The following is a 72,089-nucleotide window of genomic DNA, read 5'->3' as shown; positions in this document are numbered from 1 at the left end:
TCATACGAAATTATTGGAATTATAAAAACACTATTATTGAGTCGTCTACACAAAAGTTAAACTCCATCAACTATTTCAACTTAAGCCTCCATGAAACAAAACCAACTATCCTCACAAGTCACATAACCATAAAGGGAATGTGGCTTAAATACACAAAATGTTCGGCTGGGTCGTTACAAATTCTTGATATTTGATGTTATTTTGATGATTTGAGCTTGTGAGAAAGTTTGTATGAACTTATTACACTTGTTTGAATGTTCGGATTTGAGCCCGAGTGGCTCGGGTGAATTTAAGATATGTTGCAGATGATTTTGAACTACTGAGAAAAACTATAATGTTGGGAACCTGCAGGTCTCGCATTTGCGAAGACATGTTCGAAAATGTGATCCTCGCATTTGCATTGTCAGGATCACATGTGACATATGTGACTGGTACTTTATTTTTGCAAAGAAATAGTCGCATTTGCGATATGGGGGGGCGATTCACATTTGGGGTTGGGCAGATGCATTTGCGACATTGGGGAACTGGGGGCTTCTTCGCATTTGCGATGTTTCTTCTGCATTTGTGGAGGGCTCTATCTTCTCAATAGCAATCATGATGTCGTATTTTCCAATAACTGAGCGGTTGAGACATTGATCACATTTGCGATAAGTGGTTAGCATTTGCGAACATCGCAACTGCAAACAAGAGCTCGTAATTGCGACATTTGCAGTTGTGTAAAATATTGGGATGAATTCGCAATTGCGACATCTGCAGCTGGGTAAAATGTTGGGATTTAGGGACTTAGCTCATTTTCTACCATTTTGGAACCCTAAACTCCATATAGGCTATTTTTGGAGAGCAATTTCTTCTCAAGTTCATAGGTTAATACTTTAACTTAATTTCGATCGATTTCAATTATTTGTTTTCATGAATTTCATTATCAAATCTATGAATTTGAAAGTAAAAGTTGGGGGTTTTGTGTAGAATTGACGGATTTTATAAAATTGAGATTTGGACCTCGAATTGAGGTCGGATTTCGAAACAAATCACATATCTGGGCTCGGGGGTGAATGAGTAATCGGGATTTGGTCTTAATCTCGATCTCGACCACGTGAGCCCAGGTTGACCTTTGTTAACATTTTCAATTTAGTTAAAGATTGAACCCTTTTAATTCGTGGGTAGTTTCTAAAATTTGTTTTGAATTGTTTAAACGATATTTGATTAGATTCGATTGGTTGGAAGGCTTGTTCTAAAGGAAAAGCCGCGTTGGATTGTTGATTGTGTTTCGAAAAGAGGTTAGTGTCTTGGTTAACACTGATTTGAGTGAAATAAGATAGAATTCAGTCTGTTCGCTATGTGAACTATGTGTTGGGGGCGGCGTATATGCAAGGTGACGAGTGTATATGCGTTGGCCATAGGATAAGCATGCAAGTAGAATTAGCCTTAAGTGTACCATGTTATTTGTGTATTATGTCTTTCATGCTTTAGATAGATTTTTGAATTCATTGATTACTCTTTTTCATGATATTTCTTATATTGAGATTATTGTGATATTGGGGGTTGAGACCATTGAAATTGTTGATTGGTTGTTGGCACTAATTGTTAGGAGACTCTCATATGACAAGTCATGTTCAAATACTATTATTGATGCGGAATATGCTTCTCATATTATTTGGCAATATGTTGTATGTGATTGCTTGGTAAGGAAGAGTGAAATACACGAAGGGTGTTGCAGTGCCTTATTTACATATTGGTATCATTGCTCGAGTGTGTGAGGATAAAATACGAAGGGTGAACCCGTGTACTTGCTCTATTATTATTATTATTATTATTATAATAATAATAATAATAATAATAATAATAATAATAATAATAATAATTATTATTATTATTATTATTATTATTATTGTTATTATTATTACTATTGTTATTGTTATTGTTATTACTATTGTTATTACTATTGTTACTATTGTTACTATTGTTATTGTTATTGTTATTACTATTGTTATTATTATTATTATTATTATTATTATTATTATTATTATTATTATTATTATTATTATTATTATTATTATTATTATTATTATTATTATTATTATTGTTATTATTGTTATTACTATTATTATTATTACTATTATTGTTATTACTATTATTATTACTATTATTATTGTTATTACTATTATTATTATTACTATTATTATTATTAGTATTACTATTAGTATTATTATTATTCCTATTATTATTCCTATTACTATTATTATTATTATTACTATTATTATTATTATTATTATTGTTATTATTATTCCTATTACTATTATTATTATTATTACTATTATTATTATTATTATTGTTATTACTATTATTATTATTATTATTATTATTATTATTATTCTTACTATTATTATTATTATTATTATTATTATTATTATTACTATTACTATTACTATTACTATTATTATTACTATTACTATTATTATTATTATTATTATTATTATTATTATTATTATTATTATTATTACTATTACTATTATTATTATTATTATTATTATTATTACTATTACTATTATTATTATTATTACTATTACTATTATTATTAATGTAGTTGCTTTATATTATTATGTGAGGATGGGAGTAAAAGCACGAAGGGTGATGCCACACAATTTTGCGGATTTCATTGCTCTTACTTTGATATTTGAAATGTGGACTTGGCTTTGTGACTTCATTACTTACTTTGAAAGAGGCTTACTCAGTGACACCTTACTTTATATTTCTGATTTATGCCCCTTTACTAGTATAGTTGTTATCCCTTCCACTTGTGACTATTCCGTTGTTATATTTGATATATGTTATCTTGTTAAATCTTGATATATAACCGCACATGTTTATTGTAGGTGTCTTGTTTTAGTCTCATCACTACCTCATCGGGGTTAGGCTCGTCACTTACTGTGTATATTGGATCGGTTATACTCATACTACACTTCTACACTTTTTGTGCAGATCCGGACATCGGTACCACCATAGTCCCACGATGTGCTTAGCAGATATCAGGCAGGTGATTCTAGGTAGAGCTGCATTTCATTTGCAGGCCTTGAGTCATCTTCGTATTTCCATTGTACTGTTTCCATTCTTCGGACAATGTCGTATTTTCTTTCAAAACGGCATATGTAGTAAACTCTAAAAGCTCATGTACATGTGGCTCTACCTCTTGTGATGATTTGCGTTAGTTGTTGGCTTTAGACTTATCATGTTATCTCATAAATAGCTTTTACGCTATATCATTATCTTATTATTAGTCATTTATTCCAGGTTTTTCGTATTTTACTGTTGTTTGTTGGATTGCCTAGAAAGCGGTATTAGGAACCATCACAACCCCGATTGATGGGGATTTTTTGGTCGTGACAAGCCCATCAATGGTGGAAAAATGGGAGACCAATGCGTGAAAAAGATTATAGTTGCTAATTGTTACCTGTCGGTCCTAACATTCTTCAGGCCCAAACTATGAGTCCAATTCCCCTTCTTTCATCGCTTTACATAAATTTGTTGTTGCTTCTATGTGTATACGACACTGACAATATTGAGTGAATGTTTCCTCTTTTATAATTTTTGAATTACTTTAGAAACCTAGGTAAGATAAAAAAAAAAGCATAGGTAACTAAAAAAGAATACTGCTCCTACATTAGTTAAATAACTTCAAACATACTTAGTTACTTCTGCATTATGATTTTCATCCTCACTCATGCTAACCACTTTCTTGAAGTTCTTTTCAAAGTTTAAAAAAAGATTTAAAAGTGAGAAACACTCCTTTTAAAAACTGGAATTGAAAACAATTTCAAAAGTCAAGTTTTTCTACAAAATGAACGTGACTACAATCAAGGATACCTCAATGAGTCTTTCTTCTAAAAATTTCTACAAGATTTGAAATTATTTTTTAAGGTATACCTAAACCCACGTCTCTAATAGCCTTTACTTTACTAAAGTTACACAAATAGCCATTATATTTCAAAGGTAAAATATTTTAAACCTAGCCACATCTTACAAATCTTGGAAGTATAAACATTATGGAAATACTTTCTAAAGCTCTTTCAGTCATATATATATAAATATTTTAGACTTTATGAAACCTATACTCACTTTTCAAAATGCATATTCTATCCTTCTTTTAAAATGATAAGCTTTAAATATGACAAAGAGTAAGCCATACACTTTTAAGTACTAACTAAGTAGAATATAGACATTTAATTTTCTAAACCTAGTCTAAGTCCTATTGAGCTACTTTAGGTATATTCTATGGGGTGCCTAACACCTTCCCCTTAGAAGAACAAGAACCCTTACCCAAATCTCACTGGTTAGTAGACTATTAGGATAACGATTTAACAACTGAATAGGTACCCTAATATACCTATATATATTAGCTGGTGACTCTTTTCATCATTAACAGGGAAACCACTAGTTGAATCTTATTTTTACTCGCGCAAAATAGGATGCAACAACATGGCGACGCCGTTGGAGAATTACACATAGGTTCTAACCTTAGCAAACTTAGACTATATCCTAAATTTAGGGATGTTTGTTTATATGCTACTTAAACTGTGCTTAATTTTGCAATATGTGCTTACTTGTCCAGAATATATACTTATCTGCCTACATTAAAGTTATGACTGTTATCCCACTATCTATTACCGCTTTATATACACTATGTAATGACCCAACCAGTTCCCTAAAATAAAACTTTTAGAACCTCGTTCCCTAAAATACACTGTCCACTATCTTTTAGAACCATGTTCCCTAAAATAAAACTTTTCGTATGTACTTTTAATGATTTATGACTTGCGGGGATGGTTGGTTCGGGATTTGGAAGTGTTTGGGTTGAAATTGGAATACTTGGTTTCTTAAGTTGGCTTTAAAAGGCCAAGTTTGACTTTGGTCAACATTTTGAGAAAACGACCCCGGAATAGAATTTTGACAATTCCAAGAGCTCCGTATGGGGATTTTGGACTTAGGAGCGTGTTCGAAATTTTATTTGAAAGTCCATAGTTAAATTAGACGTTATATGGCTAAAATAGAAATTTAAGTTTGAAGTTTCACCCGGGAGTTGACTTTTTGATATTGGGGTCGGAATCCAGTTCCGAAAATTTTCATAGCTCCGTTATGTTAATTATGACTTGTGTGCAAAATTTGAGATCAATCAGACTTGATTTGATAGGTTTTGGTACATAATGTAGAAGTTGGAAATCTTAATTTTCATTAAGCTTGAATTGGAGGATGATTCGTGGTTTTAGCATTGTTTGGTGTGATTTGAGGGTTCGACTAAGTTCGTATGATATTTTGGGACTTGTTGGTATAATTGGTTGAGGTCCCGAGGGGCTCGGGTGAGTTTCGGACGACTAACAGATCACTTTTGGCCTTTGGGAGACTGCTGATAACTGCTGGTATTTTCTTCTGATTTCCTTATACGCGATCGTGTAAAATGGTCTGCGATCGCGTAGAGTAATTTGGACAGAGGTGGATTTGTTTGATGCAATTGCGTGAATGGGGTTGCGATCGCGTAGGCTTATTTTGGGCAGCTGAAAATTCGTTCTATGCGATCGCCTAGGCACGTTTGCGATCGCGTAAGTTAGGCCAGCTTGTGCATCGCGATCGCGTGTAGTTGTTTGCGATCGCGTAGGGAAAACTGGGGAGGAGGAGCCAGGCGCTTAATGCTTCGCGATCGCTTGAGGAGGCACGCGATCGCGTAGGCTTGCGGAGACTATGCTTTGCGATCACGTGGGATTTTCCGCGATCGCGTAGGGTTAATGTTTGGGCAGTAAAATTTGTGCTACGCGATCGCATGAGGAAGTTCGCAATCGAGTAGAAGAAATCACTGGGCAGAGAGTTTAAGTTCTGAAAATGGGACTTCGTCCTATTTTCCATTTTTAACGATTTGGAGCTCGGATTTGGGCGAGTTTTGGGAGATTTTCAGAGAAAACAACGGAGTAAGTATTCTTAACTCAATATTAGTTAAATTACCCAAATCTATCACTGTTTTTATCATTTGATTGGTGAATTAAGTTGGAAAAGTTTGAAAACCCGAGATTCGAGCCAGATAGAGTTGGATAATCGTGGAAATCTCTTATATACTTGATTTTTTTTGTTTAAATTAATTAATTGTTAAGAGAAATTGTTCTTCCTCCTGAATTTATCTTATAATAAATATACTCTCATTTCGGAGGTACATAAGAAAATGTCCTCCTTTCTTGTGGAGCGGGCCGAACACCTCGGCAGGATAGATGCATCTATGGATCGTGCCGCACGTCCCTCGGCAGAAATCGTGCTTAATAATAATAATTACACGATACTTTGATAGTTTATTGCAGCTTCTGAAGCTAATTGATAAATTGGAAATCTTTGGAATTTAATGAATTATTATTCCTGCTTGCTAAGGGATTATTGTTATTCCTGTAAATGAGACTAATTGATAAATTTGGAAATTTATTGAAATTGAAGGAATTTAATTATTTCTGCTGGTTAAATAAATTATTGTTATATTCTGTGAATCATGCTGATCTAGATATTCTGATTTTATTTCAATTATTATTATTGACCCATAGTGAGTGTCATAGTCGTTCATCTCGTCTCTACCACTTCGAGATTAGACTTGATACTTACTGGGTACACGTTGTTTATGTACTCATACTACACTTGCTGCACTTTTTTGTGCAGGACCTGAGGCAAGTACTAGTAGGGGACCTATCGTCTTACACCCACGTTATCCAGGGGCATAGTGGTGAGCTGCCTTTCTTAGCCATTCTGCAGCTACCAGTGTCTCTCCTTGTATTTTTCATTCTGTCTATTTTTATTTCAGACAGTATTAGTGATTTTGTATAATCTACTAGATGCTCATACACTTGTGACACCAAGTCTTGGCACACACATTGGTAGAATTTGGTGTCTTATATTTTTCTTGGATTTAAATTTTATCGATATATGTTTAATTTATTAGTTGGCTTGCCTAGCTATAGTGTTGGGCGCCATCATGACCTATAGGTGAAATTGGGTCCTGATACACCGTCATCACATTCTTTCATACCGAGTCTTGGTAGTACACTATCACACACAATGGCACGTGAAGGTTGTGTTTTACACCCCTCCGAACCTTCTTTCAAAATTCTTTAGTCTCAGAGAATGGCTTTGTCTGGTCAACTCACATAATATCTCGCAGTATTCAGTCCAACTCCAAGAATTAGGAAACACTCTACTCTAGCAAACATAGGTCATACTGCATAAATCTTAGGTGAGTCAGTCCTTGACATCGGAACACAATTAGAAAAGCCACCTTAATGTCAATGGGTCCTATACCCAATGACATGTCGTTTGTGGAACGACGAACCAATCCTGATGAGACGTTAATGATCCCGAGCAAACACTTACCAAACCCCTTTCTTCACCCCTTTAGAATGGAAATCAACCGCAACATCCCTGAAATCAGTATGGTAATGGGAAAACCATAGAAGCTGAAACAATGGTGGAGGAACATTTTTGAGACCGTGGAGATGAGATCAGGATGCACGTAGGAGCATTGACTGCTTTGCTGAATGTCCGGGCCGACAAAGTTCTCACTAAACTGCTGATAGAATTCAGTGAACCAGCCAAAGTGGTTTTCAAGTTCGTTGACTGTGAATTGGTAATTACACTAGAGGAAGTCACCAACTTAGGTCTAGCAAGCAGCCGGAATTTGAGGAACATTGAAGACGGGTAGGTAAGCTTAGACCAATTCTTTGACATATTTGGACATCGAGAGAGCTACGAGTGTCACATGGGGGAGTTTCAATGTGATCAAGCAACCTGGGAAAGTCTTTGTCCTTTAACCTTCTCTTTGGAATTGATATGATTACTGGTTTTCCCATAGAGGATAGGACGAATCAACATCAACTTGTTGCCTGTGGCCTTGGCAACATTTCAGGGAAATCTCCAAGTCACCTTAGTGCCTATGATATTGGTAGAAACACTCCGAGCATTGTCTGTATGTTCCAGAGAGTATGATTTCTTCAAGGGCTGAATTTGTTACTCTAGATATGGGCCACAGAACACTTCTTCCAAAGAGAGGACACTGTCGACTACTTTATGGGTGTCAGAAATATGATCTAGAGTCACAACGAGAGGATGATGTACTGGGTCTCACCACATGGACAAGAGGAATGGTCATAAATGCTTACTCACCTAAATGGAGAATGTATAAACTGAAAGCCTTTGTGGTTGAGTGGCAGGACAATTCTGAGGACCCCCGGGAAGTATTTCATAATGCTGATAGGACTCGAAGGCATTCAGCCATATGCACCTCTACGAGTCCTCAGGCTGTTTGGTCTGATCCAGGATGTACCCCTCTGGTCGAGAACATCTCTGTACGAAGATGATTACAATAGGCAAATCCCGATCCCAAGGGTAAGGAAACTTCAAGACAAGTGGAATGACCTAATCATGATGCCGATGGATAAGAACTCATGGTGTACTCCAGAATACTTCGTATGGATCAATGAGGAAGATGAGTTAGCTCGACCAATCAGAGAAGGAGTGGTCAGGTTGGAAGAAGCAGCAGTAGCCTTAAAAACATATCACGAGATCTTGCCTCATTATCTTATTACCACTGCCATGCATCGACAAGTGGTTCCAGGATCGGTAGACAATATGCTTCCACCTCTAGAGGATGATGATCGAATGGTCGAGTATATACAAATTGAATTAGAAACAGAACAAGAAGAGGGCCCTGAACAAGAGCCTGGATACAACAATGATGAGGAAGAAGAAGAATTTGAGGAAGACCCCGAAGAAGAACAAGAGGAAGAAGATTTGGGAGATGATTCCGGGGATGACTACTAGTGGCTGGTTGATTCCCCCCTCCCCTATATTACACCCTTTATTTTGTACCTCTTTCATTTTACTAAGGGCAAGTCTGTGAGCGTGTGTAATCTTTTGGATGTCGGAAAACAATGTGGTAATCATCTCTCCCGCCTATTGTAATCCAAATATTATTAATGAAAAATCAAAAGCTTGCTTCGGATCTAAATGTGTCAAAATCTGATTGTGCGTCAAAAAATTCCGACATAGGCCTACCTCCGGCAAAGAGAGGTCCCTCGCATATTAGGAAACTTTCTTATTTGAATACATGAACTAACTGTTCTATGTGCTCATATTTGTGCCATCGCTGAAACTAACTTATGCTCTTCTTTTCTTTATTTCATACATTATTGTATTATTATTCCCTGAAACAGAGCTTGGTTTTGGTTCATTCAAAAAACTAGCTGAACCACCATACAACCTGAGATCAAAAGGAAAGATGTCTGCAACTGATGACCCAACCAAAAATTCTCTGGTGATAGCCGACAACCCAGGACAATTAGGGGAAAAGAATGATATTCGAAACGATGAACACGTTGCTAGGATGACACAAGAAATGGAATCACTAAGAGAAGAGGTACAACATATTCAAGAACTGGCATATATGGCCGTGACGACACTTCCACAACCACCCTATTTTCCTTCACTAGACTCGATCCCTGATCACTTCCCTCCGACCACCCAATAGGCAAACAATACCTAACCACAGTCACTACAGCCCATGTTGTACCCCCTAGTAACCCCTGTAAACCCACCAAATCCTCCATACATACCTTTTATGTACCAAACTATGTCTAGACACCGCAAAACACACCAGTCGCTACTAACACAGTTCATACCTCTCCTCGTTATAGTGTCACCTTTGCCAACAATCAAATATAGCACAAACCTGCATCACATACCGCTACACACGAGCGGTATGTTCCACCCGTATATGCTATTTCAGAATCCACCTTCATAACATCTGTCACGGCCAGAGTATCATATGAAATTAATCAGTATGCTGAAATGGAGAGGGAGGCAAGTTAAAAGAAAGAAGAGTCGGTATCCGAATAGATGCGAGCTTTGAGGAAACAAATGAAAAATCTCCAGGTTGCTCGAGGGACCAAGAGCCTAGATTATGAAGGAATCATATACTGAGGATGAAGTTATTTATAAAGAGCTTGGAAAGAGAGGCACTCGCTTGGTACACCTCACTTGGTACACTCGTCGGGACCCCAGAAACTGGAGAAAATGGTAAGATATGGCAGAGGATTTCATGAATCATTTCCGGTTTAACACCTAATTTACCCCAGACAGGTTCGCATGGTGAATTTGCAAAAGAATCCATCAGAATCATTTCAAGAGTATGCACGACGCTGGAGGTCGGAGGCTACCAGAACACAACCCTCGCTAGATGACAATGAGTTGATCAAATACTTCATCAGGGCTCAAGAGGGAATTTACTTTGAAAAGACGATGGGCGTTTTGGATGAAGGCATCAAATCAGGCAAGATACAATCCATGGCCGCACTGCAAGCAACCAACAACGCAATTCAGTCCAGTTCGATAAGCAGATGAATGAAGAAGAAGGAAAAAGTATAAAAAATTGTTCCCTATTACCAGTCCAGTCCACCCCACAGAAATAACTCTTACCCTATGAACACCTATCCTTCACACCAACATACCTATGCTCCAGTATACAACACACAACCATACTATAACACCAAGACTCAATATAACCCACCTCGCACCCATATAAATCCAAATCCAATATGACCATACGCTCCAGTTCAAACCACTACCCATCAAAATCGACCCGCCTATGCATCCCAACCTCTCCCAAATTTTGAAGAAAGAGGTCCCAGAAACTACACACCGATTGTTGAACCCTTAGCCTAATTGTTTGAGAGAATGAGAAGAGCTGGCCTGATATATCCAGTAAAAGGGAGAATTCCTGAGCAAACTTCCAAGTACTTTGATGCAACCAAACAGCGCACCTACCATTCAGGTATACCGGGGCATGACATCGATGACTGTTTCAGGTTGAAGAATGAAATTGATTCACTGATCAAAAGTGGATCCATCCAATGTACCCCAGCTCTACTAAATCTGAATCGTAGGAACCAAGGAGCAAACGTGATCGCTTTGGATGAAGATTATGACTGAAAGGGACTATCGTCATAATTGGGAACATCGAGGCTACAAGGGTTCCCCGTCGAAGAACTCTATTGATTACTATACAGTTGAAACCTCTTGTGATGGTCTATACATACCCGCAACAGTCCACCGCCACCATCAAGAATGAGGAAGATTGGGAATACAAGATAGTTTCATGGACATACCAGTAGAAAGGAAAAGGTAAGATGACGGATTCCGCAGCTGCCCATGAAATGATTAGGTCATGAAGGTGTTACGCTTTGGAGGAGGTAGACCGAGGAAATCCAGGTAGAGAATAGATTTAGAGGGGCAACATAAAGGATGCCGAGGTAGCGGTGTTTTGGAGGAAGATGCCAACTGAAGAATATTCCGATTGAAGAAAACCCTGCACCCATATCAATCATGGATATACTGATGAGTTATGACAGTCATAAAGATGATTTGATGAAGGTGTTAAGTGGAGTGAGTGTTCCAAGTAACACTACCAGCAAGGCATTAGCAGCAACCATTGGAAAAATGGTCGAGGCAAACATAATTTCTTTTCGAAGAGACAAACTTCCTGTAGAAGGTGTGGATAGTAACAGAGCCTTGCACATCTCAGTCAAGTGAGGGGATAAAGTGGTGTCTCTAGTGCTTGTTGACAGAGGACCCAGAGTGAATACCTGTCCACTCTCTACTCTATGAGAGTTGGGTAATCATTCGAGAGAGGTACATAAAAGCTATGTAAGAGTGAGAGCTTTTGATGGGTCTCAAAAGGACGTCATTGGAGAGATCTACTTAGCTCTACATATTGGACAAGTTGAGTTCCCAATACTGTTTCAAGTAATGGAGATTTCATCCTCATACAACTTATTTCTAGGAAATCCTTGAATACACATGGCAGGGGCAGTTCCGTCTACTCTCCACCATTGCATGAAGTTCGAGTGGGGTTGCCAAGAGATTGTAATTCATGGTGAATGGAGCTGGTCAGCTTATCTAGAACATGCAGTTCTGTTCATAGAAGGATTCGATGGGGTCGCTTTTCATGCGGTCGAGATCATGCAGACCACTGAAATAGAGAAGGTTGAATGGTTGATATCAATTGATATCAATTGAGACATGCACCGTGCCTATACTTTTTTTGTAAATTGCCTCCTTAAACGCTTAGACATTCCGCTTTTGATGAAATAAAAGAATTGCTTTCTTAAAATCATTGCAAATTCATTTATGACATGTAACGAAACCCTCGAGCATAACAATCCGGATTGTGAGGAGCATGATGAAAGCATGCTGGCTAATAACCACCCGCAAGGGATCGAGCAATTAGAAAGCCAGAAAAATCCTAAGCTTGAAGAAACAGAAGCAATCAACTTAGGAAGCGAAGAAGACGTGAAAGAAACTCGTATCAACATCCACCTAGAAGCAGAAAAGAAAGAAGAGTTGATCAAGCTCCTTCGACAATAAATCAATGTGTTCATATGGTCATATGACGACATGCACAGATTAAGTACCGACATCGTCTCACATTGATTGCCCACCGATCCTGCTAGACCACCAGTTAAACAAAAACCCAGAAAGTTCAAGCCAGATTTGAGTCTGAGGATAAAAGAAGAGGTCACTAAACAAATAGAGGCAAATGTGGTAAGAGTCACCAATTGTCCCACATGGTTGGCAAACATCGTACCGGTTCCAAAGAAAGATAGAAAGATTATGATATGTGTGTATTATCGAGATCTTAACAAGGCTAGTCCGAACGGAGATTTCCCTTTACTTAATATTCATATCCTTATCGATAATTGTGCAAAGAATGAGCTGCAGTCATTCATGGATTGTTTTGCTGGGTAGCACCAGATCCTGATGCATGAAGAAGATGCAGAGAAGACAGTGTTCACTACACCATGGGGAGTGTATTGTTACAGGGTCATGCCATTCGGCCTCAAGAAAGCCGGTGCTGAGGGCCATGACAACCCTCTTTCACGATATGATCCATAAGGAAATCGAGGTATATGTGGACGACGTCATCATGAAATCTCAAAAGAGTGTAGAGTATTTGAATGACTTGAAGAAGTTCTTCGAACGTTTGTGGAATTACAGTTTGAAGTTGAATCCTGCGGAATGTGCATTAGGAGTACCTACCAGAAAATTGTTAGGCTTCATCCTCATCATGAAAGGGATAGAATTGGATCCTTCAAAGATCAAATCCATTCAAGACCTACCGCCACCTATTTTTAAGGTATTGAAAAAGGATGCTGCTATAAAATAGATAGAAGAATGTCAAAAATGTTTCAACAAAATCAAGGAGTACTTGTCAAATCCGCCGGTGTTGGTTCCCCCCAAACCTGGGAAGCTGCTATTACTTTATTTGTCTATTCTGGATAATGCATTTGGATGCGTGTTGGGACAACACGATGAGACTGCCAGGAAGGAGCAGTCTATCTATTACTTGATCAATAAGTTTACAGAGTACGAAGCCAAATACACTTTGATAGAACAGACCTGCTGCGCTTTGATTTAGATCGCTAGAAGTTGAGGCACTACATGTCGTCATACACCACACACCTGATATATCAGCTCGACGCGCTCAAGTACATCTTCCAAAAGCCAATGCCTACAGGAAACCTGGCCAAATTGCACATTCTTCTCAACGAGTTCGATATTGTGTACGTAACACAGAAGGCTGTCAAGAGACAAGCATTTGCCGATCATCTTGCAGAAAACCCAGTGGACATGGACTACGAGCTGCTAACTACGTACTTTTAGGATAAAGAAGTGTTGTTCTTTGGGGAAGACATCACAGAATCATACACAGTATGGAGAATGTTTTCTAACGGAGCATCATGCTTCAAAGGAGTAGGGATTATGGCAGTCCTGATCTCTGAGTCAAGACAACATTAACATGATTCACCTAAGATAAGGTTTCCTTGCACCAGTAATATGGCCGAGTATGAAGCCTGTATCCTCAGGATTAGGATGACAATTGACATGAACATCAATGAGCTTATGGTCATAGGAGATTATGATCTATTGATACATCAAGTCCAATGTGAATGGACTATTAAGAATGTCAAGATCCTTCATTACCTGCATTGCGTGAAAGAGCTGTGCAAGAAGTTTACCAAGATCAAGGTCAAACATATTCCCAGAATCCAAAACAGGTTTGCCTACGCTCTCACACCCCTGTCATCAATGATCCAGCATCCAGATAAGAATTATATCGACCCTATTGAGATAAAGGTTCGGGATCAGCATGCGTACTGTTTCTATGTAGGCGAAGAGCCAGACTATAAGTCGTGGTACTATGACATCAAAAGGTTCCTTGAAACAAGAGATTATCTAGAGAACGCCACCAATGGTCAAAAAGAGCACTTAGAAGTCTAGAAAATGATTTTTCCTCAACGGGAAAGTCCTGTAAAGGAGGACCCCAGACTTGGGTTTGTTTAGGTGTGTAGATGTTGCAGAAGTACCCGGATCACTAGAAGAAATACACGCAGGAAAAAGTGGACCTCTCATGAATGGTATCACCTTGTCCAAAACAATTTTAAGAGCCGGATACTTTTGGATGACAATGGAAAATGATAGTATATGTTATGTGCAGAAGTGTCACCAGTGCCAGATTGACGAGGATTTCATCGGGGTTCCACCTATCGAGAAGAATGTAATGGGCTCTCATAGGTCGTTCGCCGCTTAGGGCATGGACATAATTGGACCTATAAATCTGCCGCATCAAACGAACATTGTTTCATCATGATAGCCATTGATTACTTCACCAAATGGGTCGAAACTTCTACATACAAGGCCATTACAAAGAAAGTGGTAATGGATTTCGTCCGTACCAACATAGTCTGCAGATTCGGATACCAAAGTCGAACATCACTGACAATGCAGCCAATCTTAGCAGCGATCTCATGAGAGAGATTTGCGAGAAATTCAGAATCATCCACCGTAATTCCACAGCCTACATGCCGCAAATGAATGGAGCAGTTGAATCAACCAATAAAAACATCAAGGCGATTTCATAAGAAATTATCCTTTGCCTTATTAGGTTATTTGACCAGCATGAGAACAACCACTGGGGCAATGCGATACATGTTGGTATATGGCACTGAATTTGTGATACCCGCGAAGGTCAAGATACCATCCTTGAGGTTCATTCAAGAAGCCATGTTAGACAACGCATACTGGATATGGGTCAGGCAGGAGCAACACATGCTCATTGGCAAAGAGAGATTGGACACAGTATGCCACAATTAATTGTATCAAAATATGATGGACAACGCATTCAACAAGAAGGTGAAACCTCGGCAATTTACACCGGGGTAGTTGGTTTTGAAGAAATATTCCCTCACCAGGAAAAAGCCAAGGGAAAGTTTGCGCCAAATTGACAGGGTCGTTATGTGGTCCATTGAGTATTGTCGGGAGGAGCACTGATATTTGCATAAATTGACAGAAGAGTCAGCACGAAGACCATCAACTCAAATGAAATCAAGAGATACTATATTTGAAGACAGTATAACTAGGGTTTGGTTGAAACAGAACTACGCCCGACCTGACTTCCCACGGTGGGTTACCTAGGCAACCCACGTAAGTTCCGTTCTCCCTCCCCTTTAGTAATAGAAATTTCAAATATTATTTTGTATGTACTCGGAACTACGCCACGACTTGATTTCCTTCGGCATGAATACGTAGGAAATCCACATCAGATTTAGTCATCTATTGTAATTGAACAACGTTATGGCTTGAGTTCATTTGGATACGTAGGGAGTCTGAGTTAAACTCGGCCACTTCATTTCAATTTCCTATCACTTTGAAACTATTGTAATTGAACTATGTTTTGACCTGATTACATTTGGATACGTAGGCTTCCTGAGTCATGCTCTATCATCATCATAATTCATTTTATCATTTTATTACCCTCGAACTATGTTCAGACCTGATTCTGTTTTGAAATGTAGGCAACCTGAGAAGGTTTTGTCATAACCCTAGGAAAACCTTTATAATGCATTCGTTTAGATAAGGATGCAATCGCAATAGCAAGAAACTATGTCATTAGGGGTATCTTCAGGAATCGACATCAATGGGACAGAGTTATATGGAAACAATGTTCGCGTCGGAGGAATTTCTAAACATGTCATGATCCGGAACGACGACAGTTTCTATAAATAAATAAATAATTTTCAAGATGTTTTCTAAAACAAAACTATCATTCCACCTACCGAACTTCGTGGCATAATATCACCAAATCCGGGGCAAGGCTAGGACTAGGATCAACATAAACCAACACCCCTACTAAGATTTTTTCTTTAAACGCGGGACCGACAAGAGATGAAGAATGCTAGGTCATACTTGGAGCAATGACGGAACCACTACTCTCTCATAAACCTTATCTCTCTTTTGTTATTTAATTCCTCATATGACTAACGACTAACTCCAAAGTTCTTTGCAGGTATTCTAGAACTCAGTCTCCGATACGATCAGAGTATATTGTAAATATCAAACCGCCTGCTCAGCCAAGAGGAGCACCTTTTATATAGCGAGCCGCCGACCCCACCAATCAAAGCCATGTATATATTAAAATATCAGTTCAACCATTGGGAGTGCCCTGTACACATCGAGCAATCGTCTTTGTCAGTCAAAGCCTTGTATATAGCAAATTGTTCGCTTCGCCAACTAAATCACTTCACACATATCACACCGTCACTCCATCATATTGGAGATTTCAAGTAGATAGTCGCAAATTTCGTCGCCAACTCCTCCAACCAAAGGACAATCTGTTTGATCCCGCCATACGTTCTGCCAATCGACAGCTGCAATTCAGTTTTGCAGTTAAGAGTATCTCTTGGGCATACTCCTATTTCTTTGTTTTATCTTGAATATTTTGATTTTTTGCTCATGCATCTTACAAGCATTTTACATTTTCAAGTCAGAAACTCCCATCTCATGGAGGTACACTTTACATTTCAAGCCAACTACTTCTATCGCTCGGAGATACATTTTACATTTCAAGTCAACTACTCCCATCGCGTGGAGATACATTTTACAATTCAAGTCAACTACTCCCATCGCGCGGAGATACTCCCAGTGTGAAGAGACTCAATGCTCTAACAAGTGTGGGACGTTACATAGCCCTGCTAACAATCGAGTCAAATTCATGTATCCCGTCACCCCTATCCCAAATAACGGCTAGGCGGTAGCTAGGCATCATCATTCTTACATCATTTACATAACATATTAATATATCTGCATTACGATATACGGGTATATGTGTATTTTATTTTTGCAGGACCAAACATCGTGACGTGGAGCTTCTTCTAAGCACCAAACCAAGCTACAACACTATGAAGGACATCAAACTCACAAGTGGGCCTAGGATCCAAATTCAAACTAAAAATATGATATGTGGAACTCTAAATCATCAAATCTTTCAAGTCTCCTAATCAAGCCGCAATTCAGAACTATCTTGGGTACCAAAATCTTCTCATATTGCAGTATTATCATAATACGATATTGCGGCAAGTCCTGCGAGCATTGACTTCTCCAAATCATCATTCCATAACTACATGATGCCTGATCCTCGTTAAGCCCGAGGTATATAGGCGATTCAACGCCAGAACTTAACCCTAATTATTCCAAATTCCCCTGAAATCTCCCTTAACTCTTTCCATAATCCTACAACTCATAATCTTCCTCAAATCTATATACTTCCTGCAATGCATGCATAAAGTCGGGACGGTCTTGGTTTAATTTCTTTGCTCGAAAACTCTTTTATCATCTCCGGTCAAAGAGGGGCAACTGTTGACGATCAATTTTGACCTTCCCTTTGAAAATTAATTTATTTATACTTAATGACTTGTAATAAATATGTAGAAAATATTTTCTAATTAATAATACCTTTTTTATATAAAATATATAATTAATAATGTGGAAATAATTTATTATATAATTATAAAATATGTTACTCCTACTATTTTGAGACTATGAAAGTGACATTCACATTCATTACATAAGTTTTATAATTAATTTAATAAATTATTCCTTAATTTTTAGTTAATTAGCCTACTATTTTAAATAATCCAAAATTTATGTCATTAATTGGAAATTAAGGTTTTTAATTAATAATCAATTAATTACAGTAATTGGTAGTGTACTTGATGATTATAATTTTTATCACATATTATTGGAATTAGTTAAGTTTAATTAAATTAGTTTTAAAGAGGTTAAAGGATAAATGCCTATAATTGCAATTGCACACTTAAAACACGAATTGTCCATCTCTTAAATTAAAACCAGCCCAATACACAGGCCCAATTCACATCTAACCCAGTCCAGGTCCAACTTCCCAATCCATGTTGGCAATCCACACAACTCTCTCAAAGACAATCAAAATTCCCCACGTCGCCCGTCTCCAACATTCACAAAAAAAACACACCCAATCTTGATCGTTGATCCATATCATCAACAGACCAGGTTTAATCTTGTTTATTTGTTATTTTATAAAAACTCATCATATTTTATTTCAATCGTTGGATTACAGGAATCCACCGGCCATCATATTTTCCCATTAAACCATTTAATAAATCTTTAACCCCCAAATAATTGGAGTCGTTGATCAAAAGATCCAATGGCTCCCATTCCATCTCTCAACTACCTAGAGACTGGCCTTAGTCATCCCAAAACCCTAAATCATTTCACCCTTGACCCAGCCGCCCCCCTCCTCTTTCTCTCCCTTTTCTCTCAACGCCACAGACCCTATAAATCAAAAACATTGCACAAATTCATGCAAGTGCACAAATCGACCATGAAATCACTCCATTTGCTTTATGAATCCGCGAATCCCGCCGGTTCCTTCCCCATTTCATCACTCAAATTCAAAATTCCCAAATCTGAACCATAGCTTACAAATGAAATTTTAAGTCTTATGATCCATCAAATCAGAGCATGCATGGAGCTCCTTTAGTGTTTCATTATGAGGATTCTGTACCTAGAGGTCAAACGCAGTGACCTATGGGCTTTTGGATTTTGTCTGATAGTTTATGACATCAACGGTCAACCTCCTCCTCTTAGGTAAAATCTTCACTACTTTCACCTCTGTTCATCACTGATTTCACCTGCTTTGCCATCACCATCTGCCTTTAGTCTTTCTCTACTCAAGTTTGAATCTGCTAAAAACCCTAGGTCTAGAGACACTATAAATTCGAGCCTTAAATATTCATACCTAACACAACCTAAGACGAGTACACAATAGCTTATAGAATCAATTCAAAATAAAAAACCTAGGTTTTAACCGTTTTATCATCATTTCTCTCTATCTGGTTCTGAGTTCTATTCACTGGATATTGTTTGAACTTTGGTCCCTAAACGTCTAAACAAAGTCCTTGTTTGGTTAGCTACCTAAAGGAAGGCCAGTATACCTCAACCCTTCCTCCTTTTCAATTATTTAAATTGGAATCGTATGTGCTCTGCTATCTTCTGCTAATTATCTCTAGGCTTATGATGTGTTGTTATTATTTTATAATTGATTATCTCTGCTTATAATGTGTTGTTATTATTTTATAATCGACCATTATGCTCTGGAATTGTTTTCCTTAATAATATAAGATTAAACTAATATTAATCGACTACCTTTGTAAACTTAATGAATGTTTCTCTAACTTGAATAATCTATGTGCTATTGAACTCCTACAACTAGCTAAAGAACCTTAATGATCCTCTACACTAGTTCTGACTTTAGACTTTCTTAATGATTTTGCTATGGCCCTCATGTATGCTCTACTGATCTTTACCTTAGAGTTACTTGTTAATTTGTATCATGCACTTGAGCTTGCTTGTCTGATAAAATAACTAGAATAGTTATGAACACATAAGGGATTAAGTACAAGGTTGTCATTGTAGCTAAGTATATCAGCTTGTGTTATTTGAGGTCGCTTCTTTCTTCAATATGCTTCTGTGATTCTGAGACATCTTGAAATATCATTATAAAGGTCTTATGATAACCTTCATGACTGTTTGATCATATCTGTGAGTTTTACTATATAAAATCATGTCCTGGATATAACTAGGCTAAGTTCTAATGAGTTTCTACAATTAGTATTGTGTGTATCCTATCAGCTACTAACCACCTAGCTTAAGTTATGCCCTTGTAACTTGACTAAAGTTGTATCTGCTATGTTTGAGCATCATCAGTTGGATTGGCTATGCTAAGCTGAATTTCTTCATGACTAAGTTATCACACTTAACATGTACAACTGAACCATGCCTACTTAATATGATGTTGTCATTGTTATGAACGTTTTGTAATGAATCTGTTGGTCTTATCCTATGCTATTTGACACTCTCCCATGATGTAGTCCTGTACTCATCATACTTATGCTTGTGTTCTCATGCCGAATTGTTATATAAAGGAAACTAAACCTTGCTAAGCTTATATAAGTTAACTGTGACTCACCTATAGACTTAAAAGAAACTCTCTGATGTTTATCTTCCTTATTTAAGTATAACACTGTGCCTTAACTCTTAATGAGCTTAGTATGAATGTGAGATTATGAACCTCTGAAATGAAAGTGATTATGTCATTTGCTTAATGTAGGATTAACCTGTCTACTTGCATAAATACCCTTGCTAATACTCTTAAGGATCCTAATGAGGAAGTGAAGACTTAGTTTATGAATGTGAATCTCTAATGAACTTGGACAGTCTTATAAGTTGTGAAATACTGCAAAGTCAATTAAGGGCTTATGTAAACTTGAACTATGTATCTTCTCTGCTCCTTAATCCACGTGACTTAATGTTTGGACTTCTAAAATAATCTGTTGGTGTTCCCCCTCTCTCTTTATATATGTAATTGGTTTCATTCAGTATTCTTAATCATGTTGAAAGTGTTGACAATGTACCACATACTTGTGTTTGGATTGTGGTCTCAATGGTGTAATCAGTTATCTCACACTCATAATAGTATTCTATATAGTTTTTGTGAGAGGTGTACATACTTGAATCTCTGTGTTATTGTTACTGTTACATTGGAAGTTAGAGTGAATACCTCATTGGCATTTAAACCTATTGGGAAGAGTAAGTGTGAGTGGTTAAGGATATTTAGGAGTAAGATTTAGTTTGTGGTTGAGATACCCTCCCTGACACAAGTACTGCTTGGGGTGCCTGAGACCCTTGTGAACTCTGAAGTGTTAGGGATCCAAAGGGTGTCTTGGCCATGAATGGGATTTCATCCTAATCTCTTAATCAATGACACTTATTAATCTCTTTAGGACTAGTGAGAAAGGCTTCACTGTGAATTTGTTTACTCTAGTTGACCTTACATTAATTTTGTTTGCATTCTTAATCACCAACATCTGTTAAAGTTTTATTTGGGCCTTACATTGGTTTTATTTACAAGTGTCATATTGGGATTTTTCACTAATGTCATCCTTTTTTTGCACATATGGTCAAACTGGCCTACTGAGTTCTCAAGAACTTAGGCCCAAGTCTAGCCATGTGTCTGAAGTCACTCAGTCTGCTACTGCTGATCGTTACCTGCTGGGCCTAACATTCTTCAGGCCCAAACTATGAGTCCAACTCCACTTCTTTTATCGCTTTACATAAAATTGTTGTTGCTTCTATGTGTATATGACACTAACAATATTGAGTCAATGTTTCCTCTTTTATCATTTTTGAATTACTTTAGAAACCTAGCAAGCGAAAAACATATAGGTAACTAGAAATGTATTACTGCTCCCACATTAGTTAAATAACTTCAAACATAGTTAGTTATTTCTGCTATATGATTTTCATCCTTACTCATGCTAACCACTTTCTTGAAGCTCTTTTCAAAGTTTAAAATAGATTCAAAATTGAGCAACACTCCTTTTAAAAGCTAGAATTGAAAACGATTTCCAATGTTAAGTTTTTCTACAAAATGAAACGCGACTGCATTCAAGGATACCTCAATGAGTCTTTCTTCTTAAAATTGATACAAGATTTGGAATCATTTTTTAAGGTATACCTAAAACCACTTCTCTAATAGCATTTACTTTAATAAAGTTACACAAATAGCCATTTTATTTCAAAGGTAAAGTACTTTAAACCTAGCCACATCTTACAAAGCTTGCAAGTATAAACATTATGGAAATACTTTCTAAAGTACTTTCAACCATATAGATATAATCATTTTAGACTTTATGAAACCTATACTCTTTTTTCAAAATGCATATTCTATCCTTCTTTCAAAATGATAAAATCAGATGCTTGATATTCCGGAGTGGAACTGGGAGTGTATCACTATGGAATTTTTAGTTAGACATCCATGGACTTTGAGGAGATTCGATGCAGTGTGGGTCATTGTGGATTGACGATCGCAAAACACAAACTTAAATTATGCTCTCTAATCAAATATAGTATAGTATAATATCATATCCAAAGTGATTGGATTTATATTGTATTCTCGTAGTTTCTAGCTTGATTGCTATATAAGATGATCAACAATTGAGATTTAAATGATTTCTAACTAAAATTAACTAAGAATCTAAAGCTATTGACTAATGACAATCAAAACAAGGAATAAGCAAAGAACGTTATCAGTGGGAGAAGATAGGGTTTTGATATGATAGGTGAAAGATAATTGTTTGGGATATAATTCCAGATAATTCACTTTTAATGTTTAAGTGAGTCTCTCAAATTCACTCAATTATTAGTTCACACGTTCAGCAGAAACTCCTCTGTCGATTAAGTCTCAACCTCACGAGATGAACCAATTTAAACTCTGTGAAGATATGCAAAAATGCGTAGTGGATTGGTCGTTAGGAGAACCTCTCTCGATTATCCTCCTAACTATGTTTAATTTATGATTCAACTAGCATCTTCCGATAACGCAAAGATAATGCAAAGATATGACAAGTTATAATGCAAAGATATGACAAATTATACCTTTCTCGATTACATGAATAAGTGAATATAGATGCAACAATTAAATCATCCAAAAATGATTCAATACATAAAACTAGAGTTATAATCCACAAACAATTATCAATACACCAAATTCATCAAACCCTAAAAGGAACTACTCCATAATCATGGAGAAATTCATCACAAATATAATTAAAGTATAGGAAAACATAGATTCGATCCAAACTCGCGTCTTGAGTGAGGAAGGAATGATTAAATCCTTGGGCTTGTATTCTTCCATGTATTTATACCAAGTATGTTCATGCCCAGACGAAATCTCCCTTTCCTAGCCAAAATAGTAAAACTTGCAAACTTATTACTTTTCATGCGTCGCACTATGCTACACAGGATGCGTAGAATTAGTGCAATTTTCTCGGTTGAAAACTCTCTGAACTTAGCTTGTCTGACAAAATTTTGTACTGATGCTACGCACTATGCCATGCACTATGCCTGGCATTAGTGTATTTTTCTATCAGAACCAAAAATTACAAGTGTCTGAACTTCTCAATTTTTTGACGCACATTTGCAGTGAGGCGTCGCACCATGCTACGCATGGTGCGTCGCATTAGTGCATTTCCTCAGAGTGTTGCTTCTTCTTTGATTTTTGACGTGCCGAAGTGATCCTCGACCACTGAACACGATCCTGGCTTAACACCATGGGCTTTTACTCAAACTTCAAAGCTCTAATTATTTGATTTAACTCCACAACATCTACATAACTCGAAATCATTCCCACAAGGCATATAATACACAATAAATGCAAAATACTACCAATTAAAGCTCAAACACAGATAAAGTACAATGAATTAGAGTGCTATAAGCGACTAAAATATGAGATTATAGCCTACCATCAACACCCCACACTTAAACCATTGCTCATCCTCGAGCAATCAAACTACAATTTATATAAACACGACCTTTTTTTTTCAACAACTCTCATAACACATCACACCAAAAGCAACACACATTATTTATAACCCGCTCACTTACTCTAATACAGAGGTCAATGACATTATCTTTCCTTCATGAATCAAATGCCCTCACACAACAATAGAGAGTATTTTCACACACAATAAAATTTAAGAACAATTAGGAACTAAAGGTAGATAGAATTCACTCTCTCAAAAACAACATTCATATGCCACAAAAGACATACCATAGGCTTTCACGTAGTGTACTACTCTACTAATTGAGCCCATTCAGTCAAGGATCAAGTAGGACTTTACTTGGTTGTATTGTAGGCCGCATGATGGGTAGGATACATTTAGATATAAGAGTGACTATACCTCCCTAAGTACTTTAATACATACATTTCATTGTTCAAATCCCCAGACTTATGTCAAACAAAAAATCCACCTTCACATCAATATACCTTAACTCCCTACTTCTTTAAGCACAATTACATCAAGAGTCACCACTATCAAAGAATATTTTGCACAACAATACAATATTTTGTTTTTTTTCCTCTTTCAGTTCAAATGGCCCGTACTTTTTAAAAACATTGCACCTTTCTCCTTATTTCAATAGTTCCACTCAAAAGACAAACAAACCACCCCACGCTTCAATTTTTACAATGTTCATAACAAATTCAAGTGCCCACGAGAGGCACAAGGTTCAAATAGATAGTCAATTAAAATAAATGATTAGGGCTTGTAATGTGGTTGCCAAAGAAATGGAATTATAGGCTCAAAGGAGTTAACTACGATACATAACAATTAGGTGGGTAAAACTATATATCTGGCTCAACAAAGAAATGCTTATATCACTTCCAAGACTGAATACAACAACTCTTTTGCTTTGCAAACACACGGGGCAAGTTCTAGACATCAAATGCAATGCACAGAATAACACAAAACCTCACACACACATGGCATATAACTCAAGATTGGACTATCAAGACACTCTAGTCAAAGCAATTAAGCAAAGTTAAGATCATACAATTTAAGGTACTTATACACGAGTCAAAACCTGAGCCCAAGTATCACAACTAAAGCACTTACTATTTTAAAGGTATAATAAAGTTAAGAGTTATTGCCTTCAATTCAATTCATAGCACAAGGTTTCCTACTCCTAAAATAATAAAGCCTAACTACACCCGGTTCAAACAAAACCCTTGAAAAAGAACCGTGGCACAAAAAAAAACCAAGGGAGAATTATTACACAACCTACAAAAGAAAATCTTTTCGTCTTTTTCCTTCCGACGTTAATCCCACAAGAAACTTGTCGATGATATCTATCGTCGGGAAAAATCAAACCTATTTAAAATTTTTATGTTTGTTTCCTATCTCTAACTACTAAAACTAATATACATACATACATAAAATATATCCCCTACCCTACACTTTAAGTTGTGGCATGTCCCCATGACACACAATTAAAAAGCATAAGGTAAAGAAAAATTCTCTGAATATCTAGTCGGGGTCTGAGTCGAAGTCAGACTCCATTCCTCGCTTTCGAACTAATGCGCACATACATGCAGACGACTTCTTTTCAGCCTTCTTGGGGTACACCCCACACTTATCTTTCTCACTCACCACAACTTTCTCTTTCGAGGCCTTCACTTCCCAGTAAACACTTGCAACTGGTTTTCCTTTTCGCACCCCCTTTTCTACATCCATCTTGAACATCACAGTTTCCTCACCCACTCTAAGGACAAGTTTTCTCTCGTGTATATCCAATATAGCTCTACCCATTACTAATAATGGTCTTCCTAGTATGAGGAGGACCTCCTTGTTCTCCTCCATATTCACCACTATAAAGTCTACAGGAAATATGAACTTATCCACCCGAACTAACACATCTTCCACTATCCCTTTGGGTGTTATAGTCATTTGGTCTGCCAGCTACAAAGATATTGGCACCGACCTTATCTCTCCAATCTCCTTCTCCAGTTTCCTATAAATAGAGATAGGCATTAAGTTAATTGAGGCATCAAAATTACATAAAGACTTATCAAACTTTATAGTTCCTAATGAGCAAGGTATATTAAAATTCTCTGGATTTCCACACTTTTGTGGGAGTTTGTTTTGCAATATCGCGCTGCAATGCTCTGTGAGCTTGACCACTGAGGTCTCCTCGATTTTCCTTTTCTTTGTAAGGATCTCCTTCAAGAATTTGGCATAAGCAGGCATTTGTGAGAGCACTTCTCTAAATGGAAAATTTACATGAACCTGTTTCAGCACATTTAGAAATCTCCCAAATTGCTTGTCTAGCTTTTCTCTACTGTGCTTTTGAGGGAAGGGTAAATAGGCATATACTGGCTCTCCAAAGGGTCCTCCCTTCTTGATTTTTCTTCCTTCTTCTTCTTCTTCTTCTCAGTTTTTATCTGGCCTATCTTTTTCTTGTCATCATCACTTTTCAGCTGCTCCCCCTTTAATTTGCAAGTATCACATCTTTCTGGGTCGGGGGTGGATCTTTCATCACTTTCCCACTTCTAAAGGTCATAGCATTCACCGTTTCTTTGGGATTCTTTTCTGTATCAGCGGGGAGAGTGCCTGGAACCCTCTCGGATAATATTGTTGCAATTTGTCCCTCTTGATTCTTCAAATTTCGAATTGTTGCCCCTTGTATTTCAAATCTTTCATCAACTTTCACAATGAAGGCCTTCATAAGATCTTCTAAATCAGGTTGATTGGGTTGTTGAGGCTAAAACTGTTGCCTCAGCTGATTCATAAAGCCAGGAGGTCCTTGTCCCCTAAAATCTAGGGTTGCTTTATTTCCACACATTTGTAGCAACCCAGATGAACTCCATGAAAAACCTGGGTGCTTTTGTCCCATTGCATTAAAATTATTGTTCACCACGGCATTCACTTCCTCAGTTTAGTCTTGACACTCATGAGTATGGTGTCCTCTTCCATATATATCACAAGCTGTGTGAGGCTCATTTGGTATCGAAGCTAAGGTCAACTTCTGTATTTCTTTAGCCATATCATCAAGTTGTACCTGCACATATGTATTAGCACCAACGTAGTGAACACCAGTCGATCTTCTTCTTTCCGCACTTCAGAGGGCCACTGATTTGCATCATCAGATAACTCATCAAGAATTGTAACTATCTCCTTTGGAGTCTTCTTCGTCAACAGGCCTCCAGCTGCATTGCTCAATGTTCTACGCATGGCTGATGTCAATCCATCCCAAAAGTCCTGGAGTTGCATCCAGAGTTCAATTCTGCTATGTTGACACTTTCGAACAATCTACTTAAACCTCTCCCATGCTTCAAAAATAGTTTCGGTATTTTTATGGCAGAAGTTATGGATTTCCTTTCTAAACTTGCCCGTTTTAGCTGAGAAGAAATATTTATCAAGGAATTTTCTGGTCATCTCCTCCTAAGTTCTAATTGATCATGTGGGAAAGCTTCGAAGCCACTATTTTGCATCATCTTTAAGAGAAAAGGGGAATGCCCTTAAATACACTGCATCTTGTGACACACCATTGTATTGAAAGGTGTTTATAATCTCCTCGAAGTCCATTAGATGTGTGTTTGGATCTTCGTTTGGCTTCCCTATGAAGACACAGCAATTCTGAAGGGTTTGAAACAACCCTTGCTTCAACTCAAAATTGTTTGTCGCAATTGGAGGTGGTCTACCACTTGATAAACCTTGATTACAGAACGGTCTAGCTTAAACGCCAAGTGGTCTCCCAGGCCCGGGATCTATATTTCCGAATTAATCTGCAGCCAAGGGTTGATTTTGAGCAATTCTCCGACCCCTCTCTTCTTCGTAGATAATCTTTGCATCTCTAATAGCTGATTCCTCAGCATCCCATGCAGCTTGTTCTCTTCGTTGGGGTGCTTCTCTCGCAGCCAAATCTACATTATCCTCACCGTTTCTAGCCATAAGTTCTTTGGTTGAGGATCACCCAACCTTTTCTGATGTTACAGTGAGATTTCTTTCCTTTCTCAGTTGCCGCAGTTGTTTTTCAATTTCTGGCTTGTATGGTAGCACTTCCTTCGCAAAAGTTCAAGTCATGCATCTATCTTAACCTGTAACCTGCGCACAGTCAAAGAACACCAACCGTAAAAAGAGAAAAATAAAATTAAATAAAAAAAATCTCCTAAATTAGCACTACAAACTATTTCAAACACTATTGATTGTCAATCACGGGCAACGACGATAAAATTTGACGAGCGCAAACACACACTTAAATTATGCTCGCTAATCAAATATAATCTGATATAATATCGTATCCACAAGGATTGGATTTAAACAGTATTATCGTACTTTCTAGGTTGATTGCTATCCAAGATGATCAACAATTGAGATTTATATTATTTCTAACTAAAATTAACTAAGAGTCTAAAGTTATTGACTAATGAAAATCGAAACAAGGAATAAGCTAAGAAAGTTATCAGTGAGAGAAAATAGGGTTTTGATAGGATAGGTGTAAGACAATTGTTTGGGATGTAACTCTAGATAATTCACTTCTAATGTTTAAGTGAGTCTCTCAAATTCACGCAATTATTAGTTCACACGTGCAGCAGAATATCCTCTCTCGATTAAGTCCAAACCTCACGAGATGAACCAATTTAAGCTCTGTGAAGATATGCAAAAATTCGTAGTAGATTGGTCTTTAGGAGAACCTCTCTCGATTATCCTCCTAACAAGGTTTAATCAATGATTCAACTAGCCTCTTCTGATTACTAAGAAGAATTAATGAACTCAACCAAAAATATAATGCAAAGATATCACAAGTTATGTCTCTCTTGATTACATGAACAAGTGAATATAGATTCAACAATTAAATTATCCAAAAACAATTCAATACATAAAACTAGAGTTATAATACACAAACAATCATCAATACACAAAATCCATCAAACCCTAAAAGGAACTACTCCATAATCCTGGAGAAATTCATAACAAATATAATTAAAGTATAGGAAAACATAAATTCGATCCAAACTCGGGTCTTGAGTGAGGAAGGAACGATGAAATCCTTGTGCTTGTGTTCTTATAACTCCTCCTTAGCTTCCTTGGATCAAAAATCCAGAAAATAACATTTTTCCATATATTTATACCAAGTAGGGCTGGGCTCAGACGAAACCTCCCTTTCCTAGCCGAAATAGGAAAACTTGCAAACTTATTAGTTTTCATGCGTCGCATTATGCTACGCAGGGTGCGTAGCATTAGTGCAATTTTCTCGGTTGTAAACTCTCTGAAATTATCTTGTCTGATAAAATTTTGTACCGATGCTACGTACTATGCATAGCATTAGTGTATTTTTCTGTTAGACCCAAAAATTACAAGTCTCTAAACTTCTCAAATTTATGACGCACATTTGCACTGATGCGTTGCACTGTGCTACGCATGGTGCGTTGCATTAGTGCATTTCCTCAGAGTGTTTCTTCTTCCTTGATATTTGACGTGCCGAAGTGATCCACGACCACCGAACACGATCTCGGCTTAATCCCTTGGGCTTTTACTCAGACTTCAAAGGTCCAATTATTTATATTTATCTCCACAACATCTACATAACTCGGAATCTTTTCTACAAGGCATAAAATATGCAATATGTGCAAAATGCTACTAATTAAAGCTCAAAACAGATAAAGTGTAGTGAATTAGAGTGCAATAAGCGACTAAAACACGAGATTATTGCCTACCATCATGGACAGACTGACCAAGTCTACACTCTTTATCCGGTTATGACTACCTACTGTTCAAAGTGGTTGACTCAGATTTATATTCGTGAGATTGTTCGCCTTCACGATGTGCTTGTGCTTATTATCTCATATTGAGGCACATAGTTCACATCATATTTTTAGAGAGCTATGCAGTGCGAGTTGGGCACACAGGTCGAGCTGCACACGACATTTCATCCACAGACGGACGAGCAGCCCAAGCGCACTATTCAGATCTTGGAGGACATGTTACGTGCATGTGCTAATGCTTTTGAGGTTCATGGGATCAGTTTATGCCGCTAGCAGAGTTCGCCTAGAATAACATCTATAAATCGAGCATCAAGATGGCTCTGTACGAAGCCTTACATGGGAGGCGATGTCGCTCTCCAGTTGGTTGGTTTGACCCTGGGATGCTAGGTTGTTCGGCACTAATTTGGTACGAGATGCTTTGGAGAAGGTGAAGTTGATCCAGGATCGGCTTCGTACAATGTAGTCCAGGCAGAAGATTTATGCTGATCGGAGGGCTCGTGATGTGGCATTCATGGTGGGTAAGAGGGTTTTGCTTAGAGTTTCGCCCATGAAGGGTGTAATGAGGTTTGGGAGAAGGGCAATTTGAGCCCTCGATAGACTGGTCCTTTTGAGATTCTAGAGAGAGTTCGTGAGGTGGCCTAAAGACTTGCATTTCCACCTAGCTTATCGGGAATTCATCCGGTGTTCCATGTTTCCATTCTTCGGAAGTATTAACGCAATCTGTCACATATGATAGATTTTAGCTCAGTGCAATTGGACACGAATTTGACCTATGTTGAGGTGCCGATGGTTATTTTGGAAAGGTAGGTCTAGAAGTTGAGGTTGAAGAACATTGCATCGGTGAAGGTTAATTTGGGAGGTCAATCGATTGAGGAGGAAACTTGGTAGACCAAGCATGATATGCGTAGCCGTTACCCTTATCATTTGAACACTTCAGGTCTATACTCATTCGAGGATGAATATTTATTTAAGAGGGGGAGAATGTAACAACCCGACCGGTTGTTTTGTGTATTTGAGAGTTGGTTCCCCTTTTTGAGGCTTCCCGTATGTGCATTTGTGGTTTTATGACTTGTGGGAATGGTTGGTTTCGTTTTGGGGAGGGTTTGGATTTATTTGGATCAATTGGTTCTTAGTTTGGTAGCTTAAGTTGGAAAAATTCGTTTGAATGGTCCCAATAGGTTTGCATGGCAATTTTGGACTCAGGCGTATGCTCAAAATTGAATTTGGAGGTTTCTAGGTTGAATTGGCTCTTTTTGCCGAAAGTTGGCAATTTGAATATTTAGAAATCTCCTAAGTTTTACTGAAGGTTGACTTCATGGCTATCAGGTTCGGATTTTGGTTTCAAGAGGTCCGCTTTATCATTTGGACCTTGTCTGCAAAGTTTTGCATCATTTCCGAGTTGGTTTGATAGAAATCGGACGCTTGGTTATGATTCTAGCAATTCTTGAGTTTCATTGTAATTCTATATGTTTTGGTGTCCGATTCGTGGTTACAGATGTTATTTTCTTGTTTCGAGCATGCGAGCGAGTATGTCTGATGTTTTTAGACTTGCGTGGAAGTTCGGTGTGGAGCCCCGGGGGCTCGGGTGAGTTTCGGATGCATTACAGAGTGTTTGAGAGAGTTCAGATTTTGCTGGTGCAGGACTGATGTTGCAGGTATGTCATTCCCCGACCTTGGGGAGCACGATTGGCGCTCAACCGAGATATCTAGTCAAGCAAGCCTACTCGATGCCTTCTATCCGACCTTACCCATAAATAAAGTGAAGATGCATGCCATTTGTTAGACAATGAGAGTATTTTGTGAACATACTAATTTCATTACCATTAGTTACTCCATTTATAATTCGCAAAATACATTACACATTCATAGACTAGAAGTGGAAACATGTGATACATATACAACATTTCTAGTTTGACTTTCCAAAATCAAGATACAACCCACACTATGTCTACGGAGCCTCTAATAGATACAAAAGAGTAATATGATGGTGCCGACAACAAGGCTCCGACTATACCTCAAAACAGTATACACAAGGAACAAAAGATACAAGACCACGATATGAAGTGGGGCTCACCAAGTCAGCTGAGAAGAGGGTATGACGCTATCATTAATCGATGCCGCATGATATGGAACCACCTGCATCCATTATGGATGCAGAGGCCCCGACAAAAGGGACGTTAGTACATATGGAATAGTACTAGTATGTAAGACTAAACACCCTATCGAAGAATCGAGTAATAGTACCAGGAGAACAACATATGATCAATGAGAGCCTCAAACAATATTAATATGACAAGTTAAATGCATAATAAGTTTCCAAGTAAATATCAATATTTTAAGGTTGGGAGATCTTTAGTACTGATACACCACCGTAGTTTTAGTACGGAGTCCGAACTCGGCCCGATCGGCTAAGTTGTCTCACCCAAAGACATCCAATCACAACACCACCATGTGCGCGACATGGTATCCGATCTCGGCCCGATCAGCTGAGTCGTCTCGCCACAATGCCGTGTGGGTGGACATCACTTTCCGCTAGCAAACATCTAATCCCAATTAAGGGGAATAGTCTCTACACATCAATCTCATCCCATTTAAGGGGAATAATCTCAACACATCAATACGGGAATTTTACCCCTCAATCACTCCTACACCGGCACATGTAGTTTCGAGGTTAGGTTGTTTCAACTGTAAGGCCCCGTAAACTTTCGCAAGGAATTTAAGGTTTTGTGGTGCCGTAGAACCATTTCGCGGTCAGTTTCGCGACCGCAGAACCATTTCGCGAGCCGTATAATTATCGCGGAGTTAAGTAGAGAACTTGTTGAATTTTGAAGGATGTTCTGCAGTCCATTATGAGATCGCATAGTTGTTTTGCGGTCCGCACATCCATCGCAGACTTGGGCATGAAGAATTTTGGAGAGTGATTTTGCGGTCCACTCTGCGGCCGCATAAGTGGTCTGCGGACCGCAGATCAACCGCGAACCTGTCCAGTCTAGCCTAGATTTGGAGGAGTATTTTGCGGTCCAGTTTGTGGACTGCAGACGTGATCTGCGGTGCATTCTGCAATCGCAGCTTTGAGATCGTAGGGTCCATTTTCCCTATTTTATAACCCGACCCTATTTTGATAAATAACCTTTGGGACTTATTTTGGGGCGACCATCTGATGATTTTAGAGAGCGGTAAGAGCATTTTAGAGAGAGAGAAGGAGGAAACCTAGCATTCTAATAATCTATTCTTGTCCCAATCTTCAAGAATCAAGGAAGCCAATCACAAGATCTTCATCTAAGCGGTAAGGTTCTAACCCTAGTCTTCAATTTTGAGTTTAGGTAGAAGATGGGTAATGGGGAATAAGATTATTGGGTGTGGGAGTTGTTTGTTTTATATGTATGTACCATCAAGGGTAGTGGGAAGATTATTGAGCTCTTTTGGGCAAACTTTGGGTAGTGGGATGAAAGAATCCACCATAGGAGGACCTTGAAACCTTAATACACACCTAGTATTTGATAAAATGCTCAAGTGAGCTGGAACTATGAAATCCTTTCTAATTTGTGTTCAATTTTACTATATCTCTAAATAGGTCTAAGTGGCTAAGATTTCCGGAACGTTGTCGTAACTTAAGGAAACCTCAAGCAAGTTTTTTGGCTAAACTCTTCTTTTAGAATTGAACCCCACAATGGCCTCATAAGTCCCGTGATGCTCATTATAAATTGATTATTCCAAATAAGCCTTGTGTCCAAAAGATATATACTCAATATGTATTCCAAATGTTCCTATTATGTTATGTGTTATTTGAAAATGTGCTCGAAGCATGGGTTGCATATCTAATTGTTATAACTTCAAGTCGTGGCCCAAATGAAATCTATTATGCCAAATTGTGTAAGAAATCTCAATGTGCTTAACATTCGTATTTGCTCACATGTAGACTTAAAGTCTTGAACATAATTGCTTTGTGGTTGATGATCCACGATGATGTTTGAAAGTGAGAAGCGAGTGTGAGACGTAGAAATGTGGCCATCGTGCCAAGAATGAGAATTACATTTATGGCCAATAGTGCCAATGAAATGAAAGAATGTGTGAACATTATGAGATGAGTTTTGACTCCTTTATATAGTAATGTCATTAATGTCCTATGATCACCCATGACTAGTACAAATAAGTGATAGTGTGAACATGAACTGTGGCCATTTGCCAAAGTGAGAATCATGAGACATTTTATGTTGCAATGGTTTCAACTATAGTTGTATGCTTCTGAAATAATGAATGTAAATGACTTCGATGTAAAGTCACTGAGAATCATGAACATAGCTAGTGACCTTAAGATGACAAGGAGGTATTTAATGAGGAGTAAAAAAGACATCCTATGCTAAATGATGACAAACCTTAAGAAAAGAAATTGGGTCCAGGTACCATTGAAATCTACTTTGTGATTTTCCATTCATGTGTTAATGAAACAAGCTATGTTTCTCCATGATGGGAATGAACATGAAGTGTTCCAATGATCTAGAAACTTACGACCTTAAGAGTAGCGTTAGTCATGTCTGTCACGCCCCAAAATTGGGGAGCGCGACCGGCGCTCAAACGAGTGAACCCGACCGAGCAAGCCTGTTAGATTTCCTTCTACCCAAACTCACCCATGAATGAAGATAATACATATATTCATTAATTAGACAATAAGGTGATCGTGTCTACAATAAAAATTCATTACCAATAGTTTCATCATTTTAAAATCTAAAATTTCACACACATTTTTCATAGTCTCAAATGGAACAAGTAATACAACCACAACATAACATTTTTTGACTTTCCCAGCACTAATATACAACTCACACTATGTCTACGGAGCCTCTATAGATAAAAAAGAGTACTATGATAATGTCGGCAAGTTTCCGGCTATACCTCAAACAAAATACACAAAGAGCAGAAGATACATGACCCCGTAATGAAGTGGGGCTCGCCACGTCAGCTAGGAAGAGGGTGTACCGCTATCACTGATCAATGTCTCCTACTGTGGAACCACCTGCATCCATTAAAGATGCAGCGCCCCTGAAAAAAGGGATGTTAGTACCATCGAATAGCAGCAATATTTATAACTAAACACCCTCTCAATAGAATGAATAATATTACAAGGAGGAACAATCATAAAATCAATTAAAGCCTCGAACAATACCAAAACATCAAGTTAAGAACCACATAAAGTTTCAACTAAATTTCCATATTTTTAAGTTGGAAATCCTTAGTACCGATATACCATCATTCATAATGCCATTATTCACAATACCAACACCACCGTACTCTTAGCACGGAGTCTGATCACGACCCGATCGGCTAGGCCATCTCATTAGAGACATCAACCACAATCACTCTCAATACTAATACCACCGTACCTTTAGCACGAAGTCTGATCACGACCCGATCGGCTAGGCCATCTCATTCGAGACATCAACCTTTTTATATCAATCATCTCATTTCATACTTCTCTTACATCTTTTCATTTCATTGGCACTAGTGGCCACAATTATAAAATCACTCTTGGCACGTTGGCCGTATTTAGTATTTCCTTCTCACCTTTTCACTTTCTAACATCATCATCATCATCAACAACAACAACAATTTAAATCAAGGTTTGAAGTACATATGTGTGCAATAAAGAGTCTAAGGCACATAGAGATTCTTCACAAAATTTGGCATAATAGCCTTCGTTTGAACTTGACTTGAAGGCGAACATTTTTAATGCACAGTCCATATTTTGAACACATCCTCAATTGATAACATAGCATGAATAAAGCATTTAGGATACTTATTGAACATATATCTTTCAACACAAACTTACTCGGAATATCCAATTTTATAATGAACTACCCGGGACTTACATAAATTACATGAATATCGTGGGATTCAATTTTAAGAGAAGAGTTTAGCCAACATACATTGCTTCGAGCCTTTCAATTTACTACCACGTTCCAAATATTCTAGCCACTTCGATCTATTTAGAGATGTAGCTAGATCAAACACAAATTAGGAAGATATTCATGGTTTTATCTCATTTGAGCATTTTATAAAATACTAGGTGTGCAAATTTAGCTACAAGGTTTCCTTCAATTCACAAACCAATCTTTACTTATTTGAGCTCAACAATCTTCCCACAAACCTTATTGGTACTAGTATGTATAATTAATACTCTTACACCCAAGAATCATACTCTTAAATCTCCAATTTTTTATTACAAGGTCAAAATTAAAAAATTGGGGGAAGAAATTCTTACCTCTTTGAAGCCCTAACAAGATCCTTGGGAATTCTTCAAACCTTGAACAAGAATTGATGGAAAATTGACTAGGTCTTCACTTTCTCTCTCTAAGATGCTCTAACCTCTCTCTAAAATATCATATGAAACCCTTCAAAATGACCCCAAAGTCTATTTATCAAAATGGGATCCGGTTACAAAAATTAGAAAAAGGCTTCCCCGACACAAGTTTGCGGTCGCATATGCGACCGCATAATGATTCTGCAGTCCGCAGAATAGGCCGCATAATTGGCCTCTAGAACTGGGCATGACTGACTTAGTTTGTTGTTATTATATGGCCTGCAAACCTATTCTGCGGTCCCATAATGCACCGCAGAACTGGTCTGCGATCGCATAATGCGCCGCAAACCTCAGCAGAAATGTATTTTTTTGCCCGAAATTTTCCTTTACTCACCAGCGCACTGTTCAACCCAAAAAGTTCCAGCCTAGTTCTCAAACACATAAGCCTAGTTCGGCACCACAAAACATTATTTTCCTTTGCGAAATTTTTACGGGGCCTTACAATATCACTTGAGTTTATATATGGTTATGTGCATAATGATGTGTTATGAATCCTATGGACGGTCTATGAAATGCATAGGTGGATTATCTATGGAATCCTATGGACGGTCTATGAAACGCATAGGTATATTGTGTATGGAATCCTATGGATGATCTATGAAACACATAGGTATATTGTGTATGGAATCCTATGGACGGTCTATAAAACACATAGGTATATTGTGTATGGAATCCTATGGACGGTCTATGAAACACATAGGTATATTGTGTATAAAATCCTATGGACGGTCTATGAAACACATAGCTATATTTTTTATGGAATCCTATGGATGGTCTATGAAACACATAGCTATATTGTGTATGGAATCTTATGGACGGTCTATGAAACACATAGGTGTATAACGTGTAGGTGTACGATATGAATAAATACTATGGACGGTTTATGATAAACATAGGTGTATAATATGATATGTGAACACCAAGAACGGTCTGTGAAATGTATAGGCATAAAATAAGAGAGGGATATAGACGGTCTAGTGAGACGCATTTATTAACGGGAAAATAGGTGCCACTTTCATTGGCCTTGTTTGTACATGCTGTTTCAATTACATTATATTATGTATTCCATGTATAGTTCATATGGCTCAGTTGATCCTAAAAGAAGTTTAGAATGATTCAAGTATAACAAGACTTCAGATTTGATTCTATTGGATGTTTCGTAGTCTCTTGATGTACTTTAATTGCCTCTTATTTGAGTTACCGTATTTTCATATGTTGTTCTGTCCGCGGAGTGATTCTGCGGCCGCATAGTGAGCCTCAAAAATGTATTTTTCTGCCCGAAATTTTCCTTTACTCACCAGCACACTGTTCAACCCAAAAAGTCTGAGCCTAGTTCTCAAACACGTAATCTTATTTCAGCACCACGAAACATTATTTTCCTTTGCGAAATTTTTACGGGGTCTCACATTCTCCCCCACTTAGGATCATTCCTCCTCGAATGAGGGTCAAAATCTGTTATTAGCATCAAATGTGGCCCAACTGTTAATTAACACACACCAATAGTTTCAAAATTTGGCTAACTCCTTAAATTTCTAAAACTTTTGCCAGAGTCTCCCTAGTAACTGGGCCAATTCACCAGTCAGAGAATCCCAGAAACCAATCCTAACAACATATGTATAATCTGATGATGCAATATAACATAAAAACAACACCAACTGTGGCCTCATAAGCGATATATTACCAGGAAAGGAACACCCTTAACATCAACGGTACAAATGATACATAATTCATAGAAAGTAACTCTTAGCTTCATAGAGCACAACTCATAAATACATGATTATTCAAACAAATAAGGATACTACTTCTTCATTTCTTCCTCGGCCTCCCAAGTGGCCTCTTCAACCTGCTGGTTTTGCCATAACACTTTCGCGGAAGCAATTTCTTTATTTCTCAACTTTTGGACTTGCCAATCAATAATAAAAACTGGAATCTCTTCGTAAGTCAATTTCTCATTAACCTCAATAGTCTCAACCGGAATAATGAGTGTCGGGTCTCAAACTACTTTCTTCAACATAGACACGTGAAACACCGGGTGCACTAATGACATCTTAGGCGGTAGCTCAAGCTTGTACGCCATATGATCGATCCTCTGTATGATTCTGTACGGTCCGATATACCTCAGACTCAATTTCACTTTCTTAACAAATCGCATTACACCCTTCATGGGGGAAACCTTCAAGAATACCCAATCATCTTCTTTGAACTCCAAATCCCTACGACGAACATCCGAATAGGACTTCTGACGACTCTGAGCAGTCTTCAACCGCTCCTTAATGATTTTAACCTTTTCCATAGCCTTATGTACAAGGTCTGGCCCTATCATCTCTGGTTCCTCAATTTCGAACCACCCAATGGGAGATCTACATCTCATACCATATAAAGCTTCGAATGGTGCCATCTGAATGCTAGCATGATAGCTATTATTGTAGTCAAATTATACGAGTGGCAATTGATCATCCCAGCTACCTTTGAAGTCAAGAACACAAGAGCGCAACATATCCTCAAGCGTCTGAATTGTCCGCATTGTCTGCCCGTCAGTGTACGGGTGAAAGGTTGTACTAAGATTCACCTGAGTATCCAAACCTTGCTGAAATTTCTTCCAAAAATTAGCCGTGAAATGTGCCCTCCCGACCAGAAATGATAGAAACTGGAGTGCCATGCAACTTGACTATTTCATTGATATACAACTAAGCATACTGTTCCGCCATATCGGTAGCCTTAACCGGCAAGAAGTGTGCTGATTTCGTGAGTCGATCCACAATCACCCAAATCGAGTCAAACTTACGATGAGTGCGAGGTAATCCTACCACAAAGTCCATATTAATCATTTCCTACTTCCACATTGGAATTTCTATGTTTTGCACCAACCCACCGAGCCTTTGGTGTTCGGACTTCACTTGCTGACAATTTGGACACCTCTCCATAAAGTCCGCTACATTCCTCTTCATATCATTACACCAATAGACTCCCTTAAGATCGCGATATATTTTTGTAGAACCTAGGTGCACGGAATACCTAGAAGCGTGAGCTTCGGTCATAATTCTTTCCCGGAGACCATCCACGTTTGGAACACATAGTCGCCCTTGGTACCTTAGTGTACCATCATCCATGCCAAGAGAAATGGCCATGGTCTTATGTTTATGAATCCCCTCTATCAGTTGTGCCAACAATGGATCGTTGTATTGTTTCTCCTTGACTTTCACAGCAAGTGATGATTCGGCCCTATTTTGTACGATTACTACTCCTTCACTAGAGTTCGCAAGACGAATTGCCAAACTAGCCAATCGATGAACTTTCTTGGCCAATGGACTTTGAAATGCCTCCAAGTGTGCTAAACTAACCATGGATTTCCTGCTAAGAGCATCCGCCACAATATTATCCTTTCTCAGATGATATAGAATATCAATGTCGTAGTTCTTGAGTAACTCAAGCCGTCTTCTCTGCCTCAGATTCAATTCCTTCTGTTTAAAAATATATTGAAGGCTCTTATGGTCCGTGAATATATCCGCATGGACTCCATATAAATAATGACGCCAAATATTCAATGCAAATACCACCGCTGCAAGTTCTAAGTCACGTGTTGGATAGTTCTTTTCATGATTTTATAGTTGCCTAAAGGCATAAGCTATCACCTTCCCATGTTGCATTAATACACACCCAAGCCCGATCCTTGAAGCATCACAATATACCACAAATCCATCTATACACTCTGGTAGGGTCAACACCGGTGTTGTAGTTAATCTTGCTTTCAACTCCTGGAAACTCTTTTCACAAACATCTGACCATTGGAACTTAATTGCCGTCTGCGTCAATTTAGTCAATGGAGAGGCAATAGTAGAAAACCCCTCCACAACCTTTTTGTAATATCCAGCTAAGCCTAAGAAACTGCGAATCTCTGCTGTAGTTGTAGGCCTCAACCAATTCTTCACAGCTGCAATTTTTTGAGGATCAGCCTTAATTCCTTCACTAGAGACGACATGACCCAAGAATGTCACAGATTCAAGCCAGAATTCACACTTTGAAAACTTTGCATATAACTTGTGCTGATACAGGGTATCCAGAACTACCCTAAGATGATCACCATAGTCCTCTCGACTTTGCTAGTATACAAGAATATCGTCAATGAACACTCTCACAAAGGAATCGAGGAACGTCTTAAAAACCAAGTTCATAAGATCCATGAAGGTTGCTGGGGCATTTGTTAGCCCAAAAGACATCACCAAAAATTCAAAGTGCCCATATCTGGTTATAAAAGTAGTTTTCGGAACATCCTATTCCCTGATCTTTAATTGGTGATACCTGGATCGTAAATCAATTTTGGAGAAGTACTTAGCACCTTGTAATTGGTCAAACAAGTCATCTATCCTTGGCAGTGGGTACTTATTCTTAATCGTGACCTTGTTGAGCTGCCGATAGTCAATACACATTCTCAGTGACCCATCTTTCTTCCTTACAAAAAAGACCGGTACGCCCCAAGGTGACACACTCGGCCAGATGAAACCCTTTTCTAACAAGTCCTTTAGTTGCTCCTTTAGTTCCTTCAATTATGTGGGTGCCATTCTGTAGGGAGGAATAGATATAGCATGCATTCCTGGCATCACATCAATCCCAAAATCAATCTCCATGTCTGGTGGGATCCCAGGGAGCTCATCCGGAAAGATTCCCGGAAATTCATTCACAACACACACGGACTCAAGTGTAGGTGCCTAACAGTGGTGTCTGTAACTCGGACCAAATGGTAAATACACCCCTTGTTGATCATCTTTGTGGTCTTAAGGTATAAAATAAACCTACCCTTTGGTACCATATCATCACCCCTCCACTCAATAACTGGCTCATTTAGAAATTCGAACCTAACAGTCCTGGTCCGGCAATCAAGCTTGGCAAAACAAGAATAAAGCTAATCCATCCCCATTATTCCATCAAAATCGACCATCCCTAATTCAATGAGATCGGCCATGGTGTCCCGACCACGCAACGTGGCAACACAATCCCTATAAACCCGCGCGGCCAAAATAGACTCACCAACCGGAGTAGATACAGAGAACGGCTCGTGAAGCTGTTCCGGTTCTATTCCAAATTCCATAGCAACATAAGGAGTGACATATGACAAAATGGAACTGGGATCAATAAGAGCATACAGATCATGAGATTGGACAGTCAATATACATGTGACAACATCTAGGGAAGCTTCTAAATTCTGGAGACCCCTCATAGCATAGAAACGGCTGGATCCTCCCGAACTCTATGCTCCACCCCAAGCTGTACCACGCCCTGCGGGTGTTGGAGTGCCTAAAGCTAGTGGAGGTGCTGCGGATGTAGTAGCTGCAGAACTGGCTGGCTATGCTGGGCCCCTGCCCGCACCTTTGTGGGACGAACGACAATCCCTCTGAATATGACCCCTCAATCTGCATCCACACCTAGGGCATGGGGGCCTCCGTTGCTACTGGAATCTACCACCATGATGACCCTGCTGATAGGAGCCCCTATTGCCCTGACTGGGCCTGAAACGGCTCCACTTTTGCTGCTAACTGGGCCCTGATGGCAGTGCACTAGCCGAAGACTGAGCAAAGGACTGAGATGGTCCTGACGACCCTCCCCGAATGTTAACTTGCCACCACCAGAAGAACCACCCATGTTGCCCGCAGACCGGGCCTTATTGCTACCCTCTCGCTCCATTTTGTTATTCAATTTGCAGGTCTTTGTGGCTTGAGTGAATGCCACCATCTTACCATAGTTCATATCAGAATTCAAGGCAGCTATAGCGGCCTCATTAATTACCAAGGGACTAAGTCCCTGTAAAAACCGATGCTCTCTAGCCTCCATAATAGGCAACATGTAAATAGCATACTTGGACAGGTACGCGAATCTCATATGGTAATCCCACACACTCAGGCTACCTTGCCTCAGGGTCTCAAACTCCGCAGCACGGTCTGTATTAGTCTCGAAAGGCAATAAATGATCAATGAAGGCATCGGCAAACTCACCCCACCTCGTCGGAGGGCTCCCTTCTTCACGGGACTCCTCCCATAGTTCAAACCAGGAATATGCCACCTCTTTCAGGCGGTAGGAGGCCAATTCCACTACCTCTGTCTCAATAGCACGCATAACTCGGAGAGTTTTGTGCATCTCATCAATGAAGTCCTGGGGGTCCTCCTCTGGGTTGGTACCCGTGAACACTGGAGAATCTAACTGGAGAAACCTGTTCACCCTAGAACTAGTAGAATCCCCTGGCTGGCTGGAAGGACTGGGTGCAATATTTGATCTTTGGGCTTGGGAAGCCATTATATAAGCCAACACCTATATGGCTACCCTAAGATCAACATCAGAAACACCAGAATTGGAAACCGGAACTGGAGGTGGAACTGGAATATCAGTTGGAGGGACCGTTACACCCTTAGTAGGTGAAGGGACAGGTGCGGTCTGATCAGTTGTAGTAGAATCAGGCAGTGTAGTAACTGGAGGAATATCCTCACCCCTCAGGTGCTCACCCGTATCATCAATTATAGGGTCAACTGCCACTCATGGGGTGACATTGGCTCTTTTTCGAGTTCTTGCCTTCTTCTTAGGTTCCATGTACTGAAAGTTAAAGTAAAGCATGAGTTAAAGGAGGAACAATCTTACAACCAGCTTTATCGCACGATTAAGAACATAAAAGAAGGGTATTATTCCTAAATGCCCATGTAGCCTCTTAATTATAGATGTGGTTGACAACACACCGATAATAAGGACTCTACTAGGCACGACTACGAGATACCCTATGACACTTTAAAACCTTAGGCTATGATACCAAGTTTGTCACGCCCCAAAATCGGGGAGCGCGACCGACGCTCAACTGAGTGAATCTGGCCGAGCAAGCCTGTTACACTTCCTTCTACCAAAACTCACCCATGAATGAAGATAATACATATTTTCATTAATTAGACAATAAGGTGATCATGTCTACAATACCAATTCATTACCAATAGTTTCATCATTTTAAAATCTATAATTTTACAAACATTTTTCATAGTCTGAAATGGAACAAGTAATACAAACATAACATAACATTGTTTGACTTTACCAGCACCAATATATAACCCACACTATGTCTACGGAGTCTCTATAGATAAAGAAGAGTACTATGATAATGCCGGCAACAAGGCCCCAGCTATACCTCAAACACAATACACAAAGAACAAAAGATACATGACCCTGGAATGAAGTGGGGCGCACCAAGTCAGCTGGGAAGAGGGTGTATCGCTGTCACTGATCAATGTCCCCTGCTATGGAACCACCTGCATCCATTAAAGATGCAGTGCCCCCAGCAATAGGGACGTTAGTATCATCTAATAGCACTATTATGTATAACTAAACACCCTCTCAATAGAATGAATAATATTACAAGGAGGAACAATCATAAAATCAATGGAAACCTCGAACAATACTAAAACATCAAGTTAAGAACCAGATAAATTTTCAAGTAAATTTCCATATTTTAAAGGTTGAAATCCTAGGTACCGATATACCATCATTTACAATACCAATACCACCGTACTCTTAGCACAGAATCTGATCACGACCCGATCGGCTAGGCCATCCCATTAGAGACATCAACCACAATCACTCTCAATACCAATACCACCGTACCTTTAGGACGGAGTACGATCACGACCCGATCGGCTAGGCCATCTCATTCGAGACATCAACCTTTTTATATCAGTCATCTTATTTCATACTTCTCTCACATCTTTTCATTTCATTGGCACTAGTGGCCACAATTATAAAATCATTCTTGGGATGTTGGCCTTATTTAGTATTTCATGCTCACCTTTTAGCTTTCTTGTATCATCATCAACAACAACAACAACTATTCAAATCAAGGTTTGTAGTACATATGTGAGCAATTTAGAGTCTAAGGCACATGGAGATTCTTCATAAAATTTGGCATAATATCCTTCATTTGAACTCGACTTGAAGTCGAACATTTTTAATGCAGAACCCATATTTGGAACACATCCTCAATTGATAACATAACATGAATAAAGCATTTGGGATACTTATTGAACATATATCTTTCAACACAAACTTACTCGGAATATCCAATTTTATAATTAACCACTCGAGACTTACATAAATTACATGAATATTGTGGGATTCAATTCTAAGAGAGAGTTAAGCTAACATACCTTGCTTCGAGCCTTTCAATTTACTACCACGTTCCAAAAATCCTAGCCACTTCGATCTATTTAGAGATATAGCAAGATCGAACACAAATTAGGAAGATATTCATGGTTTCATCTAATTTGAGCATTTTATCAAACACTAGGTGTGCAAATTTGGCTACAAGAATTTTCTACAAGGCTTCTTTCATTTCACAAACCAATCATTACTTATTTGAGCTCAACAATCATCCCACAAACCTTATTGGTACTAGCATGTATAATTAATACTCTTACACCCAAGAATCATACTCTTAAATATCCCATCTTTTACTACAAAGTCGAAATTGAAAAATTGGGGGAAGAAATTCTTACCTCTTTGAAGCCCTAGCAAAATCCTTGGGAATTCATCAAACCTTGAACAAGAATTGATGGACAATTGACTAGGTCTTCACTTTGTCTCTCTAAAATGCTCCCACCTCTCTCTAAAATATCAGATAAAACACTTTAAAATGACCCCTAGAGGGTATTTACCAAAATGGGGTCGGGTTACAAAATTAGAAAAAGGCTGCCCCGACACAGGTCTGTGGTCGCATATGCAACCGCATAATGATTCTACGGTCCGTAGAATGGGTTGCATAATTGGCCTTCAGAACTGGGCATGACTGACTTAGTCTGTGGTCCTTATGCGGCCCGCAGACCTATTCTACGGTCGCATAATGCACCGCAGAACTGGTCTATGGTCGCATAATGCGCCGCAAACCTGATCTCCAAACTCGCCTCAATTGCTTCGCTCTGGGGCCATTATGCGGCCTACAGAGTGATTCTGCGATCGTATAATATGCCGCAGAAATGTATTTTTCTGCCCAAAAATCTCCTTTACTCACGAGCGCATTGTTCAACCCAAAAAGTCCGAGCTGCGTCGAGATTGCAAGCTGCGAAGAAGTTCTACAATCCTCAAATACGTAAGCCTAGTTCGGCACCATGAAATATTATTTTCCTTTGCGAAATGTTTACGGGGCCTTACAATGTCGCTTGAGTTTATATATGGTTATGTGCATAGTGATGTGTTGTGAATCCTATGGACAGTCTATGAAACACATAGGTGGATTATGTATGAAATCCTATGGATGGTCTATGAAACGCATAGGTATGTTATGTATGGAATCCTATGGACGGTCTATGAACACATAGGTATATTATGTATGGAATCCTATGGACGGTCTATGAAACGCATAGGTATAATGTGTATGGAATCCTATGGACATTCTATGAAACACATAGGTAGATTGTGTATGGAATCCTATAGATGGTCTATGAAATGCATAGGTATATTGTGTATGAAATCCTATGGATGGTCTATGAAACATGTTGCTATATTGTGTATGGAATCCTATGGACGGTCTATGAAACGCATAGGTGTTTTGTGTATGAAATGAATAGGTGTACGGTATGAATAAACACTATGGACGGTCTATGAGATGCATAAGTGTATAATATGATATGTGAACACTAAAAATGGTCTATAAAATGTATAGGCATAAAATAAGAGAGGGATATGGACGGTCTAGTGAGACGCCTTATTAACGCAGAAAATAGGTGCCACTTTCATTGGCCTTGTTTGTACATATTGTTTCAATTGCATTATATTATGTATTCCACGTATAGTTCATATGGCTCAGTTGATCCTAAAAGAAGTTTAGAATGATGCAAGTATAATAAGACTTGAAATTTGATTCTATTGGATGTTTCATAGTCTCTTGATGTACTTTAATTGCCTCTTATTTGAGTTACCGTATTTTCATATGTTGTTCTATCTGCCTTGCATACGAATACTATTCCACATGTATTCACTTCCCTTTTTCTGGGGGCGCTTCATCTTTTAATGGATGCAGGAGTTTTCATAGCAGGCAACATCGATCAGTGATAGCAGTACGTCCTCCTCTCAACTACTGGGTGAGTCCCACTTCATATCGGGGTCATGTATCGTTTATTTCTCATGTATTGTGTTTGAGGTATAGCCGAGGCCTTATTTCCGGCACTATCCTAGTACTCTTTGGTACCCGTTAGAGTCTCCGTAGACATGGTGTGGGATGTACCTTGGTTTTGGGAAGGTCAAACTAATGATGTTGTAATTGTATCACATGTTTCACTTCTAAACTAGATGTGTAATTGTATTATTTTGGGGAATTATAAATGAAGTAGCTAATAGTAATGGATTGGTGTTGTGTACATGATCTCCTTAATATCTAATTAATGAAAATATATCTTCTCGTTATTCATGGGTGAGTTTGGGTAAAAGAAATCTAGTAGGCTTGCTCGGACGGATTATCTCGGTTGAGCGCCGGTCGCGCTCCCCGAGGTCGGGGCGTGACATCAACCTACCATTCCTCGGTGACTAAACGATACTCCTTACATATTTATTATAAAAACGAGTTACAGTTCATTTCATTGTCTTTCACACATCCTCTTCATTTGATTGGCAATATTGGCCACGTGTGTAGTTTTCATTCTTGGCATGATGGCCCCATTTGATATTTCATATTCATTTCTTTCACTTTCAGGCATCATCATGAGTTATAAACAATAAGAGAATAGGAGTCTTAAGCACATTGACTTTTCTTTCAAAAATTAAACATAATAATCTTGTATATGAAGCATGAATTAAAGTCATAGCACTTTGATTCATAAATCATACTTGAATACTTTCCCGAAGGAGAGCATAGTGTAATAGATGCAATGAAAACACATTTTTAGCATATAATTTCCAACACAATGCTTATTTAGAATAACAGAATATATATTAGGAATAGCTCAGATCATGAGAGAATAAGAACTTGGGCCAATCACGCTTGAAACATACGAGGACATCATGGAATTTGATTGAGAGATGTTTAGCCAACATACCTCGCTTGAGCTTTTCTTAATTTACTACAATGTTCCAAAACTCCTAGCGACTTCAATATAATTAGAGACATGACAAAATTAAATCATAATTAGGGAGAGGTTTATGGGTTTAGCCCATTTAGGACAAGCTTTAAAAGTGTAATATGATTTCAAGGTTCTTCTATGGTGAACTCCCTTCACCCCACAACCAATCCAACATCAAGAGTTTACCCATACGAGTTCCATGACCTCCCCACCATCTATATCGGTACATGCATGCACAAAGAACAACTCCCATACCCACGAATCACACTTCCCATTACCCGACTTCTGCCCAAATTTGAAATTGAAAGCTAGGGGATAGAACCTTACCTCTTTAGTAGACAATTTTGCAAGGTTTCCTTGTTAATTTTCCAAGGCTTGAGCACGGATGCAAATAAGTATTGTAAGCTCTCGGATGATGTAAATATGGTTGAGAGTCAAAGTAGGGTACCTTACCACTAACATTCGGATTATTATAGGTGTATTATTACAGTTTCCATATTGAAGTGTGCATATGGGTCGCTATGGCTCGAGAAAGGATGACATTAAGGTTAATTTGGGCGAGGAATCGGAGAATTAGTAATGTATTACGCCTGATTGATGTGTCAAGATAATTGGTATGATGATCCAAAACCATAGAAAAAGACCGCATCAATACATAAATCCCCAACCATTAGTAACATTGAGTCATGAGCTCTAATGCATGAGTACAAGTCTGCTAATACAATATATTGTCTGAAGCAAAACAACAATGGAAGTAGAAATAGATGCCAAGGACTACGATGGAGATGCAATTCTACCTCATATTTCAACAGCAACATCAAATGAGCTCATCACTCGGTTGGGTCCCACACCTGGATCTGCACAATTAAGTGTAGAGTGTAGTTTGAGTACAACTGACTCCATGTACTCATTAAGTATCATGACTAACCTGGGAGAGGTAGTGGCGAGAGTGACCAATGATACTCAATAATCAAACTTCTACTATCCATGAATATTTATGTACATGGCAACAGTGCCAGAATCTAAGCATAAAGTACAGGTAAATCGACGGTGCATATAGAGAGGATTGTAGCATGTGGAGAAGATATGCAAGAACAACAAATCAAGTTCCAAATATTGACATATAGAGAAGATACGTACTATGAGTCATTTAAGAAACTAAGTCGGCATATGGAAAAAGTATGCATAAAAGGCATGTATACATTCTGAGGCTAGCATATATTGAAAATACGCAGTAACAACATGTATACATCCAAGGAACTTGCATATAGAGAAGATATACAAAGTCCAAACACTGATCAATTTGCATAATCTGCGTGTACGTCATCAAGGATAAACATGAGATGAGTCCCCTAGGGGGATGGATTCTTATTCACATGTCGCACGGTCAACTCACGTGCCATAATCATAATAGCCGCTCAAACAACTCATGTGCTCCCAAACCAGTTCATATCACAGAAAATATATACAAGGATACATATGTACGCATAATACATATCAAATCACGTACTCATGACTGAGGAAAATAGTTGCTAAGGTGTATGCATGTGCAAGATGCACAACTGCAACTTAGATTAGGCGGTTACGCAATACAATAACAAGTTTCATGCAAAACAAGATATCAAAGTCTACACATGGTCACCGACATTATCCAAGAGTTCACGTAGTCACAAAATGATCAAAATGGTAATCATAGGGAGTACACAATCCTAACCAGGCATACTAGAATCCTAAAGTCCAATTTGGTCAAAGTTATACATAGCGCCCATATATATGCTCATCACCTTGAATATACGTAATTTCTACACATTCCAATTAGCCATATAAGGTCACATCCTAAGGGTGTTCCCTCACAACAAGATTAGGCAAGATACTTACCTCAAACAAGCAAAATCAATACTCTAAAAATGTTTTTTGTCACAAATCGGCCTCCAAACGGCTCGAATCTAGCCAAACTAACTCAATAACATCAAACAAAGCTATAGGAATCAATTTCAAATAATAAAGCTTAAATCTTTAACCATCTCCCAACAAGCAAACAAAAGTCAACCCGAGCTCACATGGTCAAAACCCGAGTCAAGGGGTAGATCCCGACTAACGATAATCCCACGAGTCCAAATATATGTTTAAATTCCAAAACCAAGTCCAAATCATAGCTCAAACCCCAAATTTTTACTCTCTTAAGTTATAGGAAACACCCCCCCCCCCCCCCCCAAAAAAAATTACCTCAAAATTTCATGTTTTGGGTGATAATAATCCACGTAGATTCTTGAAATAATATTAAAAATAAGTAAAAATCACTTATTCCAAAGTCTTGTATGAAAATCTCCAAGGCATTGGCATGATTTCAAAATCACTTATTGAGGTAGTCTTTGCCATGATTTCAGCATTGGCATTTCATATAGACTCGAATAGTGTATTGTGTGTTGGAGGTTTGTTTCATGAGTTGAGTTAAGTAATATGCTTCTTGGGCTAGTGAACGCTTTTGGAAAGCATGATCTTGCATGGGAAGGCCAGGTTGATGTGGAGTTATTATACTTTGTTTATCCGAAAAACGGATAGAGTTGAATTTGTACGTGGTTCTAAGGATATGTGATATATCTTAATACAAATCGTAAGGATAAACAGAAATATCAAATAGGGATTGCCAAGAATGCAAAATGAACAATATTGTAAATAAGATGATTTTTAGGACTAAGCAAGATGAATCAATTTATGAACCTTAAAAGAGTAACTCTTGAATATAGGAGAATATGGTGCTTGAAATACAATGTAGGCCAAAGAACTGTCCTCTACAGAAATGTATCCATCCTTTTTATAGTGGAGGATCCTACTTTAGATATAATTAAAAATACATAGTGGAGAACCCATGATAAATCAGGTTTTTCCTAATTTCCACCGAGATTCTCTCCCTTAGTGTGTTTGCAACGGCTCTTGTCTGTAAGCTCGAGCTCGATCGGCCTCGGTGCTGGTCGGTATTGCTTCTAGAGCTCAATGTTGACTCGGAATCAGGTGATGATTCGGGCTCTGTACCGGTTGGTCTCTGCCCCTTAAGCTCAAAATCATCTCGTCATAGTTTGGTTTGAACCCGAGCTCCAATATGACTTCAAACTCGGTGTTTAACCTATACCTGATATCTGAAGCTTGTTCATACCATCTACGGAACCCATTTCGATATTACGAAATCTTTCTTTGATCCATTATGTTTTGACCTCGATCGATCCTACGAAGGCCGAAATCAATTTTGACCGTATGCAGTTAGTCCCCTCATTACTCAGGAAGGAAGTGGTGAGAAACGATATGATTTCTCAATGGCTCGATTGGATATGCGATGATGTTTGTATCGAGCCCGACCATGACGTCCGTGATAGTTGTCTGTCGGTTTAGCTTATCAAGGCATTTAATGCATGTCAGACAGTGGTCGGACACCGCTGATATTGAACCGTCATTGCTTCAATCTATAAATAACCCTTCCTTACACTATTTATAACTTTTACCTCTTCAATCTTCAAAAATAATTTAAGTTTTTCTTTGTCTCTTCTGAGTGCATTCGCTGATCTGTGACTCTTTTCTGCAAACTTCTTCTTCTAAACCACCAAATCTTTGTCACCTTATTTAAATCAAAAAATGGTGAAGACATCAAAAACCGTCCCCCAAAAGAAAAAGCTTCTTCTTCTCAATCTGCCGCTGACAAAACACTGGTGGATCCACGGCCTGAGGAGTGCGTTCCGGCAGCGTGTGTTCTTACCTCCGATTTCAAACTCGATAAAGGTTCGTTGGTTCCTGGCCGATGTGAGCCCGTATCGAGATATATTTGTTCGATAACCGGGGGATTTATCGAGCAGATATAAAAAAGATTGTAATTGGGGGAATAAAGAAGTGGTAGTGCCGTATCCCGAAGAGGATATTACTACTCACGTGAGAGGGTTTTTAAGTGTGTACGCTTACCCTTTCAAGTTAGGTCCCCTCGACCCTATTATCATAGATTTTTGTCGTAAATACCTAATAACCCTAGGCCAGGTCCATCCTTATTTTTGGCGGATCGTTATTTTGATCCGATACTTGGTGAAAAAAATCGAGGGGATGCCTTTCACCCTCGATCATCTCATCTAATTATACCGTCCTCGCCTTTTTTGAGGAGGGTTTATAAAACTTCAACGTCGAGCTACCAAGGCTCTGTTCTCGAGCATAGACAAGGACAGGGATCGAGGCTGGATGGGCAGGTTCGTTCGAGTAAGGACTTCAGACCTGATTCCGACTGAAGAGATTCCTTTCCCCGAGGAGTGGAAAATGAAGCGTAAGTGTAATTCTGCTATTATCTCCTACTATTTTGTCCTTTCATTTTTTTCTCACTGATATCCCCTTTTTTGATGCAGCGGTTCCCTGGATGCCCGGCGCAGTGCCCGATCTCAAGAACTAGGTACGGGATCTGGTTTCGACATCCTCATACGTCGAGCGCTTATGGCGTGACTTGTCAAAGGGCCGATGGGAGCCCAAAAATCATGGTAAGCCCCTTCCTCGTATTTTTTGGTAGTTCGAACAAGATGCTTTTCATACACTTTAATAAAATTTTCTGTATGTAGGTGTGGGCCAAGATGCGGTTTTGAGGCCCTCGTCCATCGAGGAAGAGGCTTCGGCCTCTATCCCAAAGTCGGTGAAAGATAATAAGAGGAAAGGAGCCTCCGTTCCCGAAGAACCAAAACCGAAGAAGAGGACAGCTCGTAAGCCGAACAAGAATACGATTCCTTTGACTGTAGAATCAGTTCTGTGTCTAAGGGATGAAGAAGAAGAAGAAGAAGAAAATGATGGGTTCGTGCTGGCGGCCCGAATGAAGAAGACCACCGACGTTCCATATGCAGCTGGATCGATAGTGGTTCATAAGGCTCCGCCTCAAACTGAGGATATATCGGAGAAAGATTCGGGCAGTGTCCCCGAGTTGTTGGAGATCGAAGATGCTTCCCATCGAAGCCAACGGATGGGGAATATGTCTGAAGGGGCTCTTTCCGAATCTCTTCGAACCGATGAGAATGCTCCAAGTGATTAACTTGGGGAAGTAGCAATCGAAGACTCGCCCACCTTTCCTGTTTTTTCCGTAGGGGCGATTCGGGAAGCCCAAGATTTGGGGACTCTCGAACTAAACATGCCTCATGATGGAGATGACCCTTTTCGTGACCTATTTACCGATGTCGAGGATGCTACTGGTACAAGTGACACATCGGATCTTTTTCACAGAGTGCAGCAGGCTTTGAATCAGATAAGCCTTAAATTATTTTGTTGGTATTACCATTATAATTGGTTTTCTTTTCTAACTTCATTTCTTCTTTCTTTGTAGGCCACAACAGTTCATCGAGAAGCATGTTTTCGGTCCTGAACCGAGCTGCGTCGATTTGAGGCCGACCTTTAACGGGTTACGGAGGAGAGGAACTCCCTTAAAATCCTCTTACGGCAAAGGGGAGAGGAAATAAAAGATCTCCGAGCTGAGTTGGCCAAGGCTTACCAAGATCAGACCGATCTGTCCGAGCAGGTAATGATACTTTTAAAAGCCTATGGGCTCGATACCGGAACGATGGCTAGTTTTTCGGTCTCACAGCTGTAGTAAAAAATTGAGATGATCAGGAAACTCCATGAGGAGGTCGATGTGATAAAAGCGGAGTCTTTGAAGTGGAAAGAAGGTATGGATCGCTTTGTTGTAGAGAAAGAAGTTGCTCGAGCCCAATTATCATCGGCCAAAAACCAACTTCATATTATGAAGGAGAAAAGCTCAGTTCAAGCAAGAAGAACAGAGGAGCTCGAGGCTCGGTTGGCCTATGAACTAGCCAAGGCTGAATCTAACGCCGAAAAGGCAAATTACGATGCAGATGCACTCGTGACCGTCTATCGGGTTGATGCTGAAGATGCCCAGGTCCAAGCAGGAGAGGCAACCGAGACCGTCGATACTCAAGCACATTGGGTTGCTGAACTTGCCAAGTGCCGATCTTGGAGGGAGACCCTCGAGGAGATCCATGCTCGAGGTTTCGATCTCGCTGAAGAGATAAAAAGAGCTAAAAAACTCGAGGCCGATGCTGAAGCCTTGGCTTCCGATGATGATGATGATGATGATGATGATAATGATGATGGGAGTAAGAGCGGGTCCGAGAATGGGGGGGAGCCCAATAGAGAAGAGACCGCTCTCGGAGATAACCAAGAAACTTAGCCCTTAGTTTCTATGTTGTAATCAATCATGTAAACAATCTTGGGTGTATATATATATATATATATATATATATATATATATATATATATATAGATATCTTTTTCTTTTACTGACTTGCTTCTGTTTTGTTTCCTGCCTTGTGAAGATTTTATTCATGCCTTATGATTATTTTCATAAGGATTTAGGCAATTTGATCGAATTTGGACTTCGTAGCTTTTATAGCCAAATGAGTGCGTACTCAAACTTGAAATAAGGTAGCCCATAGGCTTAGTAGTCGAGTTGAGTGATTGTTTGAACTTGAAGTGATGTAGCCCATAGGCTTATTAGTTTAGTGAGTGATTCGAACTCGAAGTAATATAGCCCGTAGGCGTAATAGTCGAGTGAGTGCTTGCTCAAACTCGAAATAAAAATAGCATGTGGGCTTAATAGTTGAGTGAATGAATCGAACTTGATGTAATATAGCCCGTAGGCGTAATGATTGAGTGAGTGTTTGCTCGAACTCGCAATAAAAATATCCCGTAGGCTTAGTAGTCGAGTGAATGTTTCGAACTCGATGTAATATAGCCGTAGGCGTAATGATCGAGTGAGTGCTTGCTCGAACTCGAAATAAAAATATCTCGTAGGCTTAGTAGTCGAGTGAATATTTCGAACTCGAAATAATGTAGCCCGTAGGCATAATGGTCGAGTGAGTGCTTGATCAAACTCGAAATAGAAGTAGTCTGTATGCTTAGTAGTCGAGTGAAAGTTTCGAACTCGAAGTAATGTAGCCTGTAGGCGTAATGGTCGAGTGAGTGCTTGCTCAAACTCGAAATAGAAGTATCCCGTAGGCTTAGTAGTCGAGTGAATGATTCGAACTCGAAGTAATGTAGCCCGTAGGCATAGTAGTCGAGTGAGTGCTTGCTCGAACTAGAAATAAAAATAGCCTGTGGGCTTAGTAGTCGAGTGAGTGATTCGAACTCGATGTAATGTAGCCTGTAGTCTTAGTAGTCGAATGAGTTATTCGAACTCAAAGTAATGTAGCCCGTAGGCTTAATAGTTGAGTGAGTGATTTCAAATTCGAAGTAATGTAGCCCGTAGGCGTAATGGTCGAGTGAGTGCTTGCTCTAACTCAAAATAGAAGTAGCCCGTAGTCTTAGTAGTCGAGTGAATGATTCAAACTCGAAGTAATGTAGCCCGTAGGCATAGTAGTTGAGTGAGTGCTTGATCGTACTCGAAATAAAAGTAGCCCGTAGGCTTAGTAGTTGAGTGAACGATTCGAACTCGACATATTGTAGCCCGTAGGCATAGTAGTCGAGTGAGTGCTTACTCGAACTCGAAATAAAAATAGCCCATGGGCTTAGTAGTCGAGTGAGTGATTCGAACTCGAAGTAATGCAGCCCGTAGGCATAGTAGTAGAGTGAGTGATTCGAACTCGAAGTAATGTAGCCCGTAGGCTTAATAGTCGAGTGAGTGATTTCGAACTCAAAGTAATATAGCCCGTAGGCGTAATGGTCGAGTGAGTGCTTGCTCAAACTTGAAATAAAAGTAGCTCGTAGGCTTAGTACTCGAGTGAATGATTCGAACTCGAAGTAATGCAGCCCGTAGGCTTGAAAGTTGAGTGAGTGTTGCTCGAACTCGTTGATTTACCTTAAGCATGTTTGCGTAATAAATCATGGATGTAAGATATCGGTAAAAAAGAAATTTTTCTTTGCAAGTCATTCTACATGTGTCCATGTTTTGTGTCAGGGCTTAGACCAACTACATGAGCATGGTTCGTTTTGACCATTTAGCTCTTACAATATTTTCTATCGGAACCCGGTTGTTATGAAGTAACTTTCTTGCATCGAACTTGATATATTTGAGGGCTAATGCCCCCCCAGTATTCGAGGTCAATTATAAAGAGGCCTCAGATACTGTCGATTTGTTTCTACGTTAGCAAGATCAATGGTTGCCTAATTAAAATCCTTGCCGAAAACCCATTTGGGATAAAACTGGTCTAAGGGAAAAAGAGTGCAACGCGTGCTTTTAGAACTAGGCCTTCGTATTGAAGGATCCATCTTAGCTCTTGATCGGACTCCTGCAGGGGTTAGTTTTGAAATGTAAACGAATATGGGAGGGTCATACCTTAGCAGTAGTATCATTTTAGGTGCGACACATTCCAATTGCTTGATAGTTATTTGTCGTTTATGATACTGAGCTTGTATGATCCTTTTTCGATGTTTTTGAGAACCTAATACGGTCCTTCCCAGTTCGGTCCTAGTTTTCCTTCATTTGGATTTCAGGTACTGAGGGTGACTTTTCTTAGCACCAAGTCCCCGAGTTTAAAATGGCGAAGCTTGGTTCTTCGATTATAGTATCTTTTGATTTGCTGCTTTTGGGCAGCCAATTGGACGAGAGCAGCTTCTCGTTTTTCATACGATAATTCAACGCTAGTGTTCATAGCCTCGCTGTCTGATATTTCTGTTATATATCGAAACCTGGCACTGGTTCCTCGATTTCGACTGCAATCAAGGATTCAGAGCCATATACTAAGGAGAATGGGGTCGCCCCCATACTAGATTTTGATGTTGTTCTATATTACCAAAGAACTTCGGGCAGTATTTCTCTCAATTTTCCCTTAGCGTCATTTAGCCTCTTCTTTAGGTTCTGAATGATGGTTCTGTTCGTTGATTCGGCCTGTCCGTTCCCACTGGGGTGATACGGTGTTGATAATATCCTTTTTATTTTGTGGTCTTCGAGGAATTTCGTCATTTTGCTGCCGACAAACTGTTTCCCATTGTCACACACTAGTTCGGCGGGTATCCCGAATTGACATACGATATGATCCCAGATAAAGTCTATAACCTCTTTCTCTCTTACTTTCACGAACACATGTGCTTCAACCTATTTAGAGAAATAGTTAGTCATAAATAAAATGAACTTAGCTTTACCTGGGGCCGATGGCAGAGGGCCGACGATATCCATTCCCCATTTCAAGAATGGCCATGGGGATAAGACCGAGTGAAGTTGCTCTCCGGGCTGATGGATCATTGGTGCAAACCTTTGACATTTGTCACATTTTCAAAGGTGCAAACCTTTGACATTTGTCACATTTTCGAACAAACTCCTTTGCATCTTTGTCCATATCGATCCAATAATAACCTGCCCTGATTACTTTTCGGATTAATGAATCGGCACCGGAGTGATTTCCACAAGTGCCCTCGTGAACCTCACGGAGGACGTAGTTGGTGTCTCTTGGACCTAAGCATACTGCCAATGGTCCATCGAATGTCCTTCGGTATAACGTTCCATCTGCAGTTAATGTGAATCGAGCAGCTTTGATTCGTAGGGCCCTCAAATTTTTAGGGTCTGTTGGGAGCTTTCCATTTTTAAGTATTCAATATACTTATTCCTCCAATCTCAGGTTAAGCTTGTAGAATTTATCTCGGCATGACCTTCTTCGATCACGGATCTCGAGAGCTAAATGACAGTCCCCGAGCTTATCTCCCCTTCCTCAACCGACGATCCCAAATTTGTAAGTGCATCGGTCTCGCAATAGTGCAAAGTGAATTGCATCGGTCTCGAACTCAGGATCCATTCTTTGAAATAGTGCAAAGTGACCTGCAGTTTGTCCAAATACCTTTGCATTCTATCTTCTCGAACTTCAAAGGTTTTGTTTACTTGATTTACCACCAGCAAAAAGTCACACTTGGCTGCAATCATGGCCTCATACTCGGCCTCGTTGTTAGTCAACCTGGTAGTTTTGATAGATTGCCTAATAGTGTTACCCGTGGGTGGCTTTAAAATGATGCCTAGCCCGGACCCCTTCACGTTCGAAGCCCCATCCGTAAAAAGGGTCCATACCCCAGATAACATACCCGATTTCAATAAGAGTTCTTTTTCAACTTCATATATGAGGGTCGGTGTGAAATCGGCCATGAAGTCCGCTAAAATTTGAGACTTGATGGCCGTACAGGGTTGATATTCGATATCGTACCCACTGAGTTTGACGACCCATTTGGCCAATCGGCCTGATAGTTCGGGCTTGTGCAAAATATTATGGAGTGGGTAAGTGGTCAATACGCATATGGGCTGACATTGAAAGTACAGTTTTAACTTTCTAGAGGCGCTTATCAGTGCAAGTGCCAAATTTTCTAAGTGTGGATATCTAGTTTCTCCTTCTCCTAAGGTTCGACTTACATAATAGATGGAAAATTTCGTACCTTGCTCTTCTCGAACTAGGACATCACTTACCGCGATTTCCGATACTGCCAAGTACAAGCAAAGTTTTTCGTCTGCTTTTAGAGTATGAAGTAGTGGTGGGCTCGATAGATATCATTTTAATTCCTCTAATGCTTGTTGGCATTCCGGGGTCCAAGCGAAATCGTTCTTCTTTTTGGGTAGAAAGAAAAATTTGCGACTTCGATCTGACGACCTTGAAATGAATCGGCCTAAGGCTGCAATCCGTCCTGTTAGCCTCTACACGGCTTTTATGCTATCCACGATGTCGATGTCTTCGATGGCCTTGATTTTATCAGGGTTAATCTGGATCCCCCGATTTGACACCATGAAGCCGAGGAATTTGCCCGAACTGACTCCGAAAGCACATTTCTCGGGGTTGAGCTTGATGTTGTATTTCCTTAAAATCCCGAATGTTTCCTGCAAATGGGTCAAATGGTCCTTTGCGCGCAGGGACTTAACTAGCATGTGATCAATATAAACTTTCATTTATTTACCTATTTGTTCCTCAAACATTTTATTTACTAGGCGTTGGTAAGTAGCTCTTGTATTTTTTAGCCCGAAGGGCATCACATTATAACAATATGTTCCATACTTGGTGACAAATGAAGTCTTTTCCTGGTCTTCTGGGTTCATTTGGATTTTATTATACCCGAAATAGGCATCGAGAAAAGTAAGGATCTTGTGGCCGGCCGTGGCATCGATCATGCGATCGATGTTAGGCAGTGGAAAAGAATCTTTGGGGGCCTGCCCTGTTTAAATCCTTGTAATCTACACACATTTTAAGTTTGTTCCCTTTTTTAGGGACTACAACTACATTGGCTAACCATTCGGGATATTTTACCTCCCGAATGGACCCTATTCTGAGGAGTTTAGTTACCCCGTCCTTTATGAATGCATGCTTTACCTTGGATTGGGGCCTTCTCTTTTGCTTTATTGGTTGGAACCTAGGGTCCAGGCTTAGCCGATGCGTCGTTATATTTGGTGGGATCCCTGTTATATCTAAATGGGACGAAGCAAAACAATCCATGATATCGATAAGAAATTGAATAAGTCTTTTCCTGAGTTTGTGGTTAATCCCGTTCTCAGGTATTCCTTTCGTTCGGGCAAATGCTCGATTAATATGACTTGCTCCAATTCTTCGATAGTTTATTGGGTAGCGTCGGAATCATCGGGAAGCACGAAGGATCGATGAATCCTTTGATCATCATCTTCATCGATCTTTTGATTTTCTGGTTGGGTTAAAGCTGGTGTCTGTGATTGCTATTTGGCATCTTGTTCCCCTTTTGAGCTCGATCCCTTTATTGGCGAAGGCAAGGATATCAGATTCGCTTCCTCGACGGCAAACATTTCTCTTGCGGCCGGTTGCTCTCCGTACACTGTTATGACCCCTTTTGATGTTGGGAATTTAAGAACTTGGTGTAGGGTCGAAGGTACAGCTCTCATGTTGTGGATCCATGGCCTTCCAAAAAGGGCATTGTACCTCATGTCGCCTTCGATTACGTGAAACTTCATTTCCTAGATGGTCCCGGCCACGTTTATTGGCAGAATTATCTCGCCTTTGGTGGTTTCACATACCATATTGAATCCGTTTAGGACGAGGGATGCGGGTACGATCTAGTCCTGTAGACTGAGTTATTGTACGACCTTCAATCTAATGATGTTAGCCGAGCTACCTGGATCAATTAATACACACTTAACTTTAGTTTTATTCATAAGTAAGGATATTACCAGTGCATCGTTATGAGGTTGTATGACTCCTTCTGCATCTTCATCATTGAAGGACAAAGTTCCTATGGGTGCGTAATCCTGAGTTTGAGATCGCTTTTCTCTCACAATCGATGTCTTTGTGCGTTTAAGCACCGGCCCTTGAGGGGTACCGATGCCGCCGACGATCATGTGAATGATGTGCTGTGGTTCTTCATGTTCATTTTGATTGCCAAAATCCCTATTTTTGAAATGGTTCTTCGCCCTGTCGCTTAAAAATTCTCGAAGGGAGGGAATCTCAAGAAAAAGAATAAGAGAATAGGCGGGGGGGAGGAGATCAGAAGAAGAAGAACAAGAACAAGAGAAGAGGCACGGGGGGGGGGGGGGGGGAGATATGAAGAAGAACATAGAAGGGTGGAGGGGAACTATTGTAATATTTGTTTTATTTATTTATTTTTTGATTTTTATTTTTGTAATAAAGAAAAATCATCAACTCACGCACCGAATGTGCGTGTAAGTCACTCATTTTGTCCAATTCAACCATATCAATGCCACATAAACTCGGTCAATGGTTAGGAGGGTTTAAAAGTCTTATTTTGATCAAGCTGAGTTGTTTGGATGAAACTTTATAGAGTACAAGGACCGGGATGACAATCCGAAACTAGTATAAGTGTCTCCCAGGCTATTCTGCCTGAAATAAAGGCTACCAGCAAGGTTTCTTGTTAATTAAGTAAATAATGGGTTGTGTTTATTTCTGTGATTGAGATTCGGGGTCGAGAGATTTCTGGAATGTCCATAAGTGGAAGGTGAAGGAATTTCGATAGAGTTATGAAACGCTCATTGTATATTTTGGAAGAAATTGATGTCAGTTTAGATGGCTACTAACAATCCGTTGAGATCAAGTGTTCTATGGCGGATCAAATCTACTTATACTGTGTAAGGTGCCTATTACATCTCGTACTTTCGTACGTTGAAGTACATCGTAATTGAGTCGATGTAAGCTTGGAGATTAAGACCATTATCTATTTTAAATGTTTTTAAAACCATGTATACAACATGTTGGACGGTTTAGAAGTTAAACGAAACGAAGAAAATAAGATTCATTGAAAATCAGCAAGTTGGGAACGTTATAACCCGTACTTTTGGGGTAATACAAGGAGCGATTAACATTCTAAGAAGAAAATTTTATGAGCTATTTTAATTGTATAATCATCGCATGTTAAGTTTTGATGTCCAGCAAGTTCTAAAACAAAATTCGGCAAAAGTTATTGCAATTTACGTTCATAAGTTTACTAAAATTTGGGTCTAATATTACTAAGCTTTTCTCCCAATATAATTGGTGTTACGGGACCATCCATCTACCAAATTGAAGGTATACCAGTCTAGTTTCCAATGCATTAGGTTGTTTGTCGATAGGAAAATAGAATAAATATATATTCATATTTTTATAAGACTGCGCAGGAAGCCCCTTTGGGAACCCTTTGGGAACCATATAGGTGGTGGAAGGTTCCACCTTTCTATTTAAAATAGTGGAACCTTCTCTTAATTTAATTTTTTGACAAAACTGATTTCTAATATCCCTAACATCTCTCCAAGAGTCTCCAAGCCTTCCTAGGTAAGATCCAAAGGGTTCTAACCCAATTCTCTCCTCAGAAAGATCATAGAGCTAGAAAAAGCTCGATTGCTACACTTTATAGTCAAGCTGTGGCTTGTTTCGAGTTAAGAAGAGGCTTGCTAGAGGGTGCTTCTTGAAATTAAAGGTCAGAATATCTATCTTCTTCATGTGTACGTGTTAGTTGAGGTTCTGGTTTAATCGTTGAGAACATACGAGATGTTGGCTTGAAGTCGTAAACTAGTTTTTGAATGTTATTGGGGCTGTTCTTGTTGTCGAGTTGCTGGAGTTGTGGTATATTTTAATTCATGTATTTTAATGATATTTCAAGGGTTATACGGGAGATAGGCTTGAATAATCGCCATAGAAACGGTCGTAAAGCAAGATTTTTGTTCATTAGTTAGTTAGTATACTTCGCTTGTTGATGTTAATGTTGTTTTATTTGTTTTGTGACGTGCTGGGACTAGTTTTGCGGTGTGGAATTAGGCAAAGATATATGTCGTAGAATATGTATAGAGCGGATTGAAGTTCATCGGTTAGTTGTTATGTTTCTCTTCATTATTAACAATCTTGTTCTTATGTGTCTTAATTTGTGGAGAAGGCTGGTTCCATCAGCTCCGTGGTATGGTCAATTTAGATGTATGTAAGGCTATTTGTTATCCTCTTCCTTGGCATGAATCTATAGTAACTTCCCCCTCCAGAAAAGTGAGTTCCCAAATGAAATGCTTAGAAATGTTATACTCATGTATTCAACGGCTTCCTATGTTCTTAATTGATGTCGCCATAATAGAATGTATTTCATGTAGCTCTTCACAGTCCATGTTCTTTTTCAGAGCGTATAATTAAGTTATAATGTTTCTCTCATAAAGACCTCCTTAGTATAACAACCTTTAATGCGAGTTGTTCCACCCATGTATTAGCTAGCTGCATACGTTCCTTACTTGAGATATTTCCGATGCCACGAGTTACATATGCTTAGTAGTAATCCCTTGTTTCTGTGCGAAAGTGCATATGAACAACGATAGCTCCTCATAAGTATTCATATATCAAAACGACCACCGTTAAGGGTTGCTTTACCCATGCCTTTAGTAGCCCGTACATGCCTTAACTGGTAGCAGCTTGGTAGGTCCAGTTTCAATTGTTTGTTAGTAGCTTCGTATCCTATTTAGAAGGTGTCTATGAGATACCGTAAGTTATTTATGAGGACTCCGATATCATGTCGACACAAGTTGGCACTATGCGAGCTGATAGTTCTAGACGATTTTAGAGATGATGAGATTGCCTTTTGTTGATAGTTATTGCTTGTAGTACAATTTTATGACCTTAGTAGAAGTGATATGAGAAATATACTTGTTGAGGCATGTTGTTTGTGCGGTAGATACGTATAGCGGATGGGTCCAGTGTCCTGGTAGTACATGAGTGCTAGCTGGAAGATACGTGCATGACAGGCCGGTAGTTGACAGATATGCTAGTCCAAAAGTACCAGCTTATTAGTCGGGTATGAGATTGAAAGTACAGACTTACGAGTCTGGTAGCTAGCACTTATGTACAAGACAATACGAGTAGTTAGCATTTCAGTTTTATGTGTTTGCGCGACTGACGTATGATAGACTAGACATGGTATGCATTGTGAGATGTTGTTACAGAAAGTTCAAAAACAAAATCAATAGAGCAATGCTTCGGGTGCCGTTTGGTAAAACTATGGTATATGACCTTCTAGACTTATTGTATGATGTGAGCTCTGATCTCCAGGTGATCTTGACCCTGGTTTTATCTAGTTATCTTCCTCCAGAATTCTTTTATTTGATTACAGTACTTATTTATGATTATTCAGTTGTGTTACGTACACGGCATATTATTTCGTTCTACAGGTCCAGCTATTGATCGGTAGGCTCCATATCATTCAGAGCGCCGCCGAGCCTAGAGGTCCTTATGTTTTGATTTTATATATAGAAATATGAGTATGTCAGAGTCATGTCCCGACTATGTTATATCAGTTAGACGATCTAAGAGGCTTTTATAGATGGATGGATACATGTGGTCAGTAACAGTGTGTTAGTCAAATGAGTGTACAGGATAAGGCCTTGTAGGCCCGTGTGTTTATATATATATATATATATATATATATATATATATATATATATATATATATGGGATCTTCTGATTGTAGGTACTTCAAATATAGTAAGTTCATCAGGTTATTTTACGTAATAGTCGATCGCAATAGTAAGACATTAGATGCATGTCCACCCCACCTAGGTTGGGGTGTGATAGCGCTACACGGATATATCATTTGGGAAATTGCAGTCATTAGAGCTATTTCTATTCAACGGGTTGTCATAGTCCATTGTGTATTTTTTGCAATGTGTTAGGTGATTTCGGATACACAGGCTGGGTTGAGTTAGTTGCTTATCTACTAATTAAATGGACAACTCGAGTAGGGTCTACTGATGGCTAAGATTGTTGGGAAGTATACAATGAGCTCGAGGAGCTAATGGATCGATTAGTCGCTCTTCTTCAGGTTCATCGCATTTGAGCGGTTATTGGCATAATGCATAATCTATTATTTTTGGGTTTATCATCGATTTGATGTGGTTTGTTGGTTGAGAAGTTTTTACTAGATGCGACGGAGCTGACGGACTTGAAATTTCTATAATTGGACTAGGATGAGATCAGTTTTGGAAAGGAATGCTTTCAGATAGCTTAGATCAGGCAATTACTACTATGAGATAAGAGAAATCCATGATTTATTGCTATGAAGTTTGCCTATGAGTTTCTATAGGTCTCATATATCATTAAGTGTGGTGTGAATACTTGGAAGAATGATCTATTGGGATTATGCTACTTTGTAAATACCGGGTCCGGTATGATATGTTACTGCAGTAAGAGGATATTGTTATACGTATGAGATATGTGGAACGTGACATGTGATTTCGGTTGGGAAGAATTCATATATGTTATGATACGGGATGCTAATGATGAAAATATGCAAGAATTGGACTGAAGAGTAAGTTTCAAGTGTTAAAGAAATGTTTCAAAGCTGGTAAGCTAGAGTTGAAGAGAGATCCTCAATAAAATTACCCTTATGGTACCATCTGTATGAAACTGGCATGAGATTACCGTTGGAAATATGTATGATAAGTTTTCACCGTGTCTTGGTAGTTTTTGAAGGATTGTTGGCATGTTCGAGGACGAACATATCTTTAAGTAGGGGAGAATGTAACGATCCAATTGGTCGTTTTGAGTTCTAGCACCTCATTCCCAATTAGAGACTTTACATGGGTGTATTTGAGAGTTCATGACTTACGTGCATGGTTGGAATGGACTTTGTGAGGATTAGAATTGATTTGGAACACTTAGTTAATATTTGGAAGTTTTAAGTTGCAAGAGTTTAACAACATTTGACTTTTGGGTAAACGGGCTCTAAATTGGGTTTTGAAGGTTTTAATAGGTTCGTATGATGATTTTTGACTTGGGCATATGTTCGGGTTTCGTTTTGGTGTTTCCTAGAAGGATTCTACATCATTTGTCGAAAGTTAGCAATTTGAAGAACTTAAGAGTTCATAAGTTTAACCAAAAGTTGACTTTGATATTATTGAACTCCAATTGATGTTCTGCGATTTTGGATAGGTCTATATAGTTGAATTGAACTTGTGTGCGAACTTTTGAAGTAATTCGAAGTGTCCAAGTGTGATTCAGACACTCTTTTGAAAGAATATAGATTTAAGAACTTAAGAGAAGTTCTATTCATTTTGAGCCTCGAATATTTGTTGTGATATTCCCATAGATGTTTGAGCCTTTTGAAGAGTCCATATAGGTTATTTAGACTTGTAAGAATGATTGGACGGGTCCTCAGGGGCTCAGATGAGTTTTGGATGGATTTTTAACGCGTTTGGTGTTTTGGCGTTGTTTCGGGTATAAGCATGTAATGATCCAAAGGTCTATTTTTAGTTCTAGAGGCGGAATTTGAATCCGAGACTTCCAAAAGTTTGATAATGATTTATAGGACCGATATAGAATGTTTGGTCTAATTCCAGTAAGCATCGCTCACCGTTTTATCACGTAACATCATTTAAATCTTTAACAAGCAGAGTTGGTGTCGCATCGAGCAAATGAGCTTGGAATTGAGTTTCAACTAAATGACTGGGTTTGTATTATAATTTTTGATCCATAGGAAGAAAAATTGTCTATTTCCGAGTTCGTATGAGGGAGTTAGAGTCCTTTTGTTACGACCCAAAATCCCATCAGAGTTGTGATGGCGCGTAACACTGCTTGCTAGGCAAGCCAATAACCTATATGTAGAAATAAACTTCAACAACAATATGAAATAGTCTCAATATCATAATAACATAAATAACTGAGGTCAAATAGCGATACAACTGAAAGTCATCCCAAAATCTAGTGTTATCGAGTGCATGAGCTCTATAGAATACAAATTACAGATTCTAAATAAAAATAAAATATTGTTTGGAAAACTGAACAGTAATAACATGATATAAAAGAGGGGACTTCAAGGTATGCGAATAGAACAACAGTCCTACCTCAAAATCTTTAACAAGTCTGGATCTGCACATAAAGTGCAGAGTAATATGAGTACAACCGATCACATTTACTCAGTAAGTAGCAAGTCTAACCTTGATGTAAAAGTACTGACGAGGTTAGCAATGTGCAATATTCACTTCCAACAGCCAACAACAACAATAACAGCATAATAATAGTGAAAGAAAAATCATCTCAATAAAATCAGGCTCAACTCTATCACATTAACAGGAAAATTAGCATGTTTCATAAATATATCAGTCAAGGCATCATCTTTAATGACATCAAATATCCAATAGCATGAGGAAATACAACTCTATGCCTGCATGACAAGTATTTGTGCCAAAATCAACAACATCACAGTCTAATAATTAAGTATACACAATCTCCGCGCATACATAGTCCTTGGTACAAACACCCTCAATCATACTCTCAGTACACTCCTGACATAAGTCCCTTACTAAGCACATATCAAGTGCCTACACTCACAGGACCCAAAGTAACTTGGGTTATCACTCTCCAGAGGGGTGGATCCTAGATCAAGCGCCGATCAGATCAAAAGTCAACGATCAATATCACTCAGCCCAATATGGGGCCTTGATGCAAGTGTCACCTCACAATAACTATCAATACGGCTACATGGCCCCAGATCAGTCATCAATCTCCTCAAGTATCAATATGCCAACATCTCAGAGTACCATTATCAAAATATCGCATGGAATATACCGACGCGCCAGAGCTCATCTCAAACCAGTGTCACACACACAAGGACACTATCAACTTGTGAGATAACATATAAAGAGTGCATCGAGATAGAAATATAACACACGAATATAATATCATGAATAAAAATATGACTACGGCTAATGCAAATGGCTCAACTTAGTAAAATAGCTCTATCATGTCTAAAACAGGTAAATAGATAACCTAGACATAATTTCTAGTGCGCATAATAGCTCACATAGTTATCAAGTGAAGAACACAATGCATCATGGAAAGCATGATAGAAAAACAAGGCAGATAATAGCCTAGAATCTACCCGGATCATGAATAATTATGGTGCGCGCATATGTACTCGTCACCTCGCACATGCGTCTCCCCTAAACATATAGTAATCATTATAGCCTAAAGGTAAATACACTCAATCCAAGCCTAGGCAAGATGCATACCTCAAATGCATGAGATTCAATACTCCAAAAATCCTTTGCCTCTCGAATCGGCCTCCGAATAGGTCAAATCTAGCTAAAAACAACTCAATAATGTCAAACAAGGATATAGAAACCAATTCTAAACAATAAAGCTTCAATATTTATTAAATTAATAAATCCAACCAAAAAGTCACAAGGGCCTACTTCCCGAAACTCGATAAAACTCACAAATCTCGACTACCCATTCCAATATGAGTCCAAATATACAATTTTTATCTAAATTCGGTCACATATCGTGTTACAAATCTCAATTATTTACTTTACAGAATCTAACACCAAAAAACCCCAAATTCTACTTTAAAATCCCATAATCTATGTATAATAATCCATGGGGAAACAAGATATAATATAAAAATCAAATAGAAATAACTTACCCTCAAAGTGGTGATGAAAGTTTCACCAAAAGTCACCTCAATCCGAACCTCTAATCACGCCCAACTCTAGTCCTAAAAAGGATAAGTGGTCGCTCCAGATATAATTCGGTCTAAGAGTCCGGAGTCAAATCACACAGAGAACTTAAGTTTAGCCACAATTGTTTACTATCACTAAGAAGACAAGCTCAAACAATTCCTAAGTTAAAAATATTAAGATTCTTATGTCTAACTAATTAACTAACAACTTAAAGTAGTAAATTAACAACTAGAGATAAGGGTTGGAGTTATGATTTTTCTAATTTTTGGAATCCTTCCTGCTATGTTTCCTATAATATCGCCTAAGTGTTCTTTACCGATTGTGAGTACCTCGGGTGTCGCAATTCTCTTTCAAGAAACTACAACAATTTACTAGACGTAATCTTCCGAACTACGCTAGCTGACACTAGTTCACCGTTCACTAAGATCACACCAAAGTTTTGTTATTCCTAATCCAACCTTAAACCCTCCGCATTTATTCCTCATATACGTTAGGAGTGATGTTGCTAAGCAACCACCTAAATGTGTACCCTTTTCCAAGCAATACACACTTAATATGCAAAGTAAATTAATGGCCATTCAATCAATAACAATAAACTCGTGGTTGAACAAATAGAGAAATCCAACGGCTCAATTATATAAAAACATAACAAGAATTTATCATATAAAATGTTCCATCAAAACCATAGATAACAAAGTAGCTAATCATAATAGTATTTAAAACTACAATATTAAAATTCATAACCAATAATGAAAAATTGGAAAAAGAAAATGAAAAACTCTCAGAAGATTTTTCTGCCTTTATCATAGAGTGTTCTTAACTCTTTAAGTCTAATCCCCTCTCAAAAATGTCCAACCCCCTTCGTAGACATGTTTTGGGCAGTATTTATAGGCCAGGGTCGAAGTCTCCAAGTCTAAAATTGAGTAATAAATAATTTATTTACGGACTAGGGACCGAACCATAAGTCAGGTGAGGCCTGGTCTATAGCGCGCGAGGCCTAGTGTAAAGCCAGGTTGAGCTCGCCTCAAACCAGACAGGGCGAGGCCTATAGTGAGGAGCATCGGGCAATAGAGGTGGTGATGCCTGGCCTAGCGCCAGGCTTCGGTACTTTGTGCTTTTATGCTCTTTTCTAGTATTTTCATCCTCTTTTCGTGCAAACTTCACTCATCTTTGTCTTCCGATGCTCCTACATATAAAACGACATAATTTAGCTCAAATGTAGAACAATTAACCACTAAACTAACAACATGTTAATGTACTAAAAATATATCAATATAGCCAAACATCACTATCCCACACTTAAACGTTGCTCGTCCTCGAGTCAACTACTAATTCACACTAACCTTGAGCGTTTTATTTTCTTTTAACACATCCGAAGTACATCATACCTATGACTATGGTTGATAGCAACAAATAAACTTTATCATATGCCTTCGACACACATTTTCCTTTACTTTATGCCATACTTTAAAAATTTATTCAATACCAAGAAAACATGCTCATAACCATCTTAGCCTCACAAATCGACTCAATATCACAATTCATTCATGGCTTAAACACTTAACATCATAGATAAATCTAATAACGCCACCTATCCTTTGCGAAATAATATGCCCTCACAACAAGCACAAACGAGTAAGTTGAATCCACGCATTCGAATCCGATGCTCAAATATATTTTAAGGACTCGCATATTTCAAAGAAATTCCTCACTCACACAAAGAACTCACATGCATGAACAAAGTACCATAGGCTTGCCCATTATGTAAACCTCAACTAATGTAGGCTCGCTCTATGTAAAATCAAGTAGGGCTTTTTCCTTGTTGTAACATGGGCTAAGGGATGGGTAGGATATGTTTTGGAATAGTGACTAACCCTCCTAAGCACTTTAATATTTACATATTTCTTTACGCGCAAATTCTTCAACCTCAACTTCGATTTCACAAACAATATCATCCCAAGACCTTTCCTTTTTTTTTTCTTTAAGCACTATACTTCACACCTACTAGCAAGAACAATATATCAATTTATTCATCTACATATATTTTTTCTTTTTTTCCAGCTATGCACTTTTTTTTCTTTTGCAATTTTTCTCTTCTTTACAATTTTCACTAGGAGTGTATTCTTTTACAAAATACGTACACCTTTTCTCTTTCATTAGTTCCACTCAAAAGCTATCCAAGTTCTCTCCTTACTTCTTCTAGCGCTCATTTTATAATTAAAGTGCTTTAAGAGGTATAAGGATCAAAACAATGATAAGTAAGAACAAAGGGGTATAGGCTTGTAACGTGGGTACCAAATAAAAGTCTATAGGCTCAAAAGGGTTGACTAGGGATAATTTTTATTTGTGGTAAGCATTAAGCTCAAAAAGATAAAAGAAAGCCTAAAATCATTTTTTAAACCGAGTAAAACCTAGGATTTCGCTTCAACTTACATGTCGGGCAAGTTCTAGACCCAGTTACAATGGCATGGACTACACAAGAAGATCTCACCACACATGAAACATAATTCACTAAGGACGGTCCCATTCCGACTCTCAAATAAATTAATGTATTCACGGAGCCACAATTAAGCCTTAAGCAGAAAGTGAGCACATGCCAAGAAAATGAGACATAAGCGTCAATAAAACATGCTATCAAATTCATCAAAGCATTATGACAATTTTAAAACATAGGGAAGATACTACACATGCAAAAGCCTAAATATGCTACTACCAAACAAGTCAAAAGGCGCCTAGGAATCCCGTCTTCTCCCTCCTTTTATTTCTACATCCTAATCTACTCTAAAAATTTTAAAAAAACTACCACCCGATTTAAATTACATCCCATAAAAAAGAACAGAGTCACAAAGAAAAATCATGGGGAATTATTACTACCTAGAAAAGCACTAAAAGACATATTTTTCTATTTTTCTATTTTTTAATATTTTTGTTTAGACTATAACCCCTCAAGAAAACTATCTAGTTGATCCATCGTCGGGAAAAGTCCAATATTTTCCATTTTTTCTGTCTTGTTTTGGATAAATTAAGCTACTAAAATACTACACAATTAAATATGACACAAATAAAAATAAACAGCTAAACAAAAAACATAATAAGCTAACATAAAAAAAGGACAGCCCAGTGCACTAAGCTCCCGCTACAGGGTCCGGGAAAGGGTCGGACCATAAGGGTCCATTGTACTCAGCCTTACCCTGTATTTCTAATATAATATTACTAATTATCCAAAGAAATTCTCCCACCCAACACTTAAAAGAGTGTAGTATCTCCAATGCACAAATAAAGAAAAAAATAACGCGGTTGGACAAGAAATTTCCTGAAAGGCCAAAGACCGAAGCTATCACAGCTCACGAGGTACTCAGACTTCCCTCAGGCATGGTCATTTGTGTGGGTACCCCACACTTAGTTCTCACCATGTATCTCGCTTTTTCACTCTTCCAACGACTTTTCTTCCTACGCTCATAATCTTAAAAATAAAAATAAATACTACAAAAATTCTAAAATAAAATAAGTAAAAATAAAAGAAAGCAGTAAAGATGGGTTGCCTCCCAACAAGCACCTAATTTATAGTTGCAGCATGACTGGAACCACTTTTTGTCTCCACCTCGAACTTATTAATTGAACCCCCAATTTGGCTTCATGTTTTTGGTTATGCTCTAGGGGTGGTGGAACAAATCTAATTGGCCCCATGAAACAATGTAATCTTCTCCACTTCTTTGCCTTTACACGAGGTGTTTAATCATGACGTTCTGGCAAGAAACATTCCAATATGTATGCACCTTAATTGGGCATCTTCATATTCTAGTTGGAGAAATTGTTGGTGTTCTACTCTTACCTCCTCCACTAGCACCTCAATTTTTCTATATAATGCACGCTCTTCTTGGCTACTATGCACAATATTGGTTTTTTGAGCATTAAAATATTCAACTAGTTGACTCACTTGAGCCTTCAAGTTGTGAATAGTTTCCTCTTGCCTTTCTATCTGCAGTTGTTCTTTATTATTTTATTTCACAAGGCACATTAACATATCTTTGATCTCTTTCAGGCCAGCTTCCCCTGGTTCTTTGTTCCTATTAACTTCACAATAAAAAGTAGAACTATCATAACAACGGGTTGGGGGAGGATAAGAAACATAAGCACAAACATATAGATGACCATTTTGATTACCACACACATTACATATATTCCACACATAAGTTTGAGTTGGTGCATATAACACGCTCTCAGGAACACATTGATAATTTTGCTACAGGTGGTTTTCTTCACAATATGCTTAAGGATAATCAGAAGTAGAATTACTAACATTAAAACTCCCATAGTTCTATGATGACATGTGTCTAAAATCAATAAGTAAAATAAAGTAAAATAAATTGAAATAAAAATTCAAAATTAAATCCTAGAAATAATTACAGGTGTAGCTACACTGTTAGTTCGCCGGCAATGACCCCAAACTTTATCACACCCAACTCTAGTCCTAAAAATGATAAGCGGTCGCTGCAAATATAATTCGATCTAAGTTATAAATATTATGATTCTTATTTCTAATTAATTATTTAACAACTTAATGTAGTGAATTAACAACTAGAGATATAAGGGTTGGAGACAAGATTAAGGAGGCCTAGAGTTATGATTTTTCCAATTGTCGGAATCCTCCCCGCTACGTCTCCTATAATATCGCCTAAGTACTCTTTACCGATCATGACTATTTTAGATGTCTTCTTTTGAACCACTACCACAATTACTAGACGTATTTTTTCGAACTACGCTAGCTGGCACTAGTTCACCGCTTAGTAAGATCACACCAATGTTTCATTATTCCTAATCCCACCTTTAAACCCTCCATATTGATTCTTCATATACGTTAGGAGTGATGTTGTTCAATAACTACTTAAATGTGTACCCTTTTCCAAGAAATACACACTAAACATGCATAGTTAATTGATGGCCATTCAATCGACAACAATAAGTACGTAGTTGAACAAGTAGATAAATATAACGGCTCAATTATATAAAAACATACAAGAATTTATCCTACAAAAGGTTCCATCAAAGCCCTAGATAACAAAATAGCTATTCATAATTGTATTTAAAACTACAATACTAAAATTTATAACCAATAATGAAAAATTGGAAGAAGAAAGTGAAAAACTCGTAGAAGAATTCCCCGCCTTGCTCCTAGCGTGTTCTTGCCTCCTTAAGTCGAATCTCCTCTCAAAAATGTCCAACCCCCTTCTTAGAAATGTTTGG

At 38.6% G+C, this 72,089-nt stretch overlaps 2 protein-coding genes and 1 non-coding gene across 3 annotated transcripts; 2 read left to right on the top strand and 1 right to left on the bottom strand.

Annotated features, from left to right (window-relative positions):
- The first annotated feature begins 27,063 nt into the window (after positions 1-27,063).
- On the top strand, positions 27,064-27,170 carry LOC117280685 (small nucleolar RNA R71). Its single transcript, XR_004511255.1, has one exon. It is a non-coding gene; the product is annotated as a small nucleolar RNA R71 (small nucleolar RNA).
- Positions 27,171-27,862: 692 nt separating this feature from the next.
- LOC138901643 (uncharacterized) lies at positions 27,863-42,191 on the bottom strand. Its single transcript, XM_070189422.1, has 4 exons — positions 41,364-42,191; positions 39,761-40,006; positions 39,075-39,367; positions 27,863-27,887 (listed from the first exon to the last, which is right to left on the bottom strand). Exons 1-4 carry the CDS (start codon positions 42,189-42,191, stop codon positions 27,863-27,865), a joined length of 1,392 nt encoding a protein of 463 aa, XP_070045523.1.
- A 10,395-nt stretch (positions 42,192-52,586) lies between these two features.
- On the top strand, positions 52,587-53,171 carry LOC138901642 (rRNA-processing protein EFG1-like). Its single transcript, XM_070189421.1, has one exon. The coding sequence runs from the start codon at positions 52,587-52,589 to the stop codon at positions 53,169-53,171; it is 585 nt and encodes a 194-aa protein (XP_070045522.1).
- The last annotated feature ends 18,918 nt before the right edge of the window (positions 53,172-72,089 follow it).

The sequence above is a fragment of the Nicotiana tomentosiformis genome, chromosome 11, assembly GCF_000390325.3.
Source record: "Nicotiana tomentosiformis chromosome 11, ASM39032v3, whole genome shotgun sequence".
Lineage (NCBI taxonomy): Eukaryota > Viridiplantae > Streptophyta > Magnoliopsida > Solanales > Solanaceae > Nicotiana > Nicotiana tomentosiformis.
Note: the sequence above shows the minus strand (reverse complement) of the source record. Positions and strands in the feature narration are given on the sequence as shown.

Bases quoted from the DNA above. Each gene is read 5' to 3' on its own strand.
- LOC138901643 (XM_070189422.1), bottom strand. From the start codon at position 42,191: ATGGCTTCCCAAGCCCAAAGATCAAATATTGCACCCAGTCCTTCCAGC. The intron at 39,368-39,760 runs GTTGTGGAGGGG...ATTTTTAAACAG, and splicing joins TAGCTGGATATTACAAAAAG to AAGGAATTGAATCTGAGGCA. The intron at 27,888-39,074 runs GTTGGCACAACT...GACTGTGCGCAG, and splicing joins AAACAATACAACGATCCATT to GTTACAGGTTAAGATAGATG.
- LOC138901642 (XM_070189421.1), top strand. From the start codon at position 52,587: ATGATCAGGAAACTCCATGAGGAGGTCGATGTGATAAAAGCGGAGTCT.